The sequence below is a fragment of the Pseudoliparis swirei genome, chromosome 19 (assembly GCF_029220125.1).
Source record: "Pseudoliparis swirei isolate HS2019 ecotype Mariana Trench chromosome 19, NWPU_hadal_v1, whole genome shotgun sequence".
NCBI classification, from domain to species: domain Eukaryota; kingdom Metazoa; phylum Chordata; class Actinopteri; order Perciformes; family Liparidae; genus Pseudoliparis; species Pseudoliparis swirei.
Window position 1 is genome coordinate 17,710,688 of NC_079406.1, and position 50,930 is coordinate 17,761,617.

General features: G+C 42.5%; 4 protein-coding genes across 4 annotated transcripts; 2 read left to right on the top strand and 2 right to left on the bottom strand.

Annotated features, from left to right (window-relative positions):
* The first annotated feature begins 3,560 nt into the window (after positions 1-3,560).
* On the top strand, positions 3,561-7,176 carry trmt112 (tRNA methyltransferase activator subunit 11-2). Its single transcript, XM_056439418.1, has 4 exons — positions 3,561-3,748; positions 4,146-4,247; positions 5,114-5,206; positions 6,780-7,176. The coding sequence occupies exons 1-4, from the start codon at positions 3,674-3,676 to the stop codon at positions 6,879-6,881; spliced, it is 372 nt and encodes a 123-aa protein (XP_056295393.1). The 5' UTR covers positions 3,561-3,673; the 3' UTR covers positions 6,882-7,176.
* A 104-nt stretch (positions 7,177-7,280) lies between these two features.
* Positions 7,281-17,499, top strand: tgfb5 (transforming growth factor, beta 5). The gene is made up of 8 exons (XM_056439417.1): positions 7,281-10,188; positions 10,587-10,977; positions 11,970-12,133; positions 12,731-12,863; positions 12,969-13,079; positions 13,713-13,893; positions 14,272-14,425; positions 15,598-17,499. Exons 2-8 carry the CDS (start codon positions 10,623-10,625, stop codon positions 15,754-15,756), a joined length of 1,257 nt encoding a protein of 418 aa, XP_056295392.1. The 5' UTR covers positions 7,281-10,188; positions 10,587-10,622; the 3' UTR covers positions 15,757-17,499.
* Positions 17,500-19,209: 1,710 nt separating this feature from the next.
* Positions 19,210-33,012, bottom strand: kcnk4a (potassium channel, subfamily K, member 4a). Its single transcript, XM_056438964.1, has 8 exons — positions 32,933-33,012; positions 30,367-30,514; positions 25,923-27,342; positions 25,139-25,256; positions 23,845-24,005; positions 23,110-23,296; positions 22,515-22,648; positions 19,210-22,418 (listed from the first exon to the last, which is right to left on the bottom strand). Exons 3-8 carry the CDS (start codon positions 26,109-26,111, stop codon positions 21,327-21,329), a joined length of 1,881 nt encoding a protein of 626 aa, XP_056294939.1. The 5' UTR covers positions 26,112-27,342; positions 30,367-30,514; positions 32,933-33,012; the 3' UTR covers positions 19,210-21,326.
* Positions 31,147-49,607, bottom strand: si:dkeyp-115e12.6 (centromere protein F). Its single transcript, XM_056438963.1, has 18 exons — positions 49,548-49,607; positions 49,168-49,341; positions 48,774-48,970; positions 48,530-48,624; positions 48,177-48,229; positions 47,450-47,705; positions 43,607-43,800; positions 42,820-42,945; positions 42,549-42,677; positions 40,460-40,582; positions 39,940-40,075; positions 38,014-39,476; positions 36,698-37,579; positions 35,712-36,055; positions 35,491-35,578; positions 34,378-34,942; positions 33,928-34,059; positions 31,147-33,094 (listed from the first exon to the last, which is right to left on the bottom strand). Exons 2-17 carry the CDS (start codon positions 49,327-49,329, stop codon positions 33,941-33,943), a joined length of 4,932 nt encoding a protein of 1,643 aa, XP_056294938.1. The 5' UTR covers positions 49,330-49,341; positions 49,548-49,607; the 3' UTR covers positions 31,147-33,094; positions 33,928-33,940.
* Between the last annotated feature and the right edge of the window lie 1,323 nt (positions 49,608-50,930).

The window sequence follows — 50,930 nt, forward strand, 5'->3', positions numbered from 1 at the left end:
TGTTCTCATAAGTAAGACACCGACTGAGGGCACTTTGTGTTCTCTAAATTGTGCTTCTCGAAACTGTATTCTAATTTGAAGTAGTGATTTCTGGCACCATTTCACTTTATTCTAGCAAGAGGAGGGTGAAATGACCTTCTACCTTAGTTGTCTAACTCACCCATCACTAGCTGTAAGCAGGTCTTTCTTCATTTTTTGGGTGCAGTGTGTGAGGAACTGACACACGATGTGACTGACTTGTTGTCCAGTGAAGCTCATAGTGGAGACTGGGAGAATATTTAAATGAAGTGTCCTTTGCTAACACCTTCTAGATGGTTTTCAACCCAACTTCACAACACCGTCTCATTGGTTCAGCTTTGGTCCAACTGTGCGCCTGCTTCTCTCAGCACTGTTATTCGTGCCATAAACCTTGCAGATTGCCCTTTTTAACTAGTTTGTATTGCCTTCCTCAAACCTGCACCGTCCCTGCTACTGTACAGGTGTGACACATACTGGCTCATATAGATACATACCACACTGAGCAGGTTTCCTGGCTTAATAGAAATGCAGATTATATGAAGCCTCTAAACTCTGTAGCACATTGCATTTTTTTTAAGGCTTCGCTGAGATGGACATCAGACGTCTGCAACTCACAGTAAACGGACCAGATGTCGGCCAGTGGTTCTTCCTTCTGCATTACAGCTCATTTGTGCTTCGTTTTTCATGAAGTTATACTGGGATCTGAATTAACTTTCTCTGTCTTCAGAATCGCTTTGCCCTCTTCTATAGTTGCCTTCCTGCCTTTTTTATGTTTCTTTGATTTGTTTTTTATTCCGTTAAAACATAAGATATTGTCATACTCGTTTTCAAAATTAGCTTGATGTGAAATCTTTTGACAACCGAGGATGAAAAGTCTGGGTTTTTACATTTCGATCTTATTAATTTTTGTTTATTAAGTGTAAGGGATATGTATCCCTCTGAGTGCATATGTGTGCGTGTGTGTGTGTGTGCGTCTGTCTATGTGTGCGCACCCATGATGCATGTCTGAGGGTGATGGGTTGAATCTTGTTTCATCTCTTGTGCGTATTTACTATTTACTATATCATAAAAGAATGAATGACCTGTATAATACAAAGATGAGGAGTATACAAAATTAATTTTAAAAAATAAAAAATCCGATTTATAAAAAGTGAAAGCCATTTTTGCCTGACTTTTTCTGCTTATCAACACCAACCTTTTTGTTACTTACATTTACTCAAGTGTCTTACTTAAGTAGCCTGCAGTTTTGTGAAATTCAAACTTTACTTTACTATCTTACTTCAAACATCTCCATTACATTTCAGATATTGAATATTGATTTTGTATTAAATTTTACCTCACAGCTTTTATTTAAGAGCTTTAATCTTCAAACTTTTTAGAAAGCACGTTTATTTAGTAACACATGATTCACTAATGAGATATGACCCATTGGTATCGATAACAGTATCCAAAACTACATTGCATTTTCAACCTTAACATGTTAGTGAATCAAATATAGCGTATATATAATTATTCCTACGCAAACTGAGAATAGTTTTTTAAAAACATTTTATTATGTAAATGCATGATTATGCTAGTGAGTTTTTCTAACATTCGGGGCTAATTAAAAAACATCCGGGGCTGTAGCCCCGGGTTTCTTAGCCTAGGGACGCCACTGCTACAGACCAATTAGTATTTTGCCTATCATCTCTAAAATTATAGAAAAATGGATCGCTAAACAAATAATAGAATTTCTTAATAATGGTCAAACCCCCCTGCACTCCATGCAGTTTGGTTTTCGACCGCATCATTCCACGGAATCTGCACTGGTTACGCTCATGGAGAAATTAAAAAGTTTATTAGATAAGAAGAGCTGCGTAGGTGCTGTATTTTTAGATTTAAAAAGAGCGTTCGACACAGTTAACCATGATGTGCTACTAAGCAAACTGTTAGGCTTTAACTTCTCTGATCAAGCCATCAAATGGTTTGGATCTTATTTATCCCATGCATAGAGAACAATGTACTGTGGTTGATGGTGTCAGCTCCTCTTACCTGGGCTGCCCAGTAGGGGTCCCCCAAGGATCCATACTGGCGCCCATTTTATTCTCTCTTTATATTAATGACTTACCTGACTCTTGCTTCAATGTGGATGTTCAGCTGTATGCTGATGACACGGTCATTTTTACGGTGGCCAAAAATAGTGAGGAGGCAGCACGAGTGCTCTCTACTGCTCTGAGTCATATTCAAGGCTGGCTCACCAGGTCCTGTCTCTTATTGAACACTAAAAAAACAGTGTGTATGTTCTTTTCTAAGCAATCCTTAACTGTTGCACATTCTAATGTGTTTTGGGAACTGAGAAATTGAATGTTGTTAATGAGTTCAAATACTTAGGCATTATGCTTGATTCCACACTCTCCTTTAGGAGCCATGTTAAAATGATGTCGAAAACCATAAATTTCCATATACATAATTTCAAACAAATAAGAAACTCTCTATCGAATAATGCCGCTTTGCTGTTTTTACATTCTATGATACTTTCACATGTGAGCTACTGCTTAACCAGTTGGTCTATGACAAGCTCAATAATTATTAAACCGGTCGAACTACTCTATAAAAAAGCATTGAAAATACTGGATAAAAAACCTTTTAAGTATCATCATTGCTATATTTTAACCAAATACAACATGTTAAGTTTTAATAACTTTAGAAAATTCACTTCGGCCTGTTTGATTTACAAAGTACTAAATGGCCTAGCGCCACCCCCCCTTAAAACCTTTATCAAACATAGATCTATTAACTCCACTCTGTCCACCAGAGCTGTCACAAACAGGGACTGTGAGGTCCCGTTTAGAAAAACCCTGTTTGGGCAAAATGTGCTGTCCTTCAAAGGATGCATGATGTGGAACAGCCTACCTCCTTCTATAAGGGAAAGCCCCAGCCTGGTCACCTTCAAAGGCCACCTGAAGGCATGGCTCAGACTTAATCAGCCCTGTGACCATTAGAGTTAATCCGCACGGTATCCAAATGTCCTAAATGCACCTTTTTATTAATCTTCTTTTCTTCTTTTGTATTGCTGTACTTTCATTACGTGTGAAGTGATGTGTGCTTTCTATTTTACTCTGCTTGTATTCTTAAACTACATCAACCTGCCAAGGGACTACAGATGGAAACTAGCCTCCTGGCTATAATCTGGCATATTTACATGTACATTGTACTGTCTATCAATATGCACTGTCCCTTATTCTCTAAATAAATAAATAAATAAAAATAAATTACATTTAATGGAGCAGGTTTAAACTTTATTTCTACAATACTTAAACTTGAGTAACAGTTAACAATGTGAACACTACTTCTGCTGATGGTTATTGTTAATATTACCCAAAAAGGCTGTTATAGTATAATACAGTGGCTCTAAAACGAAATGACTAACACTAAAGAGACGATTACAAAGAGACATATTGAAACTATTAACAAAAGCTAATTAACGGCTATTACTTCGGAACCAACGGTAGTGTAGTTAAAGTTTCGGGGAACTGTTTTAGCGATGCAATAACGGCACTTCCGGTCCACATGTAAACGCTACAGCGTGATTTAAACCTAATTTACAGACTAGCGAGCTGTCTGCGTGCATTTACCAGAGAACTATCGTCGAAACAGTGACAGTTGTTTGTAGAAAATGAAGCTGCTCACGCACAACATGTTGACGTCTCACGTGAAGGGAGTCACTAAAGGATACCCGCTGCTCATCAAGGTAAACTGTCAACAGCCAACTAGCTACACGGCTAACGAAGCAATCACTGGATTTCAATATCATTTTTATATTGAACATTTTGACACTTCATTCTTCAAAATCCCCCCGCGTTTTACTGCCTATTGTATTATTATATTTACCTTCTGCAATTCAAAGTTAAATCTATTTTAAAGTTCCCTTTAAAATACCGCCAATACCACACTATAGTGTTCGTAACAAATGATGTCGGGAACATTCAACTTGCTGGTCTCTCTTGAATTACGTGTTATTTTTTATGTTGGTGATGGCGTCGTGAATAATTGGCAGAGGAATTAATGTTGAAGAAAGTGTGCTGCAGTTTGACGGCCCTTAATTCCTCCAGACTGTTGTTTCCTCCTGATTTGTTTTCTTTGTGCAGGCCACCGAGGTGAAGGTGACTGAGGTGGACTTCAACCCTCAGTTTGTCAGCCGGATGATCCCCAAGCTGGAGTGGAGCGCTCTGGTCCAGGCTGCAGAGGAGGTGAGTCCGACTGCAACGGAGTCACACTTTGTCATATCTCACATTATAAACATCAATACCAGAGGAATTTTGTAGCGTTCCAGAGAGAGATGGCGAAGCTTAAAAGCCGTTAAGTAGCTTCCAATACAAGCAAAGATATTCTTCAATTTGGAACAATCCATCCATTGGAAAAGGGAAGCAAATATTGTATAATGTAAGGAAATAATGTAACATTTTTGTTCTGCTATTTTAGTTCAACTAGAAAACTAAGTTGAGCACTCCCAAAGGAGTATGTCACAACTAAAGATGCACAGAAGGAAGCGGACCTGTGTCAGTGCGATGCTCAGCTTTTCCAACACATTCGTGGGTATTCAATTCAGTTTATTTTGTACAGCCCAAAATTACAAATCTTTCCTCTTGAGCTGCACATTTTTATTTTTAACAGTTCACTGTTCTTTGCTCATTCACATTTAAATGTCGTCTTGTGGTTCATTGAGGTTTTTATGTGTTGGAAAACTTAAATTGGAAAAGATATTCTCAAACCATAATCCTTTTATAGGACTGTGGGGTGCTGTGTATCAACAGTGGTCCACCAATACAGGTTTATCAATGTCCGATATCTCGAGAGCACGAAGCGACATAATGTTAATTTAATTCAAATATATTGATTTAATTTTGTGATTATCTGCAATGTATGAACTAAATCAACGTCTCATGTGTTTCATGTTGAGGCTGGAACAGGATACAGTTAGCAGTATTCCATGACAGGTGTTTTTTTTCTATTTCTATTTCTTTACGGTCTTGTTAACCAGCAGTAACGGTAACTTCCACTAATGAATTTACAACTGCCCGTTTGAACTCTACTGTATCTTTTCTCTTTTCTTCAGTTGGGTCAACGGCAAGACCTGCCGGATGAGCTGTTGCCAGAATACGAAAACAACGAAGAATTCCTGAAGAAAGTGCACCGAGTGCTCTTAGAGGTGAGAAGCTCAGTGATTCCTGTCAGGCTGATGGGGTTCATGACCACAGGATGAATGTGGGTTCTTCTTAGGCCCGTAACTCACTATCTTCCATATCACTTACTCTGCATATTGTTGTCTCAATCTCTTTATATTTTGGTCTTAAACAGTGAAAACGTTTTTGTTGGCATTTCTGCTTAATAATGACAAACCATCTATCGAAATACAATAGTTCACGGACTACTTGATGCAACGATTGTTTCTTTTTCCCACTTGTTACCGAGATCTCGTTCACGGGCAAATATCTTTGTTGTTTTGGCTCTTTTGAGTCTTTCATTTTTAATGAAATCGACAAATGAGTTTTAAAAGTGAGGAAAAGGGGTCTTGAGGAACCACTTCTCCATTCTAGATATTATTCGCCATGTAGGTTCCAGCTGTTTTCTATATTCTTGGTTCACATCTTTATAGGATGTCTTTGTGTGGAACACTTCAGTTCTTATTTTGGATCAAACAGCTGAAAATATTGACTCTCAGTAACAGAAAGGTGCAGTCGCCACTTCACATCCTCTTTCTCTTACTGGCAATAGCAATTGGCAGCAAAGCTTTCATGTGGTTGTTTACTGCAGTGTTCTTGTTTTTCATAACGGCACCACGTTAAGAAGACGGTAGCATTTAAGTAGGGATCAAACACGGGAACTGAAATACTTTGAGACATTATTCTTACCCCAATATGTGCATGTTGGCTCCCAGACATTAATGTTAAACAGACAGAGCTCATATAGTGCTTTACTCTTTGCCTATCGCTCACACACTCATGGCGACAGAGGAGCCAGGAATCGCACCATCAACCCTGTGATTAGTGGACGCCTGTGGGTCAGTGGTTGACCCCTGGTCTATGGTGTATGATTGTTTTTGAAGTTGCTTTGGATAAATGTGTCAGCTAAATATAATGTACTTTACGGTTACCTTGCTTGCAATCTTCTTTTTCCTCACTGCATTTTTTTAGTTTGCTTTCCTTTCTTATTGTTACCATATGTCTTGTTTGTTTTGTTCTGTTTGTCTCTTGTAAAGCGTCTTTGTGGACTAGAAAAGCGCTATAGAAGTCTAAATTATTGTTATTATTATCATAGTGCTGCATTCACATTGCGTGTGGATCACTTTAGCGTGACACCATTGGCTGGACTGTATGGCATGAGTTAACAAAACGGGTATAATCGATAGCTCAGCTGGTGGTCAGACACTCCATGGCGTCCCATTAGTGGGCAGGTCCTAAAACATCATTAGGATTCAGGTCGTGGCCTCGCAGGCTCCATGTCGGTGTTGTTTGGGCTGGTTACTTCAGCCGGCTTAGTCTATTACGGTACTATTATTAAACTCTTTACAAAATCATATTTTGTCCTTTTAATGGACTGATAACTGGGGAGTGGTCTAAAAACTGTTCCTTCCTGTGTAGCTTTTAATATTTTCCGTAATTGAACTGCGAGGTCTGGGACAAACCCAAAGTCTGGCCTGTGGTCCTGCGGTCTTTTCTGCTCTACGGTGGCGTCCAGTGTCCGTCTCCCAGCTCTCGTCTCCTCGGTTGTGTGTTCCGCAGGTGGAGGTGATCGAGGGCTTTCTGCAGTGCCCTGAATCCGGACGAGAGTTCCCCATCTCCAGAGGAATCCCCAACATGCTGCTGAGCGAGGACGAGGGGTAGACGGAGCTTCACAAAGTCCACGGTTCTCACACGCAACCTCACCCCAAGCTGCCACTCAGATGGGATTGTGGGTATTCCGAGAGAGGAGGGAGGTTGGACTAGAGCTGGTGCCATGAGAACCACACTGTTTGGGTGATTGTTGTTATGACATTTAAGTGGCTGATTCTACCAATAGAGGAAAATCTTTGGAGAAATTACCGATGGAAATGTTCCCAGTGGTTTTATCTGTATTTATTTTTGTTACCGTTTGGGATCTTTTTCTTTTTCAATAAAAGTGTCCTGAATTTCCACGACAGCCCAAATTGTTTTAGGTTTTTGTGGAAAATGCGGATTTACTTCTATTACAGACATGCTAAAATATGAATTGAGTGAGAGGCCGGCTCTGAACCCCGTCTTGCCCTCCTCAGGGTTTAAGAAAGTGCTGAGGGCCGGATGACGTGGCAGTGGCTCGTCTATATTTGGCTTTGAAGAAAAGAAGCAGAAAAGGCAGCCTGCAAGTTGTTTTTGAGGAATTCAATATTTTTTTCCCCTTCTTTCTTTCATGCCAGACTTAACAACACACGCACACACACAGACCCCACCTGGGTGGGATGCTGAGATCTGAGATTCCTCTCTGTGTGTCTGGTCTTTTTAAAGACTGCTAAAAGGAAGAGTCCACCCAGAAAAATGAAGTGTCCTTCTATTTATTTCTAAGATGGTGCTGCAGCAAGTTGTAACAGGAGCTGGTTTGTTCGCAGGCAGTGTTATCGTTTTTAGAAACCTTGCCAGGGCAGACGATGAAGGGGGGTTCGCCCTGACCAGAAAGCCTCAGGCAGCTTGAGGCTCTCCTACCTTTCCCTTCTACTTAGAGCAATTACAGGCCTGCACCCGCAACTATAATAATGGTATAATGGGATGGCAGCAGAGCAGCAATAAAAACCAACCCTGACAGATTAACAGTCCTCCAAGTTCTGAGCTGTAATTAACAATGAGACCGAAAGAGGAACGGAGAGGAAAGAAAGGGCCTGGCTTGAAAGCTAGAAAAGATAAAGATAAAAAGATGGAGTGATTCAATAAAATTACAATAAGCCTTAAAGTGGGATGAGTGAGTCTCGACTACAGCTGCATCTATAAATCACTGGCATGGACTAATTGTTTCCCCAGCTTCTATTTTATCATTTCGATTTTAAAAGTTTATTTTGGCATTTTAGGAAATATACATTTTGTCTTCTGTGGTAAATGTTTAGCTACTGCTGATAGTCTGTGCGTTTAGCAAAACGTCTGGAATAATCTGGCTCTGTCCAAAGGTTTAAAAGCCCACTTACTATCTCTGACGCTCACAAATCACCATGTGATGCGGCGTTTGTTTAATTTGCATCGAAACCGAATTGTAAAAACAACAATTCATCATTTTATGAGTGGAAAAGTACCAGACTATTTCTAGTCTGGTACCGGGAACTTCCTTGACTCAGATGGTCTCCCAGCAACAGGTCCTATTTACGCAGGGACATGCATCCCAGGAAACAGTCAATTGTTTTGTTTTTCCAGGCATTTAACACGATATAATTATTGAGCTTGAAAAGCGTTGGTATGCAGATGTTGCTGTAACTTATGATGAAATAAATGTTCAATGCACAAAGTAATGCTTATTGATTAATGACATCATTGGCGTTCAGATTGGTTCTCCGCCCTTTCCATAATGCAGGTCAGCCTGGCGCCGGGTAACGGGTTCCAATCAAGGAAAGGTAGCGGTGATTAAGGCCCGTCCCTTCCTGTGAGGCCTCGCTCCAGAAGTAACAGGTCCTACTTATGTGGAAAACAGTGGAAAAAAATCCCCTGCGTGATTATTGAAGTGTACAATATTTACTTCTTTGCAGTTACTTTCCCCACGCAGTGGAAAGGGCGAACGGTGGAACAGCCGAGGAACCTGGAAAACTAAATGCCGTCTGTGCGTTCCAGTAGACGACCGTGCTGTTCATGTTCAGTAGGCCAGAAGAAAATATGTATGTCCCAATACACATTATGTCAAATGCAGTATGCCAAAAATACCAAATGTTTTACTGCATCCGAGCGCATTTTGCAGCACGCGAGCCACCATCTGGTTGTGTTGCCCACAATCCTCTGCATGAGCAAGAGGGTCAAAGTTCAAGGCAAAGTAGTATTTCTCAATTGAATGCATACTGCATGCAACCGTTTGTACTTTGTAAGGGCTTCAGTACTTACCAAAAGTTAAAAATATATAATTATCTCTATCTTATTTGGGCTCTGAGGAGAACAGGAAGGGATACGGTCGTCTTCACAATAAGACAAGTTGGAAACTTGTTCAAGTGGATCAGCTGCTGGCTCAGAGCTAGTTTCATCTTCAGTTAGCAATTATCTCGTCCAATAAGCATCGTTCCAAAAAATGTCCTTTTAAGCCCGGCGTGTCCTTGGGGGTGTTTACCTGCGGAGAAAGATTGGTGCATTTTTGTGGGGAGAAGAAATTGTAAAATGTGTGTGAGAGGAAGATGACTCTTACCTTCATAATCACACACTCGCTGCACTTTGGTGGCAACCCGCCCCGCCACCACCACCTCCTCCTCCTCCTCCTCTCTGACATCCAGTCCCTCCTCCTCCTTCTGTCTGAGCATTTCTCACGGAGGATCTGCACAATAATGAAGTCACATCATGCAGAAGGTCTCAGTGTTTTCAGCTCAGCTTTCAGACTGGAGTTCATCTGGACCGGGGATCTGTAATTTACTTTAATGTTTCCTCTTTTTTAAATTCACATCACAAGGACTTCTTTCATATATCTTTCTGCGTCATGTCTTTTTATGTCATCTGACTTTTTCCATTTATATGAGGGGGCCCAACAGGCCCACCATGGTTTTTCCAACATAAATCAACAGTTTCTTTTTACGTTTTAGTGCGAGCGGCTTTCTATTTACATATAACTGGGAATGAGAGGACCTCGTTTGTTTTGTGTTTGTTTTTAAAGCTGCAGCTCGATTTTCTGGAAGTGGGTATGGGCCAGTTTCCTGCTCCACAGATGGGTCTTTCGCAGGCGAAAGCGCGTGAACCTGGCTGCATCAGATAGTTATTAATAAGTGAGCTGCTCCGGTTTTAGTTTGGAGGACTTGCGACATGGGCTGAGCTCCTGTGATCAGAAGTTTCTACTCAACGCGGTTGAATATTCCGAGGATGGACGACGGGAAACGGAGACGGATGACATTTAATGTATCAATTAAAGTGTAATTGAATATATTCACCTTTTCCTGGCGGAACGCGCACGCGCAAACGCACCTGCACGGGACGACGCGGAGCTTCTGACACATTTCCAGTCATAAACGTGAGGTTTTTCTCTGTTGACGTGACGTCATTTGGCGTGGAGAAGCAGTGCCTGCGGGGATTTATTCTTTATAATTTAATAACTTAAAACTTCGATTAAAGAATAAACGACGACGCGTATGTTGTAACGGCCTGGTGTTAAAATATGCAGGCGCATGTATTAACAATGTTGTTAAAATTACTGTCGCAGAATAAATGTTACGTCTGCAGATGCGGTTTTCTTTTCCACAGAAAGTGGTCGTGACCCAAATGGCCCGTTAGAGCTGCATGTCGGGTTCTCTTTGGGCTTTATTGATGCCAGTCGTTCAGTCGAGGCTTTGGTTTCACCCTCAGTCTGAAGCTCAAGAGCTCTTCACGGACTTTTCTCTTAATTGTTGCTTTGGTGACAAACTCCCACAGTGACCAGTCCAGAGCTCTCCGCCTCCCTCCCGGACCATGTGGCTCCCCCGGCTCGCGCTGCTGCTGCTCCGGTTCTCCGGGGTTCTGCTGGTGGAGGGCTTCAACACGTGCCACTCCATCAACCTGGACGAGCAGAAGTCCCGGCGCATCGAGGCGGTCCGCGGACAGATCCTCAGCAAGCTCCGCATTCGCAGCCCGCCGGGCAAGGACGCGACCCCGCCGCCGGGCTCCGTGCCCCCGGAGGTCATGCTGCTCTACAACAGCACGCGCGAGCTGCTGAAGGAGCGCGCGCGCCTGGCGGAGTCCGCGTGCGAGCGCGAGAGCAGCGAAGAGGACTACTACGCCAAAGAGGTGCAGAGGATTGACATGCTGCCCCCCCGCAGCGACACAAGTGAGTCCATTGGTCCCAGATACAGGCTGGGTATGACAAAGGTTCTCAAAGTGTGGTCCGAGGTCCTTATGGGTCACTGATAGGGGTCCAAACAGAACCCATCTGCAATTAAACAGATTACTTGATTTAATGTTTTTTCATTCAAACGTTTTTGTTTTTGCATTGGGACTTCAAATGCACAATAGATATGAAATAAACAAAGTCTATCTGTGGACCTTCATCAGTGGTTTAACCTCCTCAGAGCACAACTAAAGAGGGACTTTATTCCTCTTAGATTGTTTATTTGAAGGCATTTTAGAGGCCGAAAATGTGAAAGTAGCATATCCAAATAGCCCAGGCAACCCCCTTTTTAATAGATTAAACTTAGCGTTGTCCATTTTCCTTTATGTATCTCATAATTGAAATGAAATGCAACTAAATGGCTTTCATCGCCATCAATGCTGTTTACCAATTTCCATTCTGTGTCCCGTCCCTTCGGTTATGGAAGAAGTATACATATCCTACTGAAGTAAAGTATGTTTAAAAAAAATACTCTTTTACAATTAAAAGTGTTGCAGTCAAAGTCAAGTTTTATTTTTGTGGTGGTAACTAATGGCAGAGATATAAAATAGAGACGGAGAAGGTCAAGTTCACAAGTCATCATCTGAATTGTGTTCGGGAGTAGCAGCTCATAAGAGACATAACACTAGATTTGGGAGATTTAAAAAATATATTTCTAGATACTATATTGTACATGATTACATAATTGATGAGGTTTCATACAGTAAACTACATGAACTCAACAATTATTCATATTAAATATTAAAAACCAGACTCATTTACTCATTACCCCAATCTTATAATTTAGCTTTGAGACTCATCATCAGTAATGATGTCAGAGACGATGCATCAGCCCCGCACAGCTTTTAACCTATAAATACTACACTGTGGCAGAGGGCATGAGATGGTGTTTCATCATCAGTCATCCTTTTTATGTTTTTCTTTTCCTCCAGATGCGCTGCTGCCTGTAACCCTCGACCCCCATTACCGAGTCGTCCACTTTGACGTCAGTGGCGTGGACCTGACCAACAGCACCCTGGTCAAGGCTGAGTTCAGGATCTTCAGAGCTCCCAACCCGCAGGCCCGGGCCTCCGAGCAGAGAGTGGAGATCTATCAGGTAAAGTAGTGACGGCTCAGAGCTCACCTGTGACCACTGTTACTTCAGCAGAACACACACAAATACCACTGAGAGACTATTTCTATGTCATTGTTAAGCTTTTACATCCAAATAAAACATACATTTCGCACAATTATGAAAGAGACACTGAATCCATTCTTCTTTAAAAATCACCGGTGGCCATCTTTAGAATTAAAGCAGCGCAGACGAAGGAGTTGTTTCTTTTCTTTAGAAAAATGATTCTCATATCCAAAAGGTGTGAGCATAGGAAAACCTTTATGGGGTAGATTTTCCTTCCAGGAACATTGGCATCAGGCCAACGAGACTGTTAGCACAATAAATCGTGGCAAATTAAGCTATGTTTGTATTTTGACTTGAAGGCGACTTTTCTCACCTCTCACGGAAAAATGTCCGCCCCCGAGAGTGAGTAAACATAATTACCGTGCCTGAGGACAGATTTACAGGTTGTTATTGTTTTTTTATGACTAAAAGGCTCTGTGCCATACGCGTGTTACGTAAAGATGATGAACTCGCTGGCCTCTTCACCACAGTGGAAATGATATTCTATGTGAGTGTGTTTTTGTTTTTGTTGAACAGCTGCTGAAGCCAGATGAAGAGAGCATCTCCACTCAACGTTATATTGACTCCCGCACCGTCCAGCCGAAGGAGAAGGGAGCCTGGATCTCTGTGGCCGTTACCGAAACCATAAAGGACTGGGTGTCAGATCCAGGTTGGCCACATCAAGATTCTCACACACACACACACACACACACACACACACAGGCACACACACACACCATCAGCTGATCTCACTGTGTGTCCTTCTACTGATCAGAGAACAATCTCGGCCTCCAGCTGGGCGTCCACTGTCTCTGCTGCACCTTCGTCCCATCCACCAACAACATTGTTCCCAACAAGAGTGAGGAGCTGGAGGCTCTCTTTGCAGGTTTGTTGCTCTCGTGTTTTTTCTCCCTCTGTCGATCATGTTCGCCGAGTCTTCGTACTCACACAAGTTTGTGCAGCTTTCTGAGGCTCAGATTAACCCTCATTGATTAAATCCTGAACTTGTTTTTATTTTGACTTGAGGGATACTTGTTACTCCTCACAGAAACATTTTGAGTTTAACCTCCTTTTTCAGTCATTATATTGAACAAGGAACATATTTTGAACGTGATGATTTTAGACTTTGCCAAAGTCTCTGTAAATGTTAACCGCAACACATGAACCAATAAACACACATGACAGCCAAAGATCAAGGACTCAAAGCTTGACTCTGAGTGGTCACTGAGATGACACATTGAACAGGTTGGTTATGAATAGCTTTGTGCAGCCATTAAAGGCTCTTGTGTAAGATTGATCAGCAATAATCCTGCACGGCCTCCAAGAAGATGATGACATGGTGATCATAGCGGAACAATGGAGACACTGTTCTTTCACACTCTGTAAAGCAGTTGAAGGTCTGCTGCTTCATTTGGGCCCCAAATGATCATGATGGCACAAGAGTTGATCGTGGTGTGAGCCCTCAGGTTTGTCATGCGACCTCCAGATAGAGAACTGCTCTATGAACTGTTCTACGTAGGTGTAGACGACGAGCATCTCCGTCAGATGAGGAAGCCCGGTCAGTTCAAAGGTCAGGCGGATTTCAGCACCAAGACGCCGCATCTCATCCTCACCGTCCTGCCCAGTGACAGAGTGGACAGCCCGGCCAGGAAGAACCGCAAGAAGAGGGCGGCGGCCACAGAAACCACGACCTGCTCCCGGTAGGCCCCCGAACTTGTGCGTGTGTGTGTGTGTGTGTGTGTGTTTTTGTGTGTGTGACACACTGACATGTAGTTTTATAATTCTGAAATCCAGTTGTGGTGTGTTTTTTTTTCCTCCTGACTCAAACCTTTGCAGCTATTGTGTGGCTAAAATAACAATATTGACGTTGTGTTTAGACCGCAGGCCGACAGGCGTGCAGTGTTTTATTTATGCTACCTCACGCTGTCTCACGTGGTCATTACCTTGTGATGGCTGGCTCTTGGATGGTGGTGACCCGTTGCCATTTTCTCATGACCCGACTTCGGTGTCTTGCCTCAGACCTTTAAAAGCTGGACGGGAGTTTAAATGTTTCCCCGGGTCTCCTCGGTGTGTCTCAGGGGCTCGGACCAGGGGTGCTGCCTGCGCTCGCTCTACATCGACTTCAGGCGGGACCTCAACTGGAAGTGGATCCATGAGCCCAAAGGTTACAAAGCCAACTTCTGTGCCGGCAACTGTCCTTACCTCTGGAGTGCCAACAACCACTATAACATGGTGAGTTGGTATGTTTTCATTCCGGTGCGATGAGATACGACCAGGGTGGGGTGTTGAAGATGTTTTGGGATCCAAAATGTCTCTAAAGCACAAAAAAAAAACTTAATGTTTTTGTTTTGTCTGATTTAATTCTTCTTTGATCAGTTCCTGGTGTGAATCAACATTTCATTGATCCAAATGTGAAAATGGCTGCTACATGACTGTGTTGTTAAAGTAAGGTGTACAGAGTTCTGATCTCTCTGATCTATGTGATTGTTACATTTATATTACATATGACGGCATACCAATGTGACTGATTGACTGATTTCCACACAAACGCGTGACGGTGTGCGTTGTGACGAGCGACATCTCTTATGGATCCTTGAGGCCACAGAACCATCTGTTTTCACCACTTTTTGTATTCTTAGTATTTGACTGGAGAAAGTGACACAGGCAAATCATATAAGAACATTGTTATGAACCGTTGCTCCAGTACAAACATGAGCAACTTAAAAAACACTCAGATCAACATCCAGATGGATTTTAATTTACAGCAACTTTTAAATGCGGTTGTCGTTTTCCTTGAAATTAGCTGAACGTTCCTTATTTATGTCAGTCAGCTGTGTCTCGTATCTTTGGACTTGTTCTGCAGCCACACAACCTTCTGATTTCATTTATCTTTCTTCATATCCTTTATTCATTAGATTTTTATTATTTATATATATATATGACATATGACACTTTATTTGCTACAATGAGATATTTTGTTGCGGACAACAAATGCCCCTGTGGCTTTCACACCGTTTGAGTGACTGTGTTTGATGGAGTTTGGGAGTTAAAGTATTCGAAGGACAAAAAAGTAAACACATTGACAGACAGTAATACATTTACCTTCTTTAAAAGCCCCTGAAATGCATTTGCTCTGTTTATACAACATTAAATAGTCATGACACAGCTATGACAGTTAAGAAAAACACATTCTTACGTATTGTTTGTGAAGAGAAATCTGCATTATTAGCTGCTTCTCAAGAAACAAGCTTGTTTTGCTTCATGAGTTCGATGAAAATATTAATACTAGTCTGAATATATGAAGCTACCGCCCGGAGCTGATTAACTTAGTTTCGCAAAAAGACCTAAAGATGAAGAAACCTTTTTCTTCGTGATCAGACTCTGATTATGTGTCCCCCGGTCAGATCCTGCCCCTGTACAACAAGCTGAACCCTGAGGCCTCCGCCTCGCCCTGCTGCGTTCCTCAGGACCTGGAGCCCCTCACCATTATGTACTTCATAGGCCGCACACCACGTGTTGAGCAACTCTCCAATATGGTCGTCAAGTCCTGCAAGTGCCGCTGAGTTCAGCGGAAGAGGTGAGGGAGGAGGATGACGACGGGACCAAGACTACAAAGTGTTTTGGCCGGGGGAGGAAGACGAGAGGCGGACCTCTGTTCATTAATCTTCTCTGTTTGATCACCGTTAGCAGACTTTTGAGATGTTACATTGTTGCTCAAATATCCCATTTTTTTACAGGCATGAAAAGGTCTTCATTCTCTGGAACTGTGCGTTTGATTCAGGACACTGTTAATATCCCAACATAGCTGAATTAAACCTTTACTTGGATATCAAAAGGGGTGTTGTGTGATTTGGCCCACATGTGCTCGACAACAAAAGAGTTCCCTTGATCAGGATTTTGATTCCACCTCGGACATTTATGCGCCGACGGCCGCAGACTGCTAGACATGTTTGTTTTAGGTCTGGAGGTGTTGATTGGAAAAAGGCAGTGGGGAAACGTTTGTAGACGGAGATCTTTAGGCGAGGGTGGCAGAGCAGATAGAAAAGAGAGAGAGAGGAGCTGTGTCCAGGCGGAGGCTCTGCCAGCTCTCTGCGGTTCCCAGGCTGAAATCTGCCGGGCGTAAACAGGATGTGAAAGATTTCCAGACACCAACCCACCACTCACGGAACGCTGGATTTAAATGCTTTCCTCATCTCTCTCCTCCCACCACATATCCCAGAACCGAGAGAGAAAAGAGAGGCTTTGAAAATGAGACGTGGGATGATCGGGTTGTATTTGGAACGGCTGCGAGTTTTGATGGTGGTTTTTTGCAGGCGTAGCATATTTTTACCTATTTGGGTCTGGCTCAAATATTCCGTAATCACACTCTTGTCGTCCTTTTCTAAATGTGCATTTATTATTTATGTTGACTTTACTATTCCAATACTGCGATTATATTTTCATACCTATTTTTACCACCAGTCACACACACACACACACACAGTCTTTCTTTCTACACCCAAGTATCCACATTGACCACTTTTGATAGAATGTCTAAATGCCGAAAATACAAAAAAACATCCCTGGGGCATATGTTAAATATAGACTCTGGTATGCCAGTGGTTTGTTTGTGTGTGTGTGTGTGTGTGTGTGTGTGTATGCGCGTGCACTTGTGTGTGGCTGGTGAGGTCATGTGTGATGGCACATAAATTATTCCCTGCTTTTTTATTTTATTTATTTATTGTGTTTGTGACCGGTGTTCTTTCTGTGACATTACAACGTCTGGACAACATATCAATAATAATGTGTCAATAATGTAACCACCATTTCAATTGAAAGATAGAAGAACATGTCTCAATAACACTCAGTGTTCAGATCTGTTGCTATCGTTTCTATCGCAATACAGGCAAAGGGCAATGTCTAGTCAGTTGGCCGGTGCTCTATGTGCTGACCCTCCATGTGGGAGCGGAGCTGCAGCAAACAGCTGGTTCACTTCCACCGACATGCAGAGCTCGTAAGAAAGGGACGCCGACCAGATGAGAAAACAGTCAGTAATTTTCATTTCATGCATTTAATTCACTCAGTACGATACAAAAGCAGCCTTTACCGTGTGGTTATTTCAAATAAAACATAACTTTAAATTGTGATATATATATATATATAGAAATATAAAATGACCTTTATCGTGATAGCAGACTTGTATAGCTCTGCCCGATGAGGCTTTTAATGTCCTGACATTGACGGGAGATACATCCATCTTTACTGAGATTTTTTTTCTAAGTGACTTCTGCCATTTTAATAAAGAGGTACAAACTGTTCTCCACCCATTGCAGTAAAATCGTTTTTTCTAAGCCACAGTGAGAATGCAGCCTAACGTGTGTGTGTGTGTGTGTGTGCGCGTTGGGGTGCTAGTGCTCAAGCTGTGGTGAGGCTCCCTCCCATCCGAGTAAACTAGCCCCAGCATCTGTTAGTCTTTTCCACTTAACTACCCCTTGCTATATCCAACCTGTACTTATCCCACGGTAGAGCGCCTTGCTCCGTCTCACACTGAGTCCCACTGTCCTTGAGAGGGAAGTCTACTGACCCCCGCTCTCTCTTACCCCCCACACACACACACAATATAAACCATGTCTGTGCCTTTGACCTTGACAGGGAGTGTGCATACAGACCCTGTCGGCATCAAAAGCACACGCATGCATCCAAACATCCGGCCTGTATAACCTCCTTTTAGCCAAATCGGTCATGACTCGTGGCTCTGGTTCTTCCCATACTGACCAAAAAAAGTAAGAGAGCCCTCGATAACGCTTGTAAAATGTTCTCGAGGATGACGGAGAGAATTGCTTTCTGTCTTCCTCACATGCACCTTGTGGCTCGTGTCAAACATAGCTCACATTACAGGTCTGGACGAAACTTTATTCGTCACACAAGATTTGAAATAGTTCCTATTTATTTCTGGCAGTTAAATTAACATACAGCTCTTGGAGCAACAGGACACAATAGCAGGTTCCACAAGCAGCAATGTGATAATGAGACAGAGGAGTGGAGAGAAGATACCGACCTGTGGTCTCAGCATCATTGAAGCCATACTGTCGGCGCAGAGCCACTTGAGGCCCCCACAGCCGGGAGGCCAAAGCCACAGAGGCCCAGCTGTTCTCTTTTCAGTTCAAGGTAAAAAGTGACATTCAATTATATTTGTTGACAGTTAAGTCTGCTGAGGTGACCATGGAAGTCAGAGCAAATGAAGAATTGGTTGTTTTATGGCGTAAAATATTGTAACTTTCTTTCTGATTTAATTAACTGACTTTTCTTTAAACATCCTGTACTATTGCTTTTAAAGACATACTATTATATGCTTTGTATGACATACTTTTACTTTGCATTACTAACTGTACCATGACGTTGTGTCACATACTTACTCACTATACTTGATACACTTTCAGAACAATGTCCCAGATTATGAGGTTTAAAAAAGAAATCTGGAAAATATTCGTTTTTTGCCACACATTTAGTCTAAAACTGTCTTAACATCAGTGAGCAGCCATTCACATATCCACCTTCTTCTTATCGTATAAAAAGAATAATTAAATTAAATGCGCATTGACATCCTTTGGAGGTCAGGAGTCAAACTCGTATTCAATGCTGATGGCTCCTGGTCGGCACAGCAACCTATTGCCAGATGAATATTTATCTCCTTCCAGCACTCTGTCAACACATTTAACTAAATATGTGGGTGTGGATTCAGTCACTTATTTTGGCCCTGGTCGAGGGCCACGCGCCACAACGGCCCGTTTGTAGTCGTTCCTGGTTCTCCGTAAGCAGAAGCTGAACGTTGACCTCAAGTCCACCAAGAGGCCGAGTCCACTCAGGACCTCCAGGGTTCAGGGGTCCGGTCATCTCAGATCTCCTGCAGTGACCCGAGGTTTGGGATCAACAGACTGTGTCCCAATTCTATTTTGCTAATTTATTGTCTACATTGACTACTATACAAATATATATTTAAAATGTTTTTTTGCAGTTAGTACAGAAGCATTTTAAACTTACTTTACCTTTTTATACTCAAATGCAATTATACAATACATCAAAATAGAATGTTACCATGCCGATTAAACATTTCAAAGAGGACTCCAGGGAAACACCTGAATATCTTTACATATCTACATTTTATATTTTTACAGGCTATATTTGTAGAAAATGAAAGGCATGGTTGGAAGAGGTGGAGCATGAAGGTGAACACTCTCAAAAACAGCTTAGAATGTGTGAGTAGGATGAAGCTGAGAAACCGGAGTCAACATCACTGCAGAGCACCACAGACGTTACATCAGAGGTGCCGTGTGGAGTGGTTCGTAAACATATTCTACAGTCACCGTTATTCACCAAAACATATTGTGTGTCTTTGAGGTCTAACAGATCTGTTGAATGCAAATATTGAGCTGGTCTTCTCCTTCACGTCCTTTGTTGGCACATTAGTGCATTTCTTGAAATGTTACTGAAAGTTGACACGATAATATTTTTACGAAGGCATCTTTACAGGCGAGCTCTGTTCAGGTTAACATCAAACAGCCGCGTGTGTTTAGAGAAGTCTTGTAGTCATCACTTTAAGACATAAGGCAGCATCTAACAGATCAACTGAGGACGTAAAGCACTGACAAGGTGTACACACTAGTTCAAAGAGCTGTTTACGTGGCAGAGGGGTTCAGTCTTTAAAAAGAGTAAAATACAAACAAACTGTATCATCCAAGAGGCAAAGTGGTCACAAGAAGGACCAACGGTGATTTAAGGAAACGGGGTATTAAAGTTGATAAACACCACAAACCTTCAAAGTAACCTCAGCGTTGCTTTAAGACCTGAACGTTTCCATCCATAAAGGTGCTGATCATGGCGGAAAGAGCACAACAGTTTTATTACGGAGCAGTGGCCAGTAACTTTGACCCTTTGTACCTCTTCAAACATTCAAGAGCAGTTGTTAGTGACCATTTCATCCCTCAAGCAACTCGTATCACCGCGTCACACGGAGGAGTGACCTGGTGGGACGCTTCGATGCCAATCTGCTGTGGTCTGGGTTCTCCCTCCGGAGGGTTTTCCCCGGGAAGGTTTACAGCCACCGAGGTCCTGAAGCATTTCATCTATTTAGTTTTTGTTGATGTCACACTTAAAAAATAAACTAATGCATATATTGTGTTTAAATCTCCAGTGCTCTTGTCCCCCGTTGTTCTTCCCTGTTAAATGTTGTATTCTATAAAAAGGTACTACTTTTTCTGAATGGTTCCCAAACCCCAAAGTCAGTTCGCCTCATGGAGCTAATTATGAATTTGTCTTGCCGAGAATCGATTGAACTCAGAAGCGGAAAGATAGATGAACAAAGTAGATAAACATGTGTAATGATGTCAGGATAATAATTGACTCATAGTCCCTTAAAACCTCTGAAACCTGTGAACGGCTGTTTAAACATGTGATCGATTTTAAAAGGATGCATGACTCCCTCGTTTAATAATCCTCTTTGGTTAATGTAGGGACAACCTGGCAACGTCCTTTAATCCACCATTTTAATCCAGACTGAATTGTCTCAATTTCTGGATGGATTATCATGAAATAGATATTCATGGTTCCCAGATGATTCATCTTGATGAAAATGATTAATTTGCCCTGGAGCAGTGAAATATCCCCCAACTGTTGATGACACTTCCATGAACACTTGTTCACACATCTATGCCCCGTAGAATTTATTTAAAGGTCCTAACGGCCACTTGTGACATATTTCTGGCTTTGCCACAGCGCCACGGAGCCCGTTAGGAGCTCACTGGGACTCGCTTGGTTGATAAAGATATTGTTGTACGCAGCAGAACTGAGCTCAGATGATTAGTGAGAACGAATAAGTCTCAGTTATAATCAGATGATGGACATCGTCTCGGTGAAGTCGCTCAACGTCACGGCTGGAGAGCAGATGTCAGTTGGCTTGGTTGATGTCATCTCGTCCTCGTGTCTGAAGGGAAGCAGTTTGTCCCCAACAGATTTCCATTGAGCTCCGTCAGATCACTAAGTAGCATGGAGGGAAAAAGTCTCCAAGAGTTTTAACCTCCTCGGATCACAAAATAAATCTCGTGGGCTCACGTTGTGAGGCTCGCCTTCAATAAAACAATATCCTGGAACATTATCTTCATTTACTTTGTTGGCTGTCAGAGTGTCGGCCCGATCCCGTCTGGCTCTCTGAAAGAGAGGCCTCTGGAGGGGGAGTGGGGGGGTTTGACGGCGGCTGCATGTCACTGCTGGGCCTCCTCACCTGCAAGGGGCTCCACTTGTGGGACAGCTGCCGCCTCATACTCCTCCGCTTCGGCTTTCGCGGCAGTCTCCTTTTCTCCTCCCTCGCTCCTGGCTGGCCGCGATCGCTCAGCGTGTCCGAGGACTCGTCGATGTACGCCAGATTCTCTCCGAAGAAATCCAGCAGCTGGCAGCTGGCCGAGGAGGCCGCATGGAGGGGAGGCGAAGGAAGGAGGATTTGGAGGCGAGAAGGTGGAAGAGGGGCGAAGCGAGGGTGCGAGCCAGGAGCGGGAGTGCGTCTGTTGTTATTTTTGTTGACAGACGCGTACTCTGCTGGAATCAGCTTGTCCTCCTCTTGTGTTGCGTTCATGAGCGCGGCCCTCGCTCCTCCCTCCTCCGTGGTGCCGACTGTACAGCAGGGCTGGAAATTATGGCGCGCCAAGAAGGACGAGGAGACCGAGGAAACGTCTGATCTGGAGTCAAAAGGAGACTCGGATCCAGAGACGGATCCTCCTCGCGTCGCTGCACCTGCTGAGTCCAGCTGCAAGGTGGAGTGGGCCACAGGGAGGGAGAACGAGCGGGCCAACAGGTGGGGGAACGGCCGGCCCTCCACCGGCAGAGCCGCGGCGGGGTGAACTCTCAACGCAGGCTCCGCCCTCGGGACCGTTCCACCTCCGGCGGCTCTGACCCGCGGCTTGGACCTGGCCACCAACGCCCTCTCAAGAGAGGAATGCGCCTCCAGCCGGCTCATGGAGCTGGACAGGCCGGCCCAGCGGTTCGGCAGGTGTCCGTTCTCGGATCCTCCTCGAGCCAAGTACCCCAGAGTGCCCTGGGCTCCCCGTCGCATGCGGCGACGCTCACTGCGTTTCCAGCGCCGGCGCTGCAGGAGGAACGGGTCGTTGAACTCCATCGGGTTTGGGATGCGGAAGTCCATGGACATGTTCTGAATATTCTGAGTCCAGTCTGTAGCGTGGGCCCTCAACTCCTCCATCTGAGAGACATGAGGAGATGGGAAAAGATGAACCTCTCAACAGGACCGAGTCCTGCTCCTCTTGGTGAACATTACTGGCTGCCATGCGTCTCTCACCTCAGCACGGGTCCTCTTCGACAGCACCTTCAGCCAGTTGCCTATCATGGTGAGGATGGAGGCAAAGTAGGCGAGACCAAACACTATCCACAACCACACCAGCGGCTTGAAGAACCAGTCGTCCTCACGGCCACCTGGACACAGAGAAAGTGGACTTTTAGTGTGACGCCGTGGTGCCCAGAGATGCTCTAGTCCACTTTCTGTTGCCTCCTCCCAATAATCAGATAATCAGTCCCGGAGCAGGAAGTGAGACGGGTCATTAACACGGAGGACCCGGATGAGGGGCGTGTCTCATCCTGTTTTGCTTGAGACACCTGAAGAAGAAATGATTCACATTGAGAAGCTGGAAGCAGCAGCAGATTTTAAAAGTGGAATCAATGATCATAAACGTTTATGAATGTCTTTAAGTAGAGCAGCTCTGTTTGTGAATGCACATACGTAGTGTGATAAACATGACCCGGACTTCAGACTGCTGCCACTAAAGACAGCAAATAAATGGAGCAATTTAAATAAAGAAGTATTATTGATTATATAAGAAAGGTCAGAAAAATAAACTGGAACAGGACATGTTGCATGTAGCTAGTCGTGTCAGTACCTGGTACATAGTCTCCAAAGCCAACAGTGGTGAGAGTGATGACCACAAAGTAGAGCGACTCCAGAAATGACCAGTCCTCCACTTTCTGAAACACAACTGTCGGCACAGCGAGGAAGATCAGACAACCAATCAGGATGGAGAGAACCGCCGAGATCACACGCACAGTGGTCGGCCTGACTTTACGCTTCTGAGAGAGAGAAAGATGGCGGCAAATACAGAGGCAGAAAGAAAAGTAATGAATACTTCATTAATGAATGAGATCGACATTGTTTTACTGTTTCAAGTCAAATGTCAACTTATTTTTACTAGAACAGTGCTTATTGGTGACCTTTTTTTTCCCAGTCAATTAATGCTGAATCATTAAAAAAAAAAAAGGGTTTGTATGTGAACTGAGAATGTGAGAACGAGAAATGTGTCCTCTTTCTCAGTTACCACTGACATGGCGCCCTTGAGCAAGGCTCAGGGCTGCAGCTACAGTACGTGTCATCGCAGAGAAGCTGACAGTTGCCAGTGCTGACGGCAGCCGTGCACATTGCTGAGGCTTTTGAGGAGGCAGCAGCTACTTTATTTAGAATTTCTACATTGTGCCTTCTTTTAAAACAATTGGGCAAATGGAAAATCACTTCCTTTATCACAACAGGAATATTAATGAACACCAGTAGCAGTGGTTCACATCCAGGTAGCTAAAAATCACACACAGATAAAAGACTAAAGGTTTGGTGAGACCATCCTCACCAGGAAGAGGGTCTCGATCTTTGCCACGGCCCTCCGCAGCACTGTGCCCATGTGGTCACACACTCCAGCCAGCAGTATGCCAAACATGGGGATGCCCACCAGAGCGTAGCACACGCAGAACAACTGGCCGTACCACGTCACAGGAGACAAGTTGCCAAAACCTGTTAGAAGGTATAAACGCATTCAGTTAAAGTTGATGTAGACGCTAAGAAGACTGCTTTTGCATCATCAACTTCCATTTACCTGAGACACAATTCTGAGATGGCTGTTGAGGTAGAGTTCATTGCACATAGATTGTTCGATGGCTCGTATCAAAGAGGAATGAATAACAAAAGGCGCTAGACTTATATAGTTGTAATTAACTAATATATTGACAATACTAAAGTACAGCTCTTGGAGGATCCATGTGTAGACCAGAATATAATTATGCAATAAATATGTGCAATAAAAGGTCATAGCATAGTATGTCAAACAAATTTAAAGTTACTTAAAATAAAATATAGAAGTCATAGATTAGTCATTAAAATCAAAAAGTATGGTTATGTATGTACCATTTATTATGTACATAATATGTACAAATATAATTTCATATAACAAATATATGAATATTTTAAATCCGTATCGAATCAAACAAAGCATGCTTTATAAAAATATAGTAAAAAATATCAAGTAATAAAAAAACGTCATGAACGTGTATTATGTCTGATAATACGTTAACAAAAAGTCATACTATGTCGAAAAAAGTGAAGTAAAAAGTAAAAGTATACTGTGTCAAAAAAGTCTTTAAAAAGTCACAAGTCATTATAAAAGGTTATAATATAGTATATCAAAAATGTATAGTATCTTGAATAAAGTCATTTAATAGTTTAATATAGAATGTCTACAAAAGTCAAATGTTGAAAACAAATTAAAAGTTCACAGTAAAATATGTCGGAAAACTTCATAAAAGTCACAATATATGTCAAAAAGTCATTAAAACAGTATTAAGATATGGCATAACAAGATGTACTCCATGTAAACATATTATCTTTAAAAAAGTCATAGTTAAGTATGTTGTAATCCCAGCAGAACAAGTCATAAAAAAGAAATACAAATGTCAAAAAAGTCAAAGTCAAAACAGTGTGTTGAAAAAATGTAATGTAAAAAGTTATAGAATCGTATATCCCGGAAAAAAAAGTAAAGGTCTTGGTATAGTGTGTTGTTTAAAAGAAGTAATGTCAAAGATGATCGTAAATAGTGTGTTTTAGAAACATCATGAACAGGTCACAGCATCGTATGTCACAGTCTACTGTACCTATGGTGGTAATGATGGTACCACAGAAGAAGAAGGCTGAGGCCAGGTCCCAGCGGGTGGAGAAGTTGGCAGAAAGGTTGTTCACATCCAGTCCCGACTCCACCGCAGACACCACCCCCTGCAGGTGAGGGTCATTTACCTTCAAACACAGGTATGTACCCGAGACACAACGGATGCATTCTACACACTGAAGTTAGGCGTCAGTTGGCTTGTGCTACAGGGTTTCTATCAGTAATGGAAAAAGTACTCGCATCCTTTCTTTATGTACAAGTACCAGAACAATTATCTTTAAAAAGATCCAATGCATCAATGCAAAAGGAGCATTTTACTGGTGGTTAAGATGTCATTTTGTTTTCTTGATATCAGGTTAGCTGGTTAGTTCAGTGGGTATAAACTGGAGGTGGGCCTCCTTGAAGGGTCAAAAGATGATCAAAAACTAAGTTAAGTAAATGGTGAAAATGCTCCTTACTATTGTTGTGCTTTTCACGTATTATATTAACTGGAGTTGAAACTCATATTTTCAGTGGAATATTGTGCAAAGATTGACTCATATTTTCAGTGGAATATTGTGCAAAGATTTGATTGGCAAATGCAGCCCATAATTCTCTGAAAATAAGCCTGACTTACTGAAATAAGCCTGATTTAACTGGTTTAACTATCAGGGGTGGATGTTTGAGATAAAACATGGACACTTGTGTGTTGTGTCTCAAGTTAAATGAAAGGAGCAAAAGCAGAAAAGCCAAAGCGATCATGTGACGAGTGTGCTCAGTGGGTCCAGCGATACCTTCACGAGCTCGTAGAAGTCCCGCTCGGTAACACAGGAGTTGTTATCAAGGAAAGTGTTCTTGGTAGCGAGGAGGTCTTCAAATGCCAAATTCTCCTGGGGGAGCTCCAGGGTACCAAAAACAAGCGCTCCCATCACCAGGTACAGCATGACCCCAATCAGCAGGGCCAAGAGGGTGGTGCACCGCATTTTCTCCGCGTCGACCCCCCTGCCCCTCCGGGGTCAGAGGGTCAGAGCTCAGAGGCCAGGCTCTCAGTCAGGAAACACCGGTGCACAGCTGGCCGTAAACAGGAAGTTCCTTTGGAGAGGGACTGCATGTGTCAACACGGAAATAAGCAAACAACACAAGTGTTCTTGGAAGGCTGACACATTCACTCCCTTTATTAATACATGTGTGCGTCAGACCAAAGAGACGGTCACCGACAGGAAAAGTCAGAAGCTGAGCGCTGACAAAGTGTCGAGTGCACTTCCACAGCGATGTGACGCCGCAGACCGTCGCGTTGGAGGAGGAACCCAGAAACTTATTGTTGTGCTTTCCTTTCCAAGCTCTGAGCTTCAAAAGAAAGATGAAACCCTCCGGTGCGGGTCAAGCCCACATTGGGATATTACATTTCCCATAATGCAGTTTGCAGTAGAATCAGAGATATCGACTTTTGTGTTCAAAAACTGGCTCCCATAATGCAACATGACTCGACTGACTCTTTAGATTTGTCATTTTAAATCTTCTTTGCTTCAGTACCATAACAATGTATACGGAATGATTTGCACTGTATAATACCACAAAAACACCCCCAAAATATTAATGACTTATACATGACTTTTCAATGTACAAGGTTCACAAATATATTTCTCAAACAAATACACATTTATTGTTTTAAATAAATCAGTAAAATTAGACATATTTAATCATATCTGTGTATGTATTAGAAATACAACTGTGAACTTGACATGTTTTTTACATTTATATAAAACATTAAAAACACTTGTCTGCATTCAAAAATCATTTATTTGTCATTTATTTGTAACTCCTGAAATACGTTGGAATCCTTCCGTGTGATTCATTCATTATGATTCTGATCTCAGACAAAGCACAGTAATATTATAAGACCCACGCTGGAAATGTCAACGTCGCCTCAAGCTCATTTTACAACCTCACAAGTAACTCGAGTGCTGCGTGTTCAGAAGTTAGTTCCATTGGGATCACATGACAATGCAGCACTATTGAGATAGAGAGAAGAACCGTACCCTAAGTCACTGACGTCAGGAGCTCATCCCTTTGGCTCCACCAATCAGGTGACAGAGAAATCTCGACTGGCCTCTGGATCTCTGCTTCCTGTCTGGCTCTCCTGTCGTCAATGTTCAGAAGCAGAGGATTGTGGGTGCATGTCCTTCTCCTTCATGCCACTTAAAGACTTAAGCTCTACAAAATGCAGAAAAAGAAACAGATGCACAGAAATGTAGATGACAGCAGAGATGAACAGAAGAGCTTTAAGTTGGCACATTTCCCAGTTTCTCTTTGTTTTAGCAGAGTATGAGTGGCATTGCCTTAGTGTTCCCTCTGTGGAGACTGTCATAATAATCAGGGCGGGCCTGACACACACCAGGCCGCGCTGCCATTGGTCACATCAATGATTACGCGCTGCCAAGACCCAAAACATACATCTCGACATTAATCGAAAACATGTTTATCTCTTATCCTCATTTTGCTTCTAATGTTTTCTCTGAACCGTTTACTTTTGACACACACGCACGCACACGCCGGCCGGCCGGCCCTGGTCGTCTCCACATGGGAATGTTCTGACATTTCCCAGCCGACTGTCAGCGTCCTGCACTAATGGACCGTTGACGCTGGTTCGTGTGGACCGTCTCGCTCGCTGCCCCTGGCTTCAACACTGACAGATATTATTAGTTATTATCATTGTTTAAACCCGCGCTGGCATATTTTGATATTTTGCTAAGATACTAAGTGAGAGGGGCTTAGAAAGAGCAGAACTGTGGCTGAGGGGCGGTAACCTCATCCTAAGCTAAACAGTGGAGGCAGGTGAGGAGATAAATCACGAGGCGAGCTGTTTAAAACAAGCCGGGTGAAGATGTATATTCTGTCTATACTTAGTTGGACACAGAGTTCAGGTGAGCAGAGTGGGACGAACGACAGAAACTAAAAGCAAACATCTGGCTCGGTTAACACACTCGATGCGTCAATGTGACTCGAGCCGTACGCACAAACTGGACTGTGACATCACAGCGAAACATGTTCCATGTGCCGCTTATGATGTGGAAACTTTAAACCTCGAGTGCACAGACGCCGAGACATCTGGCGTCTGACTTTTAATATGAACAATATTTGTCATATGTTGGACTTTGTAACGAGGGAGAAGATAAAATTTATTTTTAAGAATTTGTAACAAGTTCCCTGAACATTCTTGTGAGAACAAATCATTCAAAGAACAGTCTTCCTTTGTATTTCAAATTGATTCATCAGCTTCTTAAAAACACTTCCCATTCGTCTTAGAATGACTTCACAGGGAGTTCGGCCTTGTATGAGCGTAACACAGTAAAATATAAAGAGTGTAATTCTTTACACAATTGCGTTGTGTAATTTAGTCATCGGATTACTTTTTGGCAAATTAAGGATTGCACACTTATTCTTTTGTATAGCCAAAACAAGATATAAAACCTGAACTATTTCCTCATATTATGCAATAATAATGTTTCATGGTCATTTCTTTTTGTTGTCACCTAACGTGTGAGCTCAGTTAGTAACAAAGGAACACACTTCTTGACGGTTGTGTTGGATTTAGGAGGAAAAGAGAAACATTTGTATTTCTTCCTTTTAATATTTGCAGATACAGAAGAGGGCTCTGTGAAGCTCTAGAGAATTATGACGTAAAGCTACTGGGCTCATATTCATAAAGCGTCCTACGACAATGAGGTGCTCCTAGTGACTAAAAAACCTAAAATGGTATCCCTAAAACGTACTTCTCTTATTGAAAGAGCTCCTAAAGGGAAACATTATGTGGACTTTTATTCATACATTTGATATATTCATACATGAATACATCTATATATATCTATATAAATATCATGTATAATTTATGAATAACGCTGAATGGGTTAATGAAACGCTACAGATTAGATTGTGCTAATGTTTGTGGTCACATCTTCCACCAAACACAAGAACGCCAGAAATAAGTAATCACAACAGATATTTGGCGAATATAAAGAGACAGTGTTCACTGGTTTATAGATTACGTGTGATATCTATTGTTTAATAATTACATGGATGTTTCTGCATGTTACAAAGTAAAGACTAATCAAATCAATTGTGTGACAGCTTGGACTTCAAAAGTGCACATTGCTAGTCTGTGTGTGTGAGATTGATTATATATATATATATATATATATATATATCAGCCCCATTCACAGCTTGTGAACAGGCTGCTGTGCAAGTAGGCTTGTGTTTTCAAACACTTTGTAGAGGTTATCATGTATTCAACTGAAATGTTCATTGCATAAATCTTTGTATTGATAATTCCACCAGGCCAATCGGTTTCACTGTACCTTCTTATCAATAACAATCATCTTGTCTTTCTTATTTGGGGGATCCACCAATCACACCTCTTTAAAAGATTGAGTCATACCTCCTCACAAAGGCTAAAGTTTCTGTCCTTTCCTTGCTGCTCTCAGAAGTTTCCTTAATCACTCCGAAGCTCGCTCTAGACTTCTAGACTCCCTCTAGAAACGTTGAGGCTAAGTCCGGAGCTCCTAGCGACTGTCCTGTCCTCCTCCAGCTAACCAGTCAGACAAAAAGAGGCCCGTTTGTAAATCTGCCACAGCCGAGGAAAAGTCCCACAGACCGCCTGTGGACGAGGCCGGAGTCTCTCGTTGAGAATGTGCAGTGCTGAGAGCAAATAAAGCTTCTATAAATGTAGTCACCCACCGGAAATATGAAGGATAACCGTGACGTCAGAGAGAGATCACAGGTTACAACGTTTAGTCCTCTGGGAGAGAACGATCTGAACAATAATGATAGGATTGTTTGTGCTACAGAGGCTGCAGAGAACAAGATAAACTAGGCAAAAACAATCATGAGGCTATGAAACCAGAAAAGAATATTTACGATAAAATGCTGAGCAAATACAGATGGAATAATCTTAAGATGTAGTTTTTAAGCTAAGCTTCCTTTCTGAGTGTTGCACTGTCTGTAACAGGGTCCAGAGAACGTTGCAGCAGGGGATACATCAACTCCTTTTACATCAGTGTGACAGTCTGCGACTATACTTGGTAACATTTCATTCAGCAAAAATGAATTTAGAAGAAGGCATAAGCCACGCATGCAAACTGGAGCTAAACCGAGCCGGATGCGTGATTTAAATTAGATAAAATACACCAAAAAAGACTTCTTAATAACCTCCTGAGAAAATTAGATTGTTGCATGTCTTACCTTTAGTTTGAAAAATGTTGCTTTCCAAGTCGGTCTCGTGTGCCGTTCTCTCACCATCAGCGCTCCGCTCTGTGTGAGTGTGTGTTGTTAAAGTTCATGTGTGTTTTCTCCTTGGAAGGTGTTTCCCCATTCTCGTGACCCGACATCACTAGAGGAGAGTAGCTCGTAGGAGGATGAGATGGGGGGGGGGGGGGGGGGAAGAGAGGGACAAGGCATGTGAAGTCCAGCGGAGCATCTGTGTGATTAAGTGCCGTCACTGCAGAGGAAGAGCAGAGGGCCTCGGAGTTTCCTGAGCTGGACGTGGGGGGGCTTAGCTCTCTAAATCCTCGCCGCTCCTACCTCCGTCTTTTTTGGGAAGTAAAAAGAGACACTTGTTTCATCAACGTCAGACTTATCGCGCACACAATGTTTCTTGCACTTAAGGAGGTTTTTCATCATGAAATAAAACACTGAGGTTGGATAACCCGACTCTTCCCCCGTCTCCCAGTCTGCTCCTTTAAAGCTTTCAGCACCGTCTCAACAATGTGTTCTTGACAGAGGCAGAGGGAGAGCACTTTGGTTATTACGGAAATACGACAAAGATATTCCACTTCAACACTCCGAGGTTCTCCTCATTGGACCACGGTACTCCTTTTGACCTCAATGTCCACCAGCAGCAGACAACTCTTCACACTCAGCTGACACAACAAGGCTCACGTCAAATCACGATAGAAAGTAAACGGCAAAGCTTCTCAGACTCAAAAGGCACTCAAATATAAATAAATCCACAAGAGACAACTGTTCAATCATGAGCGAACCTTTTATTGTAGCTTTGAACACAGAAAGATTCACAAGTGTCAAAAAACAAGGTAACAAATAAACAGTGAGGCCGTCAATGCCGAAAGACTACAGATCCCAGAGATATGAAGGCAGCTGAAAGGGAGGGGAAGTGTGTGAGTGTGTGAGCGTGTGTGTGTGTGTGTGTGTCACCATGGCAAAGGAAAGGCGATGGCATCAAGTCAGGACCGTCCCCACTGAGTCAACAAGCCAAGGCCAGAAGAGAACGACTCTACCAAATTACTACGACTAAATTAAATGTTCACATACAAATAAATCACTCCACACAAATATGTCAAAAGTAAAACGCTTTACTGAAAGATAGTTCAGCAAGGGTTTAAAGATTCGGTTTGCAGTTTTTTCAAGTCAGTCTCAAAACAATTCTCACGTACCAATAAGCGTTTAAAGATTTAAAGTATAATCGGTAGAATTGTTCCTACTGTTCATACTGGCCACAAAGTCAACTTTTTTTAAAGCGATTTCAGTGTTTTTAATCAGCCCCATTTCTGAAGTTAGAACCAGGCGTAAGTTGCTTTGTCTTTTCAGGATGAAGACTCCCTTTGTGCTCGTGTTCCTCCATCAGAACTCGGCAAGTAAACGCTGATCACTTTTATTTAAACCCCACCGGGGTTGGTGATGGTCTGCAGGCAGTTATCAGACCAGAGTCTGAATACAAATACATTTTGAATAAACTGAACTTATCGTCCCATTCGCGAATAGCAACCAAGCTAAAATAAAATCTCCGGAGCTATCGTTACTGACTGGCTCGAAACTACAACCGGCCCTGCGAGTCGTCGCTACGTCACCAAACCTCGACAACAGATTTAGCAAAAACAATCTGGTGTCTAAACGTTTCATATCAGCCTCGACAACAACAACTAGTCACTCTTTCTATGTACCTGCACAATATATGACCCTTTCCTTTAACTTTCACTCAAACAAAGTTATAGGGCATAAAACAAACTTGAACGTCAACTCCAAAGGTATCTACAACATCTACAGTGTACAAACTGTCGCCTGTGGCACAGTCACAAATGTGCATGTGTCAAATCACTCAAATAAATTATATCTGATTGTATATAATGCACCAACTTCATCTATCTGTATGCTGCGCCAATAAAATAAAGCTTCAATTGATTAGTTTATGATGAATTCGACCACTGAGCGCTTGTTGGTGTCAGACAGAAGCACAGCAGCAGCAGGAGGAGGAAGGAGCGCAGTGTTTCACCATACATGGAGCGGAAACCACAGACCGAGTCATAGACATGTGCTCACCCCTCTCTCCCCCCCACACACATACATATATATGTATGTGTGTATGTGTGTATACATAAACGTAGATGTACACACATATGTATGTATATATATTTATACACACGTACATTAAATAAGTCTTGTCAGGAGTGAAAACGGGAAAAAAATGTACCACATTTTTACAACAGGCCTCTCTTGGCTTCACCCTTTTGTAAAACAAGTCAAAGTTCTCCTGAAAAGCATCAACCAGGCCGTGTCACTCCATACATTAATGCTGAGACTCGTCAAACTAAACAGTCCCTTTGGAAAAGTGGTTGTAAACTTTAAATAATTAGCATCAGACATCATTACCTCTAACCCTAAATGTACAGGTGGTGTACAGTGGCCGCATTGTGGTGGTCAGCAAAGTCTCCACTCAGCAATTGGAGGATAAACTAGTGACCATGAAGACATTTTAGATCCACGGTGTTTATTCTGCCGGCGCAGGCCCAGTTACCTGCACACGCATGCAAAGGTCCATCGCAGCACTTTTAAACCGGGTCTTGTGTTAGTTAGAAGGTCTGCAGTGCTTCAGGCTGCCGGTGATGAAGCAGCTATTGTCCATTACTGAGGTTCTTGGTCAAGCCACAGCGATCACTCTCTCCATCAGACCTGTAGGCTACCGGTAAACAAAAACGTGCAAATGTAAGACGATATACTTTTGTCTTGAGATTGTTTACGTAAAAATCGTGAGCCAAACAAATAAAACAGTCATAAGAAAATAAATCATTTCACTTGTTTACAAGAATGTTGTGGAGACGATGGACTATATTTGGTGATATTCTTATTTTTGCTTGTTGTCAACTATCTTACGACAACTAACAATGAATTGATCCGACTAACAAGTATTGATGTGCCAGTGTTGCACTTGGTTACACGATTGTTTTTGGGGTATAAAAAAAACAGACATAAATGAGTTCCTCGCTGTGCTCTGGTGAATAGGAGACCTACAGGACCTGTTCTGGTGAAGTGACTCTCTCACTGTGTATGGCACATCTCATAACCTGGGCTACGCTCCCTTGATATCATATTTAGGATTGAGTTTCAACTGATTTACTCTCAGTGCAAGTGGTAGTAGGCTTAAACTTAAACTCTAAGGTCCCCACATGGGTTGTTGGGGGGCATTCAAGAGGGACCCAGCTGTATTACTTTGCATTCTGCTTTTTTAGATTCCGTGATAAACCACTTAACTAGGCCGAGGCTGCTACAACCAGCAGTTTCCTTCTCCTAAATTAAATGATCTAGTGAAGAGATACAAGAATCTCCACTTTTTAAAGATGTACAAGAACAAACCAGCTTCAGGCTGTGTGCCAAAAACTGTCAGGGAAAGTAGGAAACCTCAGAGAGGAAGACTATGATTGTTTGTAAAGTTAAGTTAACTCATGTCAACATGCCTTTTGAATTTCTTAGTTTTTAAAACATAAAATCTACACCAGTGTGTCTAGAGGTTACCTGCAGCTGTACTTTAATCCGTCTCCTCCTCTGGTCTCTGGTCTTTCTGAGCGACAGGTACGACAGTTGTCCCCAACAAACCTCTTCTTAAAATGTAGGGACACGAGGGACCACTAGGGATGTCGGCAAATCCTGGAAGGGGGGGGGGGGGGGTCAGAGGATTAGGGGTAAGCAGCTGTGGAACAGAGTGTGAAAGCTCTCAGAACTTCATGGTGAGAAAAGTCACGACCAAGATTCAGAGACTGTACCCATGAACACTATTAATGATACCCAACCAATCAGAAAGAAATTCATTAAGATTAAAAACTGTCATTTTCACATATATGCTCCAAGTCTCGAGATGGCATTCAGGACCTAGATTGTAGGTCAGATGCTTCTTGTCCAATTGTGAGTAAAAAAAAAAAAGCCCCACGCCTGATGTTTTCCTTTTTGTTTTTTTACACAATTTACCTTTCATAACAACTTCCGGCAGTCCATAGGGTTCATACTCGGTGTCGTCAAAGGCGGCTGACAGCTGCGTCCGGTTGCGGAGGATTCGTTCAACCAGACGTGCCGGATCAGTCGGGATGGGGAAGGAACCCGCAAACAACGCTCCGTCTCCTAACCCTGCCTCTCCAGATGATGGGAGCGGAGAGACGGAGTCCACCAACTCGCCATCTTCCTCCTCAGTCTGAGTGTACGCACAGGGGAGTTCAGAGCTTGTTGGAGCACGGTGAAGATGCAAACTCTTCTCCGTCTGACTGCCGACGCATCTCATTTCTGAGACATCGTGTGTCGTTTGTAGTTCGTTGGTGGGTCTGGACGCCTTGGACATGGCCTCAGGGGTCCTCGTGTAACACTCAGCTGATTTGGTCTGCTTCGGTCTTGAGACTTTGGTGGAATCTTTGGTGGCATGTGTTTGACCAACTTTCTCAAATAACATTTGTAAAATGTCCGTGTCTCCCATGTCTTTGTGGTGTATTTGACTATTTAACTGATGCATGAGGGTGTTCTCATGGTTTTCTTTTTCAGATTCCTGAGTCCAGAGAAACACACAACGATTAATGGCCTACGCCTACATGAGTTGTGACAAAAGTAAAAACTGCATAACTAAAGCATTCTTCTGAAGACAGACTTATTTTGATACAAAGTAACAAAAACAATTTAGTTTACAGGTCCTAAATTTCCTAATAATTTAAAAAGAAGTTTCTTTGAAATAAATGTGTAATTTGGTACCAATTATATGGAAAATAGAAATGTCCTCATTAAATTACTACAATAACATTATTATTCCAACATGTTGAACTGAAGACTTTGGGTTACACTTCAGTGACTTTTGTCTCCAGTTTCACTATAATTTGCACCAAATTACAGTATTTTTCCAAAAAGCTTCTGAGGAATTTCTTGGGACATGGACTTGTAAAATTAAGCTTTGCGAGAAAAAAATACTTCAGTCTGAACTCATTTTGAATGGACTGCAATTATATAAAACTAGTGAGGGATTTATACGAAAGAACCTCGACATAAACAAGCATAAAACACTGAATGGTCTGTTAGACAAGTGAGTAATTAAAAACAAATCACCTGAACAATCCGATTACATTCCTGGAGCACCGCAGTCCTTTTAGAAGGATCCAGGCTCTTTGGTTCAGGGAGGTTGCTGTGCTGAAGTCTTTTGGTAAAACAACAATGAAGTTAATTCAAAGCATACACAATAGACAACAGAAACCTACAAACAGACATACGTTGTGTTGGCTTTACGTGTATTTGACATTTCTTCTGTAGATCTAGTGTGAGAGAGTTACCTTGAGAACAACATGCGGCCCTGCAGTTTGTTGGAGGAGCCGGAGAGGAATATATCATCTTCTCTGACGATGGTCACAACACCAGGGCTCACCTGAAGCTCCTGAGCCTGGGCTTCAACACTCACACTCAGAGCCTGGCTCACGTCATCAGCCTGCTGCTGGTTTGACTGGGACTGTGTGACAGCAGAGACCTGGTCCTGGGTCTCAGACTGGTTGTCTGTATTTGGAAGGAACTGGTCCAATGTCGGGGCTGGTTGGGAGGCCAGTCTCCACATATCAAGCTCCTCGGCCTGCTGCTTGGTCTCTGCAGAGAGAGCCCGTAACCTCATATGCAGCTCCTCCACCTGGACAGGAGGGGAAGGACAGGATCAAACCGATATCCCGAATATAACGTGACATATGGAAAACTTAAGAGCAATATAAATGTACAACAGTACTTAAAGGTGATTGTTTGCATCTTTTGAAGAGGGTGGTATGAGGTACTTATCCATTGTCAGAGTATTAACTACGTGGCATTTGACACGCTCCCAGTTTGGAGGCAGACCAGAGTACCGGCACAGGAGTAAAGCAAAGCTGTGGCCGGGGAGAGTCCGAAAAACCTCGACAGGGAACTAAACTGAAACTTATCAATACTTTTTTCAAAGCCACTGGACTCCTTTGAAAAAACAATACAGATACGTTTCACTTGTAGTTCAGGTCCCTGTTGGAAAATGTTCTAAATGTCGTGCGGTCCACAGCAGTGCATTGCTCCCATCCGTTTCTCCAAACTGGAGACTACTCGAGGTATACGCAGACTATGGTAAACATATTTTTCCTTTATTGATGCAATATACTGTAACATTCCATCTATCTATTTCATAGTTTCTCCATCATATATTACATTTCCTGTGTATGTGATTGATTTAACAACCTATTTGTGTCCCTCTTCTCCAGTAGCACATGTCACGACCTTGTTGTGATATGAAGAGGTCGCATGCTGTCACTACCTGGTGGTGGAGGCGGTTGATCTGCAGCTCAGACACTGCCTCCAGCTCTTCTTTGGCCTTTGGAGCCCGATAATCTCCCATTTCTAAATCTCCTTCATTTTTCATCGTCTTCACATCCTGAAGCAGTGACTGCTGCGCGTCAGTGGGGATATCATCCGGCACACTTTGTGACCTCTGCTCCGCCGAGCACGACAGATAAGCATTTCCTGTTTTTTGGCTTTGCTTGACTGGGTCTTCTTGTTGTTCACCGTCGGTGTGTAACGCCGGGGTCCTGGTGTCAGCGACGGCCATGCCCTCTATTACTCGTTTCAGCAGCAGATTCTCCTGTTGGAGGGCGAGCAGCTCTGCAACCATGTCAGCTGTACCTCCATCTTCATTGCACTCAGTCTCACCCATCAACCCAGCGGAGTCATGGCTACCCCGAGTCTTGTCCTGAGAGCCTGGATGCTGTTCCTCTGACCGCCGGGCTTCATTGTCCGAGTCACCACGAATAGATGTTGCTCTTTCAGCATTTGATGTCACAATCTCTCGTTCACCTCTTTGTGCATCACTGTCTGCTTGTGAGTTTGTAGTGAGGACGGCGACTGGACGCTCACTTATCTGGTTTGACTGAAGCCCTGAGATCTCCACAGACCTCTCATCTTGCGTCTCTTCTTTTTGTTCTTCATCCTCCACCTCCTCGACTATCATCTCCTCTCTTCTTTTCTTCTCCTCTCCCTCTTCATCTGCCTTGTGTGCATCCAGCTCTTGCTTGTAGCGCTGCAGTTCCTCTCCCTGGACGAGGAGGATACTCTCCTTCTCTTGTAGCTCAGCCAGAAGACCAGAGATGTGCTGACTCTGCTTCTCAAAGGCCGTGGTGAGCTGCTTTGTCTGACATGTCACCTGACAAGAAAATAAAAGTACATGAAATGGATTCAATGTTGAAGACAAACTGTTATAAGCAGAGTAGTAGCTACTCTACAGCAGCTCTGAGCGGCTTTAATCATTACTTTTTTTTAAATTATACCTAAATATTATTATTCTGCATCGCACCATTCTTCCATTGACACCGAAGTATTACGGTCAATAAGTGAGAAGTAAAACACTTGGATTGAGTTGTTTTTAATTAATAAAAACTTTATCAAAATTGCAATATAGCCTCATCTACCATTTTGAATTAAATATGTTCATGCAGCAGAGATTTCCTGGCCTACACATCATATTATAAGTGTTGATTTAATTTATCAAATCATTTTATTTGCATTCTAGCAATATTAATTGTTCTATTGTGGCTGGACAACGTTAATGTAGTAAACTGTATATCCACCATTACTCACCTGGCCCTGCAGGGCCTCCAGCTTAACCTGGTACTGGTTAGCACGTCCAGTCTCCTTCGTATTCTCCTTCTGCAGGCGCTCTACCTCTTTTGTCAAATCTGAGGTGGCAGGCTCAACCTGCTGGAGGTCAGAAAGTGACCTCCTGTGGTCTGACAGGGGAAATCCTCCCAGGTTTTGTCTGTCGTCTTCCACGTCAGAGGCTACGACACCCGCTTGCTCCTCATCTGACAGAGGAGCGCGCTCAGGATCGATCACCGTTTGCTCTTCCTGGACAAGAACCGCTGTGGTCTGAGATACAAGCATGTTGCGTTGGTTGGTGTTCTGGCAGAAGAGGTGGTGCTGCTCGGGTGAAGGGAGGAGTTTGTTGTCGCAGCGAACAATGTTGGAGTTGAGCTCATCATCGTTGAGGGTCAAGTATGTCAGCGGGCTGCTGGCGAGTGAGAGTTTCTCCTCTTTCAGTGATTCTTCCTCTCGGCTGTGCTTCAGTTCTTCAAATTCAAATCTAAGTTGGTCCAGTTTCATTCTCAGCTCTTTCTTTACATCCATCTCTGTGATGGTTATTTGGTTCCTCTCCTCTTCCTCTCTCCTTCGCTCTTCTTTCTCTAAAGCCAGCTGAGCTTTCACCTCCTCTAGCTGTTTCTTTAGCTGGATATTAAGTTTTACCATTTCATTCTCCAGGTCTTCTAGTGCTTTGTTTTTCTCCTCTTGTTCCTCTCTCTCGTCTCTTTCCTCCCTTCCTCTCGTCATCTCTGTCTCCAAAGCAGTCATGGCCTTCTTCAACCTCTCCGTCTCAGCCTTCTCCCTCTCCAGCTGTGCCCTCCATTCCTTGTCGAGCTCATCCTTGTCCACAGCCTGGTTGGCACGTTTGCGGCTGAGTTGTTTGAGCCGGGTCCTGGCTTCTGTCTCGGCCTGTCGCTGGGCTTCCAAGTCCTCAAGTCGTTTCTGCAGTTCTTCACGTGCATCATGTAGCTCTGAACGCAGTGAGGCATTCTCCTTCTTGAGGTCTTCAGAGGCCTCACAACGATCACCAGTTCTAGAGGTGTTGGTGGGCGTACCAGCAGCAGAGTGAGAGGAAGTAGAGAGCACTTGATCAAATGTGGAGCGCTTGTTTGTCCCAGAGCCGTCGCTCTCCATCGCCTCATTTCTACTTTTATTCTCCACCTCATTACTTTTGTGTTCTTCACTTTGTGAACACTCAGAGTCTGGAGAAATAAAGTCAGTGATGTGTTCGGAGTCGATGCCTTCTCCCGGCTCTCTGTCAGACGGGTAAGATGCAGCAATCTCTGCCCTTCTCTTGACCACATCCTCTTCACTCTTCTGGTCGGCTTGGGTGGCGACACCGGGCCTCTTGATGTGCGTTGATGGTCGAGAATGAAGAGAGTAAGAAGGTTGAGGGGAGAAACTCTGCCCGACAGGGCAAAACTGGACAGGTTGAAGAGGGGTCGCTGGGACAGATTTTTGTTCTGGAGTTAAAAAGGAAAGAAATACAAATCACCAGAATTAAAAGATGCTACATATACACTGAGAAATCATAGGCTCGAGAAAAAGCAGAAGAGTCAGAGCCGATCTCCATTTGTTATGCATTACTGGCATATTTACTTGGGTTAATGTAAGAAAATGGATGTTGCATAAAGGACCAGCAGGGGGCAGCACTGGGATAAGAGACTTCTACATTAGTGGGGAATGCACATGGTATGTATTGTAGAATCCATGAACATCAAGCACTCATTAGGACTTGTCCACTTAAATAATGAATGTCCATAACACCTATATACAATTCAAATTAATAATCACGTATTTGCCCTGCTTTGGAGAATTTTAGCAAGACAATGAATTTCTTCAATCTCTTGACTTCTTGACCTCCCAGTGGACATATCCCATGACATATCCCTTTGTGCTCTCTTCTACCCACAGCTCGCTCCTCACCCTGCAGTTCTTTAAGAAGACGAAGCGCGTCAACTCGCTCCTCTGCCAGTCTCCTCCCCTCCTCCTCCAGAGCTCTCTCTCTCTTCCTGCTCTGCTCCAGACTCACTGCCACACCCTCTGCCTCACGCAAAGCTTCCTATTGGGAGGGGAACAAACAACAACACACAATAAGGTGGATTGAATGCAGCCAAATAAAATGCTCAGTATTTGTGCAGCAGGCCTTCCCTTTGTGAGAGCTATGTATTGACAGCTAACATACAATCACAACAGCAACATACCAGACAAACAACAGATAAACGCAGCATTAATGCTGATGTTGCAAACTGCTATACGTGTAACGAACGACCACAAAAAATTAAACAGGCCAAAAACTGACATATGGCATATCAAGATGTTGTTAAAAAATTGATGGAGCTCATTATACAGCCACTGCTCAGACTCAGCTAATGAATAATTAAATAAAGTAAGATGATGACTCACTAGACTCGTGACCATCACTATGAGTGCGTGTGTGTGTTACCGTCAGTTTGGCTTGTGTCTGTGCCTCTTTCTTCTGGCTCTCCTGCAGCTGTCCCTCCGTCCACTTTAGTTTCTCTTTCAAAGTGTCCAGCTCCTTGTCAGACGCCTGTTTCTGTAGAGACAACTGATACAGGATATTAAGATACAGCATCTGATATAAAAAAAGGGAAAACTAAATTAAAAGAAGATTAGATATTAGAAAAAGATAAAAGGAAAAAGGTGACTGTAGGAAAGAAAATTTCAAAAATTAAGGTCTGTAGTTGTAGGCGCAGGACTCGGGACCAGTGAAGGGAGCCGGAAGCAGGAGAACAATCAGTGATCAATAACGGGCATAAGCTGCATCTCATGTCATTAGCAGGGATCTCTGTGGGGAAAGTGAGGAAGACTCAACAGGCTGATCGGCTTCCCACCAGTGTTGATCACAATTCATGTCATGGAACTTATGGAGTTATTGTGGATGCCATATAAGATCACGACTAATCCAGTTTTATTAATCACATTACATTACTAAGCCAACTAATTAATAACTTTCCTCAACCTTTTTAGTTTAATTATTCTTGTTTCTTATGCTTTGTTCATGTTATGTTGGAAATAGCAACACGTACAGTACAGTGTACCTCAAGTACCGAACAAGGTGGTAAATGGAGCTCACAATGGCTGTTTGGTGTTGGAGGACTCAACTTCTAGAAGATACATTTTACAGAAAGTCTATGGGAGGTCATTAATTAGATAAATTCCGCAACTAATATGGGCGTTGTTCAGCAACGTTGGGCAAGAACAATACCTTCAGAGACATAACTTCATGGCACATGTAGTGTAACCAGTTTAACAACTTGTAACCACTTTTCTAATATAGGAGTTATTTACTAATGCGACATAGCAGGAACTGCATAATCTACTTTTAACTTAAACAGCTCATAAATTATGTCTCTACAAATCATATCGAGTGATCATTTTGAGTTTTCTGGGTCGGCAATATTTTTGGAAACAGTTTGCTAGGTTTTTTTGGGACAACTTATGCAAATGTTTCTTAGGCACACAAGGCTGTGACATACCGTTTTGACCATGCTTTAGTCAGTTTATTAACTGCATTCAAATATTTTTTTAAATAATCACTAACACCTTGAGTTCTATGTGTTCGTCATGACTGAAACTCCATGCCTTTGCCAATTTAAAAACTTCAAATTTCATAAAGAGCAGTGTGTGTTTACTCACTGTAGGCCTGTCATCTGTGAGGTTTACAAAGGGCTGACAGGGTACGTGGGTAGAATGAATGTTCATTGTTGAGACTTTTTACACTATGTCTAAGGGCAAAATATGTTTGTATTTCATATGTCAAGACTCACCCTACTGCGAGACAATGTGTATCATTGTTCTGCTGATAAAAAAGGAATTACCATAGCATTCCTTCACATAAAGGAAATCTGAATAAAAAGAAAATTACAAAACCATGTCTTCAAAGAGAAACACACTCCTCCATCTCTTCAGACATGCAGCTCGCCTCACCACACCGTCATACAAATCTCTCAACCTTCACCGTCATCCCGCAGCCATGCCTTCACGTCTTGCTTACGATGAACGCTTTACTATTTCTCGACAACACAAGTGATGAGTTTGTCTCACGCTCCCATAACCAAAGCATTCGACACCGTCAAACATCGTCACACAGTCGTTACCTTCGCTGCTCAACCTTTCCACTGGGGAGAAACCGAGGAGGACGAAGCAGAGAGGACAGCGGGTGGAAAAAAAGGAAACAGAAACACAGAGGGCAAGAGAGTGAAACAGAGAGTGAGCGAAAACAACACGGGTAAGAAGCAAGTGTGGGAGAACAAGCAACAAAAGGTGTTTGGACCTTTGCTTTAAGTACAGAGAAAAAGAGAGGAACAGAGGAGAAGGAATAGAGAGGAAGCAAGAAAGTAAAACATTTAATAGTTTAAAAAACAGAGCAGACATATCAACCAAAATATAAACAATATGTACATATTTCTCCAATATTGATATTGATCTGAATTAAAAGCTTTATCTTGGTGATCTAACATATTGGGGCCTTGTTCATGTTTATATAGATTGTGCATAGTGTGTATATTTACCTTGTCAGCCTGGGCCTGCAGCGCGTTGTGGAGCGTCCTGGCCTGCTGCAGCTCCACGTTGCGCTTATTCACCTCCTGCTGATGCTGCTTCTCCAGACACTGCTTCTCCTTTTGAAGCTCTGTTAAATCCTGGACACATACACACCAAACTCTGAGCCACTATCCTCTATTCATTGTAATGTGGAACAAATTCGTTTTTTTAATAAGAGTTGAGCCATTTCTCTAAGCATCGTCTTGTATGAATCTCAATCGTCCATGTCACCCATCTCACCCTTTGGTGTTGTTTCTCCAGCTCCTTTAAGCGTTGTTGGTGTTGCAGTCTGCTGCTCTCAGTGTTTTGCCTCTGACACTTCAGCTCTTCCTGGATGTGCTTCAGCCTTTGTTCAGCTCCTGACACCTGGCACAGAAACATACACAACATACTCTTTAAAATTGACAATTAGACAACTTTCCATCACAGGGTTAAAAATGTGTGCCCCTGCTAGTAGTCGCTAATTGTGTGCAATTATTCTTAAGTGTACAGGTAAAAAAAGTTGTGCCTGTTCTTGTAGATCAAACTCTGAACCTGTTTTATCAACTTGCATTTCCACAATGCGTTTGAACACATTTGTTATATTGTTTTCAATTTGTTGACCTCGTTTTGATTCTTTTGGTGCCTATTTTGGATCTCAATTTGATATTCTAACACAAGGAAAGCACTGATACAGAGAACTTAGCAAGGATACTCATAAAAAAGTTTGACAATTGTAAGCCTCTGGGCATTTTACATTGTTTGCCAAATGGTTAGGTCCCACAGAATATCAGGTAGATTGTTGTACAGCTCAGAGCAGAACAAGAGTGTTTTTCCAGCTCACTCCTTTCCAAGTACACGATAATAACCGATTGTGTAAAATATTCCCAACATTTGCTATTTTCAGGAACATAAAAGAAAAATAATTTGCCAAATGAGGCAACCCCCCCCTTTTAGAAAATACAGAACATGAGCTGTGGTATGAAAAACATTGGTTTTCAGTAGTAGCATCACCAGTTGAGTCAGCTGTGATAGTGGGTGTTTTTACCCGCTCACTCTCCTGGGCCGTGCGTGCGTGTGCCAGGCTGAGCTCATTGCTGACTTTCTGAAGGCTGAGCTCCCTGGCCCCGAGCTCCTTTTTGCTTTGCACCATTTCACTCTGGATGGACTTCAGCGTCCCGGTCTTCACACTCAGCTCCTCCTCCAGAGCGGTCACACGACTCCATGCCTCTGTTAAAGATTCTGATCACAAAGAGACAAACCGGTTAATGCGCTTATAAGCTCCACATAACACCTTTTAGGCACGTCAATTTTAAAAACAAAGGCAAAAAATCGATTCTTGTAATGATCAGTAGAGACAACGGGGGTGAACATATTGCACCTAAACAGTGTTGACTAGATGCCCTCACCTCCTTTCATTAGCCCAATGAGTGGGTGGAGAGCAACGGAGACAACAGGGGAGCTTTGGGAAAAAAATTATTTGTAAAAGCTTTTCCATCAAAAAGAGCCTCGACATTGTCACCAACAACACCTTGATTTCTTATAACTGACCACCAACGGTCAACCACACAGCAGCAACACACGGTTGGGGTCTTCCCAAATGGGGTCAATCCATACAGACTGGCTCATTGATCAGCTGTTGTAACCCTATATGACTTTCACAAAAGCCTGTAGATGTCCGGCTGCTGATTTCCAAAGCCAGGGATGAAATCAATCTGTCCATTATGTTGTCCTGTATCTTTTTCCTTTTCCTTTATTTAACAACACTGTTCAACGTTTTAAGTGAAGAGCGGCTACAAAACAAAGTATGTATAATTACCCTCATAATTCTCTTTACTTCTACAAATACAAAATGTATCTTTCATACAAGTGTCCTGTTTTTTTAACCATCTATTGTGAAATCTGTTCATATATATATATATTAGGGCTGTCAATCGATTTAAAAAAATTAACTAATTAATCGCACATTTTCAAATTCATTAATCGCAATTAAAAGTTTTTTTTCCCTTCTTTTTAAAGACCAAACTTCACACAGCTGTGTTTTCAAAGAGGCTCCTACCTCTAAAGTGCCAGCGAGGTATTTAATATTGTGGATGATAAATTGTTTCTTCAGTGAAACATCCAGATTAGTAAAAAAAAATACGTATATTGAGACCCCATTGGTCCTGTCATCTTTAACATTGAACAGCAGAACCAGTGGCCTTGGTAACTGACTGACATTCAAATATGTCACGTTAACCCTCTGGAGGCTGGGGGCATTTTATACATTTTACAAAAAAAATGTAAATTCACCTTTTAAAGGCGTTTTCATATGACACACCCCCACGTGTTATACATCAAACATTCCAGAACAATCTCAGCTCTATTCAATGAGGCTCAGTTGTCCTCGCGCCGTGTTCTCTGTCCTCTGACTGACAGGTTGCTATAGAGCCTTACCTTCGTGATTTACTGAGTGTTCATTGGTTGTTTTTTTCGCAAAATGTTGACAGACAAACGAATTGACCAATCACGTTGAAGGTTTCGTGTGACGAGTTCTTGGCGCCGCACGTCACCGACGTCGCCTCCGTTCCTCTGTGTATCAGAGGGGGAGACGGGAGGAAGGAGGAGCAGGAGGAAACCCGACTGATTCATCCACGAGTTTAAACTGATTTCTGCTCCTTATTTTCGCGGAGAAATAATTGTTTTAAAAACGGAAACAGTGTTAAACCGTACTGCCGCGGTTTGACACTCGGAGGAGTGTAAAAACTTCAACGAACACCGGAAGTAAACAAAGTTCCGTTAATTGCGTTTAAATATTTTAGTGCGTTAACGCGGCCAAATTAATCGCATAGATTAACGCTGACAGCCCTAATATATATATATTAGGGCTGTGAAACGATTAAAATTTTTTATTGGGTTATCAGTTTTTTTTTGATTAATATTCATGATTAATACACCGATATTTCTCGGTATATTTTTGAGAACAGAACATTTGACAAAAGAAGCGGGATATATATATTTATATTCTTCTATACAATGGTGCTGCAACTCAACAGTTAGTTTTTTTTTTTCTTCCATATATAATAATTAATATCTCTATCTTCAAAAATGAATGTTTAACCTCTTGTCGGGTCAATTTTGACCAATTCATTCCCCATTGTATGTTTGTTTTGGGGTAAATTTTGACCATTTTGACCCAGGCTGTTTTTCACAATGTCAAAAATATAAGAAATATCAACTTTTTTTTTATTATTTAAGGGCTAAACAAACAGTCAACACAAAAAAACAAAAACTCACACTTAAACTTGGAATATTAATTTATTCTTAATTTAATTTTTCTTTAATTGACCGGGGTCAAATTAAAAATATGGTAAAAAATGTTAAAAATGTAAAGGTAACAGGAGGTTAACTGTTTGTCAACCATTAACTCCACTTCAATACAATCTAAAGGCTCTAGTAGTTAATCTAGCAGCCGCTGCTGGCAAACTGACTGTGCTTTTTTCTTCATGAACTGGGCCGATCTGAGGGGACGGCGGGGACACCGCTGACGCCTGAACACACCTGCGGACACGGGACAACAGATTGGGAAGTGATTTTTTTTTTTTTTTTTTTTTTGTTTCGAGCGCGCGCACGGAGCTGCGTGGCGCGCGGCGAGAGATCAGGAGAGGAAAACGAGATGGAATGAAGAGACAAGAATGGAGATGCGCTGGACAAATCAACAACAACAACAGACAAACAGTTTAATAAAGAGAAAACGCGTTATAATAGAGAACATGGGGCGCGGGGGGCGGGCTAATCTAATCGACACCACCGACGACCACTCACGCGACGACGAGGCAGGTCGCGACGCGAGCGAGTTGAGACCCTGATGGGAAGGCAAAGTAAAAATAAGGTTTCCTCCGTAGAAAGAACGAAAGATCATTACATGAACAGCACGCACCGTCTGCATGAGAGCAGTGAGTTCATTGAGCTTGTGTATTGGAAGTTTATTTTGCAAGTGACTTTTTTTTTTCCCGACGACCAACAACAGACTTGATTGAAGTCATTTCTTTCGCGTAAAAAAAAATATTTCACAGCACTAATATATATATATATATATTTATTTACAAATGATCACAATGTATTCATTATTAAATCACAATGTGTGCAAAGTAATTATAAAGTATGTCTGACTTCAGAGATTACAGGAGAGCAGAACATAACAAAAGAACACAGCAGCCACCGGCCAGTGAAAAGCACACCTAATGCAAACAAAGCATTGCTTCATCCCCCTCCAACATATATTGTTTCACGTTGAACTGTCTCCTTCCTCCTCTGAACAGAGTGCAACAGAGAAAAAAAGAGGAGTGTCACATCACAATTATTAAGTGTACAAAGAGTCATCAAAAAAATGGCCTGGGAACAGAATCCGGCTGAGTCAATGGGTTTGACACAATTCGTATGTAACAAGTGTTGAGGTTATACAGAGTACATGAAATTTGTTGAGGCAGAAAAGCATCTGGGTGAATTAGCCTTGATGCAAAAATGAACACGTTTTCCATTTCTTAACTTTATGGAATCATATTCAAAAGCAATAATGAATTAATCCGACCTACGAGTTTTGACTTTATCCACAAAGACTTATTATTATTGTACAAAATATAAAAAATGAAAATGTAAGCATTGTAGTTTAATTATCTTCAACACATGCATCATTTGTTTTTTTTTGAGTAACATTATAAAATCAAGGGATTAGTAGCAGTTAAATACTTCAGTTCATGCTGCGTCCCGGTTATTAGTTATCCAGATAACTTGATTATCCTTGCTTTAGGAGACATGCTGCCATGTCGAGCTGAATGTTTATATTTGCAACAACAAATGTGCGAAACCCAGTTGTACTGTATTACCATGGTGACCATTTGACATTACTCACCGTCCGTCTCGTGGTCCTTCTTCTTCCCACAATCCCTCTTCTCCGATAGGCCTTGACTGATGACATCTGTGCAGGGTGTCTGGGGAGAGCTCGGAGACGGTCTCCTGGCTGCTGGCCTCGAGTTATCCTGTTCCCACGGAAACACAGCCACAGGAGTGGAGAAGATGTCCGATTGGTCCGACGAATGGCGATGGGGTGTGTTCTTGTTTTGGTGTTGGGGTAACGAGGCTGAGCTAACTTCAGAGAACTGGAGCCGCTGCAGAAGGGAGAACAGAAAGGGAAGAAAAGAAAAAGGAAGGTGTGAACAGGATGTCAAACGACAACGAACACAACAACATTTACAGGGCTAAAGTTATTTCACTTGAATAGCTTTTTATTGTATTCAAGACCGAGTCGTTGCTGCTATATTCATGATTTATTCCGAATATGAATTTTGAATCTGTAGTCACACCTTTTTCTGAACAAAATAAAAGTAACAACGTTCTTTCTTTTTGACCTAAAAACCACTACACTGGGATATTCCCATTAGCAAAACTCTGGGAGTGATGAAAACAGCTGTTGATTCGTTAATCAGTGGAGGAAAGAACACAAAACACAGAATGTTCTGTCTAACTTGCATGAAGTGAGCAAGTCCTTCAACCAAAGAACTCCAGCGTTAACCTAAAAACCCACATGGGTCTTGAACAAGCCAATACATAGCTCAGCACAATAACATGATGGTACTTACGCGAATATGGAGTCCTTCATCTCTACAACCTGGCCCCTCCTCCTTTCTACTGCCTACAGGGCAAAAACACAACATATGGATTGCCTTGGTTCCTAAAGTCAATCACAAAAGCTTAACATAACAACGGAAGTGAAGACTGAAGATCCAAATCTTTTACTGACATGAGAGGAAATGCAACAGTTCCCACAGAGTGAAGGGTTGGGAATGGCCAGGAGCCAAGGGAGTTTATTTAAAACCTCCCTGCTCATTTAGGATTATTATGTTTTCTGGTTCATTCTTTCACATTATACAGTCCATTAATGAAAGGACATATAGAACGAGAGAAAATAAACACAGGTTCTGCAGGACTGTACCATTGTCTTCCCAGGGGGATGTTGTATTCCAGCAGGGTGTAGAGAACAGCGTTGTATCTGCCGATCTGCTGCTTTTCTGCAGCTCTGCCTCCAGCCTGAGAGGGAAAAAAAAGAGAGAAGAGGAGGAGAGAGATAACCAAATGTGCCACCATTAATCCAATGACAATGATTGCAGCTACAAAAAAACTAAAAACATATAATGGATTTTATTGGTGTCCATGAATGTCATTTCACTGGTCCTAACCTTTTGATTTCGAGGGCGAGTTTGTTGTTGAGGTTGCGAGCAGCATCGACCTGGCCCTCCAAAGTGCATACTAGGGCCTGCTTAGTCTGAATCTCTTGGGTCAGGCGCTCGCTGGTGGTCACTGCGGCCTTGGCCTCCTCTTGAACACCCCAGAGCTCTCTCTGCAGACACTGGAGCTCCCTACGGACCTCCTCATACTTGACAAGGGAAGATGAGGAGAAGGAAGAGGACAGGTACATATTTTAGGATTTGGTATGAAAATACAATTTTCAACGGCATTGTTCATACAGATGTTTAATAAAGAAAAACAATATGTCGGTCCCAGTAAAGATGATGACAGTGTGGTATTGAATTGAATACTTGGATGTGGCTCAACATGACTGGCTGCTTATACCTTTAAGTTCTGTTTTTCAAGGCCTGTATGGATGTTGTCCAGTTGCAGCTGTTTCTGCTTGTTCTCCCTGGTCAGTCGCTCTTGATGGACCTGCAACTCCTTCACCTTTTGCAGAACCCGTCCAGATAGCCCCACCGTCCAGTCCTCCTCAGCCCAACTCATCTCTCTCTCTACCTGTGCCATACAGGGTGGGAAAATAACATCAGCACAAACAAATCTATTACAAGTCAAGTTATACTTCTGGATTTATTTGTTTGCATGAATAATAAGAATAAGTTAAGAAAACAATTTTTCTGTTCAAAAGACTACTTAGTTTCTGAGGACTTCGGTTGGCCATTTGTGCCAAATGCATACATCCATGAGAAACTCTGCTAGCTGACCTGTCTTATTCCGGCTTGACAGATCCAGAATCACAGTTCCTGGAGCCATGGAGTCAGCAACTGGAGTGAAGAAAACAAGCAACACACACAGTCAAACAAAAAGCGAAGTGCAGGCCTGTTATCTAAGCTGCAGGGAGCTCAATTAGTGTTGTGATCCACATCACATGCATCTTCATGTTTCAATCATCTGTGTGTGTGTGGCTGTGTGTCCTGTCTTGAATATGTTATGTTGCTATGGCTTTGATCCCTCAGGGAGGCGCTGGTTGTCACCACTGGACAGCTGTTACTCAGTGTTTTCCAACACAGACCGTCTGCAATGTTCCAAGAGCACCTCAAGTTCAAAATAAATCCCTTATCTCTCTTAAATCTGAAAACACTGAAATTACTGCACTGGCCCTTTTTATAGACTGTGGGCTAACACCAAGAAATGGATGCAAAATTAAAATGTAGGAAAGAAGAAACGCCTGATAAAAATAATGGCTAGACCAAACTTGTAGTATTTAATTCTGAAGTCAGCTTTGATATGCACTCCAGCCTCAAGGCTATTAACACCATAACACCAGCGGTTCCAGTCATAGCTCACAGGTTATGTCACTGTGTTTACCTGTGTTAAACTAGAGTGGCAGACAGTCAACTGAACTGACTGATGTAGTAGTGACATACACAACTAATTCTGGCTCTTGGGGTGGCTACAAAGACTTTACAATAGCACTTCTGTGGAGGGACTTCTTCCTAGAGTACTACGATACACACTTGCAACATCCCTTATTGACTTCTGGCAAGGGACCATTGTTTCAGGCCATACTCAATGCTGCCTCCCCATGTTACTTGATATAATATTTAATACAGATGGTAGACAGGTATTCAATATCTGAGAAAAAAAGTAAACTAAATCTAGCAAAATCCCCAAAGTTGACATAATATAAGGCAATATATGTACGATATGAGAACAGATGCAAACATCAGTTGTTTAGTTAAACCCCTCAAACTATTCAAGAATACAATCTACCTGTAAGGCAGGATGATCTGCCACCTCCATAACTAAAAGGACACAGCTTTGTGTAAAGACCATCGGCGGAAGCAAACTAAAGCCAGAGCCGAGCTCCTCGTCCCTTCCCTCGGTGGGTTGACGTGTGGAACATCAGGTCTAGAGGAGACGCGGCCATCCAGCAGTTGAGCCATGGCCTGTTGTGAACCAGCGGACGGTCACGAGGGTCAAACAGAACAACCGACAACTTCCACAACTACAACTTTAATTTAAGAGTAACCGCAGCGAGTGAGATGACGTGAGCGAACACAAGCCCGCACCGTGAGGGAGTGCGGCTGTTCTACCGCCTGTTGGCGCTTCAGTGGTGATAACTCGGGTTAAACTAGCACCAACGC

Coding starts and splice junctions, on each gene's coding strand:
- trmt112 (XM_056439418.1), top strand. CDS start 3,674: ATGAAGCTGCTCACGCACAACATGTTGACGTCTCACGTGAAGGGAGTC. Junction 4,248..5,113: donor TGGTCCAGGCTGCAGAGGAG/GTGAGTCCGACT, acceptor TCTTTTCTTCAG/TTGGGTCAACGGCAAGACCT. Junction 5,207..6,779: donor TGCACCGAGTGCTCTTAGAG/GTGAGAAGCTCA, acceptor TGTGTTCCGCAG/GTGGAGGTGATCGAGGGCTT.
- tgfb5 (XM_056439417.1), top strand. CDS start 10,623: ATGTGGCTCCCCCGGCTCGCGCTGCTGCTGCTCCGGTTCTCCGGGGTT. Junction 10,978..11,969: donor GCCCCCCCGCAGCGACACAA/GTGAGTCCATTG, acceptor CTTTTCCTCCAG/ATGCGCTGCTGCCTGTAACC. Junction 12,134..12,730: donor AGAGAGTGGAGATCTATCAG/GTAAAGTAGTGA, acceptor TTTGTTGAACAG/CTGCTGAAGCCAGATGAAGA.
- kcnk4a (XM_056438964.1), bottom strand. CDS start 26,111: ATGCGGTGCACCACCCTCTTGGCCCTGCTGATTGGGGTCATGCTGTAC. Junction 22,649..23,109: donor CTTTGGAGACTATGTACCAG/GTACTGACACGA, acceptor CTCTGTGTCCAG/GTGGCCGTGAGGACGACTGG. Junction 22,419..22,514: donor CGAAGAGGACCCGTGCTGAG/GTGAGAGACGCA, acceptor CATGTCTCTCAG/ATGGAGGAGTTGAGGGCCCA.
- si:dkeyp-115e12.6 (XM_056438963.1), bottom strand. CDS start 49,329: ATGAGTTGGGCTGAGGAGGACTGGACGGTGGGGCTATCTGGACGGGTT. Junction 48,971..49,167: donor TTGAAAAACAGAACTTAAAG/GTATAAGCAGCC, acceptor TCCCTTGTCAAG/TATGAGGAGGTCCGTAGGGA. Junction 34,943..35,490: donor AATGTAATCGGATTGTTCAG/GTGATTTGTTTT, acceptor CTCTGGACTCAG/GAATCTGAAAAAGAAAACCA.